Source organism: Pituophis catenifer, unplaced genomic scaffold, assembly GCF_029215685.1.
Source record: "Pituophis catenifer annectens isolate HBS135680 unplaced genomic scaffold, rPitCat1.0.hap2 SCAF_14, whole genome shotgun sequence".
Lineage (NCBI taxonomy): Eukaryota > Metazoa > Chordata > Lepidosauria > Squamata > Colubridae > Pituophis > Pituophis catenifer.
Window position 1 is genome coordinate 22,743,644 of NW_027256894.1, and position 61,497 is coordinate 22,805,140.

At 42.3% G+C, this 61,497-nt stretch overlaps 1 protein-coding gene across 1 annotated transcript; it reads right to left on the bottom strand.

Moving 5' to 3' along the window:
• Positions 1-22,859: 22,859 nt before the first annotated feature.
• OTUD7A (OTU deubiquitinase 7A) lies at positions 22,860-45,185 on the bottom strand. The gene is made up of 12 exons (XM_070953634.1): positions 45,121-45,185; positions 44,135-44,280; positions 39,599-39,796; positions 36,817-37,035; positions 34,270-34,371; positions 33,378-33,505; positions 32,651-32,763; positions 30,159-30,286; positions 29,627-29,776; positions 25,582-25,696; positions 24,922-25,006; positions 22,860-24,290 (listed from the first exon to the last, which is right to left on the bottom strand). Exons 1-12 carry the CDS (start codon positions 45,183-45,185, stop codon positions 22,860-22,862), a joined length of 2,880 nt encoding a protein of 959 aa, XP_070809735.1.
• Between the last annotated feature and the right edge of the window lie 16,312 nt (positions 45,186-61,497).

Below are 61,497 nucleotides of genomic sequence, written 5' to 3' on the forward strand. Positions count from 1 at the left end.
GCCACCACCAACTTCCTGTTGCAAGAAGAAGAAGAAGAAAATCTGTATAAAAAGTTTATACTTGTAAAAGAATCACAGGGGGTAGGTGGAAGATTTTAAAAAAAAAAACTGAAGTAGGTGCCTTAATTGTGTTTTTATTCTAAATCTAGGAAAATATATTTACACTGGGGAACATTTTATTTAAGCACCAAAGGGGCGGAATGGTGCTCTGTGGGGATTACAGCTTGTGGCAGCTTCCAGAGATGAAGTTCTGAGCTGAACCCTTGTATCTGCTTCTCTGTAGGCCTCGCGCATGAAGTGGGCATCGCTTTGAATAATGTTCCATATCCTTCTCTTTAAAAAAAAACAAAACATAAAACTCCTCTGGAAACTGTGTTTCAGAGGCATCCAGACTTCGTCAAGGTATTTGTGCTGATTTCCAGCCCTTTTTGGCTTAAAAGCCGAAGAGTCTACGAAATTCTGCATTATGGCGAAACGGTCAGTACATAATCAGATGGAAGCAATCAATGGTGATCAGGAAATACTATCTTTTGGAGGACAGTGGAAGCAAAACTTGCATCTAGAAAGTGTTAAAAAGATGGTGTTTTAGCTCAACAGCAGTTCACAATTTTCCTCATTGTCAGTGTAGCCTAGGGTCTGAAGGATGTACTTAAATCTTCTCTCCCAACCAGCAAAAACTCTTGCATCTTCCAACAGATTTCCCATTGTCTTATCTAGCAGTTTGAACCACTTATCCCTCCAGAAGTCCCACCAAGCAGAAGGATCTCCTGCATCCAAGTGGAACCGGGGGTCAACGTGGATCACAACCTAAAAGAGCTAGCTTTCTCGAAGGACTTGTGACTACTTACAGCTTAACTCAGCAGAAGGGATCTGTGGATATGTAAAACTCCCCTTTCATGAGTGGGGAGATAACTCCTTTCAAAACTGGGCCCCATGTTTGCTTGGCATGGATGGATGGATGGATGGATGGATGGATGGATGGATGGATGGACGGACGGACTGTGTCCAAGGTTGATAATGCAGCCCTCCTGAAGTGGATGTTCTCTAGATGTAACTTTCAGAATTCCAGCTCTGGAGGTTGCTTTCTCAACAGATGTGGAAGGATTTGATAAGACTCATCTCTGCTTTTCAAGTTAAGGTTGGGGGAAGCCAGCCAGAAGCTTGGGAGATGTGTCTTTCCTAGAAACCTTGTTGCTGTTGAACTTGGCTTGTTCCAAGATTATATTTCAATGCGTGGGGTACTTTCCCTGTGATCGTGTTCCTTTTTTTAAAAAAAAATACTGTTAATATAAATGCAGCCGACTGTAGCACAGTAAAGCAAACTCCATTCCTCCGAAGGACTGTTTACGATTGATGCAATCATCTCTACATTCCAAAGGTGTTCTTACCAAGACTTTTCTTCCAACTTTGCAATAATTCCGTTTTGCCAGATGACCTAAAACACACGTGTGCACATAGACATAACTGTACTATACATAGATTTGCAAATGATAATATGCCACCCATTAAAGCATAGCTGGTAGGTGCTATTTATCAAGTCCTCCTCCCCTTGTACTACCATCTGCTGTATAAAAATGGCTCTACATCTAGATATATTCCAGTATTGATTTCAAAACACAATTTGAAGTTAGCCCTGCTTTCTGTGTGGTGGCAACACCAGGCATAAACCCATCTGACCATCATCAATAAGTTCTTGTTTGCTGGCATCATGATAGGTTCAGAGGAAGACCTGTGACTCTATCCCATGAGAAGTTTCCTTGGACATTCTATAAAAACCAGAACTTTACTTTCCAACCCCCTTTGACAGCTAAGGATGGAGGGCAGTTATCAAAGGCAGGACTTGGAAACACTCATAACAGCTAGCAAGAAATATTTATTGTCTATAGAAAGGTGTCCTCATGAAGATATAGCTAGCAACAAAGGTTCAGATTGATGATGACCAGGAACAGAGAGATGGCTACAGAGAACAGTATGAGCCCATCTACCCCAAACCCTTCCTTTTATTAAATTACCTGCAGAACATGATTTGCTCTCCAAGAGCACCAGATCTCTCTTCCATTTCATGAACACAGAATTGCAAAAATGAATTCTACCATGCCTTAAACAGTCTCCTTCCACTTGGGATCAGCCAGGTGTGTTAGGAAGCACCATCCCAACACACCTGGAAGGTGGGGAAAGGGAGATGGCCTTAAACACAACCCTCTTAGCCTTAATCTTCAAGAGGCACTAGCCATTGCTTAGAGTGCTCTTTTTCCTTTTGTGGCTCAAGAAACAGGCATTGAATCACCCAAGGATTATGCCAAAGAGCTAACCAACCATGGTGCAGTCTGAAGACAATGTTCCTAACCTTGCTTGAATGACTGGAGTTGTATGGAGTAAAAGAAGTGATCTTACCTAGAAGGAATTGGCACGTCCACTAAATCCACTACTGTATTCCTTTGGATCAGCAGGGTTCTTATGATCTTATTCCAGGATTTTAAATTTTTGTTCTGCTGTGCTGCTGTCCTTTGATTAACTGAATCCAGCTGTCTTTCTTTGGGCAAAGCTTGGTCCTGGCCACCAAGCCAGCCATGGGCCCTTGGCAGAGGGTTTCGTTCTGAGATATTTACTCTTCCTTGGGTCAAGACTATGGCATTAGACAGGCAACTGAGAGGAAAAGCATCCACATATCTATTTATTTCAGACTTCGCATTTAGAGTTCAGTGGCAACATTAACCATGCGCTTCTGATGCTTTTCAAAATTCTTTTTGTGTTCATTACCATTTCATATCGAACAGTAAATGTAATCAAAACACTCAGGGTTTGCTAATAATTGCCTCCTGTCTGGCGACAGGACCTCATTTTAGCTTTGCTGGCTGCTGTTTGATTAATGTTGATTAGGCTAAACTGGGTCCTAATTTGATGAAAATTCTGCTTCAGATTTTTCACGGGAAAGAGCTTGGGTCAGCAAGGCAAGAAGAGATAAATCTTGTTCCTGCTCTTTGTTTGCTTCAATTTAGGGGTGGATCCTGAAGTTATTTAGATCTCTCCTGCAAAAAGTTCTTAATTGTTGCACTCTAGAGCAGGAGTGTCCAACTTTGGTCATTTTAACCCTTGTGGACTTCAGATGTTCTAGGAGTTCACGGGTCTTAAAGTGGCCAAGGTTGGACACCCATGTTCTAAATGAACTTCCATAGCAACTGATCTCTGATCTCAGCCATAACACAGCTTTCACACTCATCTCTCAAGTTCCATTTCCAGTCAGGGGTCCTTACTGGATCTCCTGTTTCCCAGTCTGCAAATGACCAGCTGGAAAAGTAGCAGGTGGACTTGCTCTCTGTTGGAGATGTCTTGCCATCTCATCTAGTCAAAGTGTGAATGTCAGCGTTCCAAGTAAGGCCTCCACTTCAAAGCAGAACTCCAAGGCAGGTTAAGTCCTCAAAGAACAGTCTTCATTGGAATTAGTTCAGGAATTAGACAATACCAGACAGACCTTTAAACTGCTGTTATGGTCCCATTTTTCCACCTCACATTTTTTTGCTTTCTTGCTTTGGGAGCTGTTTACAACTGTGTCATAAATAATAATAATAATAATGTATCATTATCTGTCCATGTGTTATGTTCACAGGGTTTCATGTTTATTGTAACGAAGAACTTTCCTTACTGCATATAACTCGCCATTGCTTCCAAGGGTGCAGCTTTCCATCAGGGCATTAAACCTCATTACCTTAAGCAGTTGAAGTGCTTAATCTGAATAAATTATGCTGATTAAGCAACTCTAAATCAGGGTGTCAGTCATTAAGGCCTTTGGGCTGCAGGCCATTGGAGTTCACTCGTTGTTAAATAGGATATTCTGGAACTGGGAGTAGTATCCTTCTGCAAATACCCGGTTTCCCCAAAAATAAGACATCCCCTGATAATAAGCCCAATTAGGCATTTGAGTGCATGCGCTAAAATAAGCCTCCCCTCGAAAATAAGCCCTCACCAAAAATATTTAAACACAGAGCTGGAAATCAGATAAGACGGCAAGAGGAGCCCCATCTTGCTCCACGTGCCCCAAAATAATAAGACCTCCCCGAAATTAAGGCCAAACGCTTATTTTGGCGTTCCAAAAAATATAAGACAGGATCTTATTTTTGGGGAAACACGGTAGGTTTTATGTATATAATTATAAAGAAAGCATACTGTGTATATAACTGCAGTGCTTGGCTTCTCCTAATGGCTCGCTCCTTTAAGCAAGCGTACATCTGCGCCTCAGTTTCCTGAATTTGAATTCCAGAATTTGAACCATGGAAACTGGGAACAATTTGGTGGTGAGGACGATGGAATTGGCCACAAGATATCGGCCTCCATTATCCACCAAATTAAGAACCCAAGCTGCCCCTGGATTGGACTCCTTCAGGCTGCAACGAGGGTTCAGGACTCAAGGTAGCTTCCACATCGGGATGAGATTGTTGTGCCTTCTTATGAAAATGCAAGCTGTGCGCCGAGCAAGTGAAGGGGGGCAGGTTGCAAAAAAGTGTTTACCACCTCATTAAACTGATGGTCTCAAGCAGCACCTTTGAAATAACAAGATTTTTCATGGGTCTTTTTACTTGAATGCCGTGTTTTTCAACCTGGTCAGCTGTAAGACAGGTGGACTTCAACTCTCAGAATTCCCCAGCCAGACCAAGTTGAGAAGTTAACTGAATTTATTTTTTCTCTGGTATTTTCCATGAATATGGAAGTAAGTCTGTTGAGTGCATTATTCAGCACAGCATGGCTGAACTTTGAGATGTAAAACATTTCTCTACATCTTGGATCTGGACTTCATACTTGGTGTAACCTGGAGAAGTGCCTACAAAAAAATGTTCTTTTAGCAAAGGACATTCAGCAATCTAGACACCCGAGATTGGTGTCTTGAGATGTATTGTATTGCAGGTCCCCAAAAACTCTACCAAACACATTGGCTAGAAATTATGGGATTTGTGCTGTAGAACCTCTGGAAGATTTGCTATTGTAGAAAGTTGTCCAAATATAAAGCATCCTTCATCTACACATCTACTGCTCTATCAGATGAGATCTGTGATCCACCAGACCATCCATGTGGTCTTAATATAATAGTCTCAGCACCCTCCAGAATTATGTCGCCTTGGCATGGATAAACATGATGGAGCAGGAGAGCATCTTGAGATGGTTAACAGTTACATCTCGTCTCCTCATTTGCCATGTCCTTTCAGTATTTATTGTCCTTTTCTCTCCTACTTTCTGGAATCTCCACTCTTGCCCAGATTTAGATTATGAGAATCTGGAAAATATTCTGATGGGATTTCAATCCCTGAAGGATTGTTTCTGTTCAAGATGTCATCTCCCAGCCTGGAGTAAGGAATTTTCTCCTCATCCTTCTGAAGTCTTTTTTTGATGTGCTAAAACCTGTTAAAGATTTCACCTGGGAGCTGGTTATAAAATTATAGAGGTGAGAAGGATTTCTGGATGGAAAATGCACTTACTATAAGGTCCAAAGTCCATCCAAATCTCCTCCTTCATGAAATTGCTATGAAATACTGCATGGAATTACTTGTGCATTAATGTATAGAGTGCTATAGATAACTAGATATATACTCTGTGTCAGTACAGGAACAAAAATACAGGGCAATTAAACAAGTTTACATACATATCTTCCCTTTGGGGCAAGATCTTGTCATGGTTTTCTCCTCATCCATTTTCTCCAGTATCACCTCCGTGCTTTCATGGGTCACGTCTCTAGATGGTTTCATGTTTTACTGAGTCACTACATCGAAGTATTGCATTTGTAGAGCCATCTGTCTGACTCCCGTTCACTCTGCTGTAATCTTTTTGAAAATGTTTGTTTTTGTATTTCATGGTTTTATATATTGTGACAGTGTCCCTATGCAACCACAAACAGAAGGCAGAACTAACAAATGTCAAGCGTCAACTTATATGCATGATTAGTGATGTTTGCATTTTAAATAAAACCGATGGATGATTAAGAAGATGTTTGTTTCATATTTATATTGTCTTTGGAGTGTAGTCGCACCACAGATCTGAATGGTTCTTCCCTCTCTACTGTCCATCTCAAAATTCTCCTTCATAACTGATGTTGAAATGAATTTCAAGAAGATTCTTCACTTATCTGGCATGTTTCAACTCTCAGGTCACAATCTGAATTAGCCAACTGGTTGAGTCCCTCAAGAGTCCTTGATCCTCAAGGTCAAGCTGAACTATTGGTGTCTACATGAACACAACCATGTAGAAGATGGCCAAATGGTTTGCTAGTATCACCCACAAGTTATAACAAATCAACAAACATCCTAGATTAATCTACTACAGCCATTTGGAAGGTCTCTAATCCAAGAATTAATTAGGCCCAACGCTCATGAGTAAAGAACTGACATGATGTTGGTTGTGATTGCTCTTATATGACCTAGAAGTGGTCATATGATCCTAGAAGTGGTGGTGGAGTTTTTCTAAGGAACTCTGGGAGGACTGGCTGGGGAATTCTGGGAGTTGAAGTCCACCTATCTTAAAGTTGCCAAGGTTGGGGAAAAAATGATTTATAAGCTGTGGAGATCTGAATGGGAGGAATATTTCAACCCCAGCAAGATTGAGCATTGTGGATATTAGTTTGCGAGTGATGTAGCAGAAGCTTTCTTTATCTATTCCCTTGGGGTGGTTGTGCATTTTTGTTGACCTAATGTTCCCTTTTTCTTGTTTTTAATCTTGTGAAGCTATCTCCAGGCCCCTTGGAGTGGGGCAGTCTGGGCATTTGATAGACAAACAAAGATGAGCAACAGAAAGCCACGGAGTATGTTCACTCTCGAGAAGTTGTATAAGAATGGGTTTTCCCAAGGGCGACTGCCTTCAAACAACAGAGCCAAGTTTCTGCACCCAAGCTGCCAAGCTGATTTGAATGGACATACTCTTTGCAGGTGATTCCACAGGAGTGACTTCATTGTTCTCGCTCAACACTGTCATTAACTCTATGGAGACTCTATCTCCGCTAGAAATAATGAGGGTGGGATTGACAATGGAACATTCTCTAACCGCTGGTTTGCAAGGAAACTACCCCAGAGTATGGCAGCCTTGGATCACAGGAGACCAATTAAGGCTCCCGCAACACAGCACAGTAGAAGGAAGAGTGTTGGCAGAGAAAATTGGAGGCTCACAATGGAAACACAATGGAAACATCTCTGTAGGGGTTGGAGTAGGGCCCACTCGCCCCAGAACCCAGCAGAAAAAGATACTTCCATTGAATTTGGCTTTTGAATAGTCATCTACTACCTATGCTATGAGATTTGTGTGAAGTCCTTCGCCAGGAGGGTAGGGAGTAAGACAACAAAAATCCATGATGGGACATCTTGAGGACCACATGAAGATGCTTTCATGCCTGGCTTGATTATTCACTTGCTGTGGCTGTGAAGTGTGGTGAAATGACACTGAGAAGTTCCAAGGTGCCATGGTCAGTTGGGTCTGGATTTTCCCCTTGGCCACAAGGGAAAGGTGGAGATCTGAGCCTCTCTTGCTTGATTTCCAAGGATGTTTAAATCTTGACTTGAACCGTCTCCCTCTATTCCTTGGTAAATGACTGTATGTGTGTCTTTAAGGGGTAAATCTTGACACTTTCCCAGGCTTTATGTTGTGGGTAGCACACCAAATGAGTCATTCCTGTGTGATCCTGGAGACATAATTATTGCAGAGACACTGAACAAAACAAAACAATAGCAACCAGAATTCAGAAACTCCTCCCCTTCCTCTCTTTCCCTCTCGCCGCAGATACATTTTGCACAAAAATGCTCTCTACATACCAAAAGAGTCCAAGTGGAACAGAAACAAGCATGAGGCAGACTGAAGTAGCCAGAGTTACATTTTTCTCATTCTCTTTCTGTGACTTTCCCCGTAGCTGGACTCACATCCAAGGAACAGGGGTCAGTCCGTTCTGATCTTCCCAACTGTTTCCCACTCTTTTTCCCCCAAAGCCTACATTTGCAATTCCTGGTTTCTTATTGAATTAAAAACACAATGTGGATGCAGCGTTTCCTTAGATTTGGAAAGAGAAGATCTGCAGAAGATCTAGGAAGGTGGAACATGGCTTTGTGTAAAAGGCAAGGTTCTCGGAGAGAGAGGTGGGTTGGAGAGGTTTACCGAGGTAATGCAACAAAATGTTCCTGATGGACATCACAGGAGTTCCACATGGCATGAGAACAGTTAACTCCAGTCAATTGTACAGGTCAAAGGGATAGTTTTACCATCCTTTCCCCCCCATATCTCAAAGCTACATAGGACTCAACTCCCTCCTTCTCATCTTTTTAATTCCTCTCCCCTGTCCATATTTAGCTCATTCTCAATTGAGAAAGGCGGCTGTGAGTCCTGCTTATATCAAAGATGAAAGGGCTCATTTGGTGGTCCTTCTTTGGGGTGGTCTCCGCATGATGCTCCCTGAGGTGGGAAAGGAGGGGGGGATAGAAATTCAGTCACATGAGCATGAATGCTTTTTCTGTCACATTTGGTTTGCAGTAGGGAGTGGGAGAAACAGGAACTAGATCTTCCCAGCCTCCTTTCTAGAAGCTGGGAAGGCATCCAAAATTGTCTTTTTCATTGGGGCGTTGGGACTTGCATTGTTGGGAATCAGAGCTTAGTGTTTCCTGTGGGGCATGGCTGACTTGGGCAGCCATTGGATGTGAAAGTATCCAGTGAGACTCATCACTCAACTTCATCTTTTGGATTGAAAAGGAATTGGAGAACATCAGAATGTCAAAGTCATTGGGTATCTTCTCGTCCATCCCCCTGCGGGAATCCACCATGATTAACAGATGACCATCTGGCCTCTGTTTCAACACCTCCATCAACAAGAGACCCCTACCTCTCAAGGTAGTTTCTCCCTGTTGACCAATTCCTCCTCTCTGGACATTTTTTCCACCAGGGTTTTCCAAGCAAAATCTACTTCTTGGTCATGTGAATGCAATAAACTCTTCTCTTTTTGCCAGTTTATTCATGGAAGACTCATGGCTAGGATCTACCTAAAAAAACTCTACCTGCAACTAGCTCATGATCCACATCCCCAGTGAACTAACAATGCCTTTGCACCAGCGATGAAATCCCCCCCTCCACCGGTTCTATCCGGTTCGCCAAACTGGTAGCGCCGGCGGAGGGAGGTTCCGCCCACACACCGGGACGTCATTACGTCCCATTTTTTAACTATCTGCACATGCACAGAAGAGGCCCATTCCTGTTCCCGAACCGGTAGCAAAGGTAAGTGGATTTCACAGCTGCTTTGCACATAGCCCCAATTCCTGTCTTCACTTGACCTATCAAGATGGGCTCTTGACCTTCAAGAGCCCATCTTGCAAAGCTGTGTTAGAAGCCCCACCAAGGGCTGCATAGACACCTACGAGTCAAATTGAGCTTCTGAAGTTTCCAGGGTCCCACCCATGTTGATTCTAGGCAGCAAAATGGAAGCACTTCTCTTGTTTGGCTTTCCAGTCTAGTCTACAAGTCAGCAGGTCCAACCCTGCTTAATTTGGGGGAATCAGCCAAGGTCAATTAGGCGTTGCCACCTAACTGTGGACAGGAGTTGTGTAAGATCCTGATGATATCAACTCTCCTTGTCTCTGGTTCTTGGGTGAAGATGCAGCCGGCCACTTTCTCTTTGATTGGAATTCTTTGCTTTGGGGAGGGACAGAAAGGGATGACTTGGAGGGGGAGATATGTAGAGATGGGCGAGGGAGAAAACAATGGACAGATGCTGCACGCTTTCACTTGGGCAAAAGGTTTGAAGGCTCCTTTTTTTTCAGGACTTTCGTCTTGAAGAGAAAGTTTTTGGTTGAAAAGGTTGCTTGTTGTCTGGTCTTCCCCCCACCCTCCCTTGTCTAACGTGGAAAATACAAAGGGGAAACTGGCCAGTCAGGAAGGAGAAGGAGGTTTTGTTTGGCACATCTGTCTCAGTCGTTGCATTCAGCCAGCCTCCTGTTACCCAAAAACCAAGCTGGTGTTTGTTTTTAAATGAAATGGTTGCTATTCTGTTTAATCATTGCAAAGTTAGTGCACAGTGGAATTTTCCTTGCCTTCCTTCTCCACATTTCATAACCTTTTCTTTTTCCACAGTAAATTCTCTTGGTATTTATATAATTTTTCAAACCTAACTTTCCCTTTTTGGACCTGAAATCATAGTGATTTTCAAGAGGATATATATGTGTGTTTACAGGAACTCACAATGTCTCTCCTTCTAATTATATGTGTCAAATAACCTGACAAGAGGCAGAAGCTGGGAAGGAAACAACCATTCTGGGCTCGTGTTTTGCAAGGACAAAAATGCTCCAGGATTTTTGGTGGAACTTGGTTGTGGTGTGGAATCCAGAATATCTCCTCTGGAGAAGAACATCTTCCTGAGGGTGGATCCCAGATTTCTAGAATCTCCAAATGGAGACCTGCAGCTGGAGGGTTGTGTAGGTGATCTACTGGAAAACAGGATCGAGGAGGGGTCTCTATGAACCCCATGATTAGCAATTGAGGAGACTGAATAATCCCTGGGTTTAACTTCAGGGCTATAGAAGCCATAGCTAAAAAAAATTAGCCAGGCATGAAATCAATAGACCGATCATCATTTAGCAGCTCAGCTATTGCTTGAGAGAAGATCCTCCGGACAAATAGAAGAGCTACAAAAAATGAAATAATCTCAGGCTGTTCTGGAAGAGCAATAAAGTGCTATAAATCAAAGTGTTTAAAATGCAGAGACCGTTTTATATGAAGGGTAGGAAGCCTTGTTACAAAACATTCAACTTGGATGCAGGGATGCGAGGCCCATCCTGGAAGGCTGAGTCACGTCGGCCTAAATTATCCCGAGGAGTTACTCCATATTATTTCTGGCTGAAATATATTTTTAAAAACAGCAGCAGACTTAAGTTGTAGATAGAAGGCATACAGGGCTGATTTCATTACCCCGACACTGTTCAATCCCATGTATTGAGACTAACATCGCCATCTGCTGAGCTAGAAGTAGAAAGCCTCTTTTTTTTGAAGATGACATTTCCAGCTAGTCTCTAAATCAGAGGTCTTCCAAGTTGGCAGCTTTAAGACTTGTGGACTTCAGTCTTAAAGCTGCCAACCAAAGTTTAAGACATCTGCTCTAAATCCTTCACCATTGGGAATGTCTAATTTACAGTTCTTCAATCAAAAGAATTCGAGGTATGGGGTCCTTAGTGTTTTCTGAGCTTGGATGTTTTCTTGCAGATGTTTCATTACCCAATTAGGTAACATCATCGGCGCTAGTCATGTTATCTAGTTGGATCATAAAATGTCTACAAGCAAACAACCAAGCTCAGAGAGAACCAAAGACTCCTCATTCCAACCCCGAGTTACAAATGTTCTCCTTTATTGGTAATTCAAGGTACACCCCAACTCTCTTATCTATATCATCCCACCCCCATATCCAAAAGGAGTTCCTCAATTATTGCACTGTTTGATACATACAGTATGGAATTCCTCTCAAATCCTGGGGAGAAACTGGGTTTCCTCTTCTTTTCTTTCTTACGATGAAGAAGGCACTTCTAGAAGCTTAAGAGACATCTTATTAGGATAGGATAGGATAGGATAGGATAGGATAGGATAGGATAGGATAGGATAGGATAGGATAGGATAGGATAGGATAGGATAGGATAGGATAGAGAGAGGGAGAGGGAGAGGGAGAGGGAGAGGGAGAGGGAGAGGGAGAGGGAGAGATAGAGATAGAGATAGAGATAGAGATAGAGATAGAGATAGAGATAGAGATAGAGATAGAGATAGAGATAGAGATAGAACAGAATAGAATAATAGAGATGGGAGGGACCTTGGAGGTCTTCTAGTCCAACGCTCTGCTTAGGCAGGAAACCCTACACCACTTCAGACAAATGGTTATCCAACATCTTCTTAAAAACCTCCAGTGTTGGAGCACCCACAATTTCTGGAGGCAAGTTGTTCCACAGATTAATTGTTCTAACTGTCAGTAAATTTCTCCTTAATTCTAAGTTGCTTGTCTCCTTGATTAGTTTCCACCCATTGCAACTTCTATTGTTGCAACTTCTGATCCAGAAGCTTAAGGGAGATCTCATGGCAACTTCTGATCAGTAGCCACCCCAAAGGTCCTCAGTTACAAATACAAGAACCTCCTCCCTGCTTCTCTATGGATTTCAAAGGTTATGTGCAAAGTTGAGAAAATATATAACCCAAGCCAGCTTGGATCCAATTCATGGGTTAATTGCAACCTCAGAAATTTCCTTCTCTTTCTTTCAAACTCTTTATATAAGTAAACCTTGACTTTGGCACCCACTTTGGATGACGATGAGTCAAGGAAGCTTCTGTCTGGGGGAAGTTTCCCAACTCTGCAGGAAGCCTCCTTGAGTCATTTGTGTACTTTGAGACAACTGGAACACACCCACTTGCTATGTCATAACCAAGGCTCAGAAATGGCGTTTAGAAACACTTCTTGCCTGGAAAACTCTGGGGAGCCCAACAATCCTCTAATTTAGTCTGCCAGCCAACTGTGGAAATAAATTGAATATAGCCATGGATAAATTGGGACATGGGATTGGGAAAAAATTAGCTGGGCAGCAGAACGATGAACTAGAAATGGTGATTATATGCCAGCTAGAAGGACCGTGCCAGGCTGGAGAACTTGTGTTGCAGCCAAAGATGGGCTTATGCAAGCTTCAGGTTGCAGATTGAGAGATGACTTCTCATTCTGGTGCACCAGGGATTCCAAGATGTCATTTATTTTCCCTCTCCCCCCTTAAATCCTGCTTAAATAAAGCCTCTCAGGACTTCTGGGCTATTAATACAGTTCCCGATTTCGAGACTTGCTAGCGTTTTAGCATGGTTGGGGTTTCCTTCATGGGGCAAATAGGTCAGGGGATCTGTTTGTGTCTCCAACAGAGATGCTCAGATGTTGGTTTTGAGCAATCAGCCGGCTGTGGCAAACCACATTTAGATCTAAGGACTTCATCAGAAGCTTCACGCCATAGAGACAGGAACTGCTGCTATTTATGAATTTTTTCCCACAGTTAAATCTTGATCTCCATCGTTCCTGTTTGCTTTCCATAAGTGTTCTGAGCAAGTATTCCCAGCTCAAAACTTCAGTTTCACACCCTGCTTGAAGGACCCTGTGTTAGCAGAGCTCAACACAGCCCAGGAGATTTCTTAACTGTTGGGTTTCATTTCCAGCAACTGTAAGAAAAAAAACCCTCCCTGGTCCATGTTAAGACAAATCCAGAACAATCCCTAGGAGAAATATCTCCTTCATTTACACTTGTCTTTTCTTGACAAATGTATTGTCTTTAATTGAAGGAATCCATCCCAAAGCAAGGGTAAGGCAGCCTTTCTCAACCGGGGTGGACTTCAACTGTGGGGAACTCTGGGAGTTGAAGTTCACCCCGCTTAAAATTGAAGTTCACATCCCTTAAAAAATTGCCAAAATTGAGAAACACTGAAGTACTGTAAAGGTTCCTTGCTGTCAGCACTCTGAATGAGTCATTTGATTGTAGGCTTAGTGGTAATTCGTGGTGCCTTTATCTACAGTGAATGGGAAAAACTTCTGGCACCATTTTAATAATAGCTTAGCTCAGAACCCTGGAGGGAATATTCCACGCACCAGCCAGTTAACTCCTTCAACCAGTAGCTCTCCTTCACCCTGTTGAAGGTGTATCTATCTCCGTTTGAGAAAAGCGGTTTCTCCACTCCCTGGATGGAGCAGGGAGGTGTGATGGTTCGGTTCAGTTCAGTTCCCTAAGGATGAGACAGAAAACCAGCTTTAGATCTTAAGAGAACCTGCTTCTTCCATGGGGCCATCAGGGTAGGTCCTCCAGGGCAGATGGGTGGGCCTCTCTGCAGAAGGATGGGAACACTTCCCAAAGGTAGCCGTGGCAACTCACCACATTGCCAAGAAGATGAAGCAAGAACATTGAAGTGCCGTCCAAAATATCCCTTATTGCATCACAGCTTTTCAGTAAGTCTCTTTCATAACAGCCTGGACTTTTATTGACTCTGGTGGAGCCTTCAAAGATCATCTTTCACCTCTGGATGGGAAGCCACACAAAAGTGGGAGTGAAGTTCAAAGATCGCAAGGGGACCAAGGCAAGTTTCCTCAGGGGTAGATTCAACTAACACTAAGCATCACCCCAACCTCATCTCCTGCATCCTTTTCTTAATTTTAAGTATGAGCAGAGAATGAGGCCGAATTGGGAAATGATCAGTTTCTCTACTGGCCTCTGAGCTGATGAAATGCTGTGGGAACGGAAGCAGCAGCAATTTGAAGGCCTCTCACTTCCCCTTTTCACAGGCCAAGAGCTGGTGCTGTGAAGGACCATGATGAGTTTCTAATTCCTCCTCTTCCTCCAGCACAGGATCAGAGCCCTGGTCCGGTTACTTTAGCACTAACTGTCAGCAGCTCTGGAGATCCTTAGGCGGAGATAGGCCTGGCTTAGATCTTTGTTACTTAAGATCCTTTCAAACATCTCAAGTTCTGGGATCTTCACAAAGCATCAGAGGTCCATGATTAATGAAGGCAAGCCAGGGAAAGTTAAAACAGACCTGGGCTTGGCCTCAATATTGTGAAGCCTTGAGTGTAGAACTTAGCTATTCTAAGTTCAAATAAGCTATTCAGGTGCTTATTTTAAAAAAGAATTCTAAATACCATTGATCAGAATAGACAAGCACTCATCTGCTGACTTTGTAAACCGCTTAGAGAGGGCTGTAAAGCACTATATAAGTCTAAGTCCTATTGCTATTGCTATCTATTAAGGGTTACCTTAGTCAGGAATGGCAAAGCTCTTTGTATTGATACAATATTTGTAGTTTAGAGTTGAACTTTGGGGTCCTTGATGCTCTCTGAACTTGGTGTTCCTTGCAAATGTTTCGTGACCCAACTAGGGAGCAACATCAGTGCAGAAAGGAGTGAGGATATATTTTACATAAACAGAGAGCAAACTGCACTCCCTCCTAGAACCGATCATGTTCCCTAGTTGGGTCATAAAACATCTGCAAGTAAACCACCAAGCTCAGAGAGCACCAAAGATATCAAAGCTCTTTGCAAAATGTACAAAATGTACATCTCAAGAAGACATGAGCTAAGGTTTTAATTCCATTGGAGACACAAGTGTGTGTCTGTATGAAGTATGTCAGATTAGATCGGTCTTTCCTGGTTGCGGAGGGGAAGGCGTTGAAAGATCCCCTAGAGAAGGCCAGGGATATTGAGAACACAGTAATTCGACATATAGGTAGTGTGTGGGTTGTGGTTTCCTTGATTCACTACTGAGTCAGTACACAGTAGCCTTGAGGCAGCTGCAAGTTATTTTGATGCTCTGTATCTTCCAGTCCATCAGAGATCACAATTATAACTTTTACCCATGGGAAAAACCAGATGAATATTATCTTGCAACTCTACCTCCACCCTAGAGAAAGCAGCTTCTTTGGGGGAGAAATTCTGTCATTCTTCCACCAGGCCTGCTATATGTTCAACAGTACAGAGCAGAACAGAATAATAGAACTGGAAGGGACTTTGGAGGTCTTCTAGTCCAGCCCCTTGTTTAAGCAGGAGACCATATACCATTCTGGATAAACTTTGTCCAATCTCTTCTTAAAAACTTCCAATGTTGGAGCACCCACAACTTCTGGAGGAAAGCCGGTTTCACTGGTTAATTGTCCTCACTGTTAGGAAATTCTTCCTTACTCCTAAGTTGTTTCTCTCCTTGATTGCTTCTTCTCCTGCCTTCTGGTACTTTGGAGAATAGGTTGACCGCCCCCCCCCCCTCTTCTTTGTGGCAGCCTCTCAAATATTGGAACAAGATGTAGTGACAGGTTTCATGGATAATTCTCATCACGAAAAGGTCCTATTTTCATTTGTTGCATCACGCCAAAGCTACGTTCAGAATTGCCCATTGCTTTTAATGGCGAAACCTAAGAGTTTGAAAACGAGGTTTCTAAAAAGATAAGGGGGAAAGGAGGATATAAACCACCACGTGAAGCTTTTCAATAAAAATCGTTCTGTATTGCAACTTTCAGTAGGCAAACACAGACAAAACGCATTCAGATTGTTTCATAACACTTACAAAGCTTCCTTCACAAGGTTATTACTACCACAGTTCCCACACCAACTTACTAAATTGACAACGACTCTATAATAATAAAGGCGCAAAATATTGCTTCATAGCATATTTTGAAAATAATATAAAAATAATTTTCTATATTATAATTTAAACTTGGCTTGTAAAATTCCAACACAATACAGCCTTTTTATGTCTACAAACAAAACATTTACAAACACCTTCCTTTAAGGGATTCTTGTTTTAAAAAAACAGTATATTATCATTATTTTTCCTTTTGTTTTAAAAAAAGAACCATCGTGTATACAGGAAAAGCAAGTGTGCAAACAACCAACTGAAGTAATTTGGATTCCAGGCCATGTTCTATTCTGCAAGAATTCCGTAAGTTTTGCCAGAGCTTTAAAGCTAGATGGTCGTACGTTGTAAGAGATTCAAACATCATCAGGGGTGAAAAGCCATTCGGAATGAGGGACAGCTATAATTTTTCATTGCTGGCTTTTTACCCCAAGATCAAGCATTTTCCCTCAGAATGAAGGAGAATATCACCAATCCAATAACCAATCCAATAACTTTATACCTTCACAATAAACTCTTAGAGATCAACAGAATTGAATAGATACGGGTAAATAATAAAAAAAGAGGCATATTCTTCTACTGCCATTGTTATGAAGACATGACACTCCTAATTTGGATCTGACATTCTAAATAATATGATTTTGGAATCTTTTTAGAGTAGATTTAGATTTATTTCCATTTATATAGTCTGGCCCTTGTTGAATATTTTGTAACCGTGTGCATTTGCACATAGATTTTTAACCAGCAATAAACAGCATTTGTACGTTGCTACTTGCTTTCAACTCAACAATTAAAGAGACTCTTAGGAAACGGAGCTCATAGCCAACATCTCACTCTGCATTTTCCCCAGATTTTTAGGTACACTTTCTCTCCCTTCTTCGACGTACAGTTAAGAAATTCTGGAATCTACCCATTACTGCTTACGGTGCTTTTCAAAATATTGGGGGCTACATCCCCCATATTATATTTAACATCAGGGTTTTTTTCAAAGGGAGAGACTGACTTTCATTTTGATTGGAATGCGCATGTAACTGCACAATATTTTCCTGTAGAATTTAAATTTTTCCCCTCCTGTCTGCCCTGCTTACAAGGGATAGATGGACTTTCACGTCTCTTGAAAATGTGAGGAGGATAATCTGATTATTTCAAATCAACAGCACCGAAGTACTTAACTTGCATTCGCTTCCCAGGAAACAAGGCAGACATTATTCACACACTGAGCTGATCCTGGATCAAGGCCGTGATTTAATCTGGAGAAGGAGATTGCAGGTTGAGTTAGAACAGGGTTCCCTCGCTTCGGCAACATGGGAATTTGTGGAGTTGAAGTCCAGATTTCTTCAAGTTGCTGAGGTTGAAACTCACTGAGTTAGAGGAATCCATATTGAGTTAGAAGAATTTGCACACAGGGTTACCAGAGCTATTGCTACACAACAGGTACACAATAGTTCTATCGCCTTTCCAGAATGTTATGGGGAGGTCCAAACACATCATCTTTCATTGATCATCTTGCCAATTCCCTTCATGCTTTTTCCCGTTTTAGATATTTCAGTTAGGAACAATGGGGGAAAACTGCAGAGGCATTGAAAGTGAAAGCATGATGTGTTTTTCCTAGGAAATAGCCTGGCCATTATTGTTGCCGTTGTTATTTGTTTTGCAAGAAGAACAATGAGTAATTAACTGAAGGTGGAAAAGGGCACCAGTCTTAGAGAAAAACCTGGCTTCCCAGTTCAACTTTTGCTTCTAATGGCCTGCTGCAAAACGTCCTGTAGATGTGCTGAAAAACATCTACCATACACACAACACAACTTCTCTGTAAACACGAGAGGATCATGTTTTATTCATTCATTAGCCCTTTGAAATACTTGTTTTAAGTGAATTATTACAAAGTATGAGAATGCCTAGGTATCGTTTGCTTACAAACCTTCCCTTAGCTCTTTTGCGCTATAGAAGAAAGGCTAAACTTTTTGCATAATTTTTATCTTTTAATAATATTAGTAGAATGGCTCAAACCTGTCCAGAAAACCGCCTACTTTCTTCAATGCAACTTCCCTCTTATTATTTATGTATATTTTAAACATAAATCTTTTTTTAAAAAAATTTATCTGTAAAAACATTGCTTTGCCCAGAGCAGTTAGCAACACTAAGTACATTCAACCACTGTTCCAAGGTCTGACACACCAAATAAAGAGGATAATCCATCAGAAAAAAATTCTTACAGAAGGGCCGCTGAAATGACAGGTGTGTATTAAGTTGTCCTTGAGAGACTCCTGTGCATTTCAGCAGGGCTTGTGTAGAAAATCCTCTCTTTTTGCACAACCCGCCCCCAATTCCGACATCTACATTGGAACTGTTTTTTTGCACAACTACATTCTTCACTTAGAATTCACTTCCAGGAATACCCCTAGCCCTTAACACACTGAATTGTCTACAATATCCACTTGTCCCACCCCTGACCCAACTCACAAATTTGTACAACACAAATGGAATAAAACAGTAGTAGCGTAACGGATTGTGGGTATGTTGGAGTCTTTGTATGCACATGTATTCACACTTACAGAGAGAGAGAGAGAGAGAGAGAGAGAGAGAGAGGGAGAGAGAGAGAAATTTTCTAGTAAAATCTTGTTTGGCTTTGATAAAATACAATCTCTCAGGAACAGAACATTAAACTACATTTAAAAAATTAACAATGTATAGTTTTGAGTCTTTTTTAAAAAACAAAATGCAAGTAATCTTTCATAAAAGTTCTAATCCCAGCAACTTTTCATATATTTCATGTATTTCTAGTTTTCTTCCTGTAAGTAGTGGTAATACTTTTTCTTTCTTTTCTTTCTTTTTTTTTCTTTTCTTTCTTTCTCTCTTTCTTTCTCCACTAACTATTGACTTCTTGCTATTTCAAGGATTTGCGTTTGCATAGCTCTACTCCATAGTCATTATAGTCTTTGCAATAATTTAAGGATTAGGCTTCAAATCAAATTGTGAAGAAGAGAAACAGTGGAATGATTCAAGTAGACATCTGATATTTTGCTCCAGGGCAGAGCATCAATTATTTCATCCCTTAAGACCAGTAACGTATCTTATATGTTGCTTGTTTGTGTACCTGTTTACATACATCATTTTGAAAAGACATCATTCGTGGCAGAAAGATGTCTTTGAACAAAAGGAAGAAGAAGAGCATCTTAGTGACAATTTTTTAGATAACTAACTTCACCTACAGAATGTCTGTGGAGATTCTCAGTCATCCAAGTCGTGGTTGTCCCAAAGGTGCTTCTTCAAGAGGCAACTGGACTCCCTTGGTTTTTCCTTCAGAACTGGAGAAGCTTCTTGGATGAGAAGCGAAACATCTTCAAGGAAAGACAAAGGAAGACCAGTTGCCTCTTGAAAAAAACACCTTTGGGTTCACCTACAGAAGTGTATTCATAGGAATAGAGAAAGCTGTTCCTTCACCAATCCATCAGTAATAATAAATATTTACTTAACTCATCCTCCCTTAAAAACAATGTTCAATTTCTTTGTCTGTCTGTCTCTCTCCCTCTCTCACACACACACACACACGTTATGAAATACAATCACAGGTTGCTCCATCTGGTACCATAGTTTCTTTGGCCAAAGAAATGAATCAGCAATCACCACAACCAAAGAGGAACATCAAGACCCCACAGCCTTCTTCAGTACTGGGATGGGGACTCCTAGGAATGAACTGGACACAAAGTTCAAGAGTCAGACATCCCAGTCCCACCTCAGCTGAATATCTTGATCCCAAAGTGGAAGCACAAAAGGCATGGAAAAGACATTCTCCAACACGTTCGTCCTCCCAGATCTTAGAGGAAACATTGACAAAAAAAGCCAATTAGTATTAATATAGAGTCATCTCTCTCTCTCTCTCTCTCTCTGAGATTTCCCAAAGACTAGGAATAAGCTAGGAATCAGGGTTTCTGTACACATCCTGGTACACTCTTCTGGTGTGTGGGCCCATAGATGTGATAACCCAACGCCATTTATGAGGGAAAGTTGGTCTTAACTAAGAATTGCCACACCTTTCCAAAGATACAGAAACTGTTATAGTCAAGTATTATTCAACCTTCCAAAATTTAAATACTTATTCCAAGATGCTGAGGAAACTTTCTCATTCCTTTTCTAGGCCGGTATGAATGCATCAGCGATTAGCTCTCCAGAAGACTTACGACAAGGTGGGTGAAATGCACGAGTGAATAACTATGGAGAGTAGGCACCATTGTTTTATATTTAGGGAGGCAGAACTAAATATAAAATGATGCATGATCAAGGAGAGGAATTCTTACACCTGGGTGTAAGGATCTTGAATGAGCTTTTCAAAATCACTTGGATGTTTGAAGGTGCTTTCAAGTTGGGGACAAATGGTTTTCCTTCCCTTTTTATGAATGGAATGGAGTCAAAGGAACGAAGTGGATGAAGATGTGTACAGGCTGAGATGCAGACAAAAATTCTCCTAAGAGTTAGGTTATATTGCTCTGTATAAGAATGTAGCACATTCTTATGCCCTAACAGCTTAGGTCTGCCAATGAAGAAGACGACTACAAGACAAAAACACACACAGAAAAGAAAGGAATCCAATTATGGATTGCATCGTGGTTTTTATAACAAACCACTGGCTTTGAAAAGTAGGGAGAAGAAAGATAAAAGTGGTTCCTGCCACTTTTTCCTCAGGTCTTCCTGATTAAATCTAACTTAAATCCGAAGTGATGGAGATACCATGACTATTCTTCCTTATAGGTGGAATGGCTTTTTCTGAAAGATCACGCATACAGCTGAGGAGTCCACCCAAACTCAAGAACAGTTATCCGAGGAAGAAAAGATTGGTGTGGAAACTAGAATTGCTTCTGTGTGACTCCTTTGACTATTTCATCAGCTATGCATGGACACTATAAAATGTTCTTCCCTGATTCACGGTCTGCCTACTCCAAGACTAGAGGCGACTTCTGAAGAAGGTTTAGCATCTTCAGTTGATGGGGATGATCACTGACTAAGATGTTGACAAGGGCTACACATTCAGATATGATATCAATTTGGAATCCACTGCAAAATTTCTCTTGTTTCTTTGCAAGGCCAGTTCTGGAGAAGGGTATAGAGGCAGCTGGCAGTTTGGAAGATGCTGTTCTCAAGAACTTGGATTGGCAGCAAAAAAAGCCACCTGCCATTATTTTGCTGCAAACAACCGTTCCCTTTATTGTCCTCTGCTAATTCTTATGGCTGATTTTAACTCTGATTTATATTTTTGACGGATTTTACTATTTAACGGTTGCTGGCTGCAGAAAGCTATCCATTCGTAAAACAAATAATCAGGGTTGTCCCATTTATACAATACGAGACCTGTGACAAAACAATTCGATGCCTCTAGAAAAGTTACCCAGATGGTTCAGAAATCCACAATCTCAGTTCAATGGAGTTTTTAAAATAATTGCTGAAATAAATTCAGCGGCTTGTCCTTTTCCTGAATCCAAACGTCGAAGGGCCACATTTGAGAACGTGTAGAAAAAACACACACTGAAAAAAAAAAACATTGCTTGCTTTTCAAAAGTAGGTGTCCATAATTTAACATCAGTGCAAATCAATACAGGCCATTTTTGTCGTCTTCTCTGGAAAAGGAAGGATCTGGGTGACAGGCTACAGATAGTTTGGAACGAACCGACATCCGGGAAAAATATAACTAAATAACGTGGCAATAACCGTATTCCTAAACTCAGTGAATGATACAGCCTGCAGTGCAGGACAACAAGCTGACCACATCAGGGTCTGCACTACCCCCGACCCTAAACTGTAAAGTGCTCATTTTTAATATGAGAGTCGGATCTTATTTTAATATCAACCGGCAAGGTTGTGCAATTGAAGGGTAGACCTTTCCATCTTGAGCAATTGTTGTGGCCCAAAACCGGAGATCACTTACAGGAATGAATGAATGAATACCCTTCTGTTGGGTGAGAAAAGCTGTTGTCATGGACCCATGCTTTTCACTTGTGGGTCTATGGAAAAAAGGGGGTTACAAAAACCACAGTTTATAGCAAGGATATTAGTGAGTTAATATGCGCTAAATACACCTTTACGATGCTCGCTTCCTTTAAAAAAAAAACAGAAAGGGAAGAAGAGCGATGGAACATGACATTTCTTCTGTGGAGATGATCTACAACAGGGGTGGGGAACTCTGGTTCTTTTATGATGTGTGGACTTCAGCTCCCATAATTCAGCTTGTCGACTTGTGGACTTCAGCATAGCTGGCTCAGGAATTCTGGGAACTGAAGTCCACACGTCATAAAAGAGCCAGAGTTCCCTACTTCAGATCTACAGAATGAGGCAGACACATTTGTACACTTACCACACCACGTCTTCTATTTTTATGACTTTTCCCCTAATCTTTCTACTACCTGAGTGATGTCAGTGTGAATTCAGGCACCATTAGTAAAGTTTTGACCACACGGATACAGCACTGACAAAGAAGTAAAGATCCTCTCCGACTACCAGCGTATGTAAAAAAGACACCAACAAAATGGGAAGCCACCAACTCTTGATTACCCAAGGATCCTCACTCTCTCTTTTTTTTGTTTTCTTGCCCACCATCCCTGCCCCCCCCCCCAAAAAAAATTTAAAAAGCTAGCGCTTTCTAGAATCCCCCCCTGGTCTTTCCTCTTTCAGTCCCTTACCACATACAGTATGTCCTAAGTAAGAAAAAGAAGGAAATAAATATTTATTCGAAGAGCTCCACGGTCTTCAATGCCGGGACCTTTTACTCTCCCGCTCCCTACGTTTGAGTTCCTCCTTGTAGCAGCAGGAACAGAAGTTCTTGGTTTCGGGGCGGCCGTAAAAGGAGCAATTCTCCGTCTTGCAACGGTTCTGCTGGATGGCGTACATAGGGCACACCGTGCTCCTCTGGCGGTTTTTCTCATTGTTCAACCAGGTTTGTGGAGCCTCTTCGTCCACGTACTCTAAGCTGTCTCTAATGTCGTTGCTATTGTTAAACCCATTGGTGTACGTTTGCGACTTGGGGTCCGTGGGCAGAGCGTAGGCCAAGGATTCCACCGTGTTGACCGTACGGATGTCGGCTATCCGGGCCGGGCTATAACTCTGCGAGGACAATGAGCGGTTTTGCTGAGGGTAGGTGGCGCACGTTTTGAGGGTGCCCACCACGGGCTTGTAGACGTCGTCTTGGAAGCTGGATGGCTTGGCGTTGAAGTCGTGCAAGTGAATGACGCTCTGCCTTTGGACGGGGGGCGTATGGCTATAATGGGCAGACACTGGGATGGGTCCACTCCTTTTGGCACCGTTGCTAGGTGACGAAAAGGAAGCCGGGGTGGGACTGGAACGGTCTTTGAACTTTAAAACCAGCTGAGTGGTATGGCTTTGAGGCAACACTGGTGATGCCCTCCCCTGAGGAGACGAGTCCAGCTTCTCCTTGGAAAACCCTTCTTGGTCCAGTTTTCGAGAGGAGGAGCTGCCGAGAGCCGCGGCCTTCTTCTCCGCCTCTTTCCTCTTCTGCTCTTGCTCGGCGCTGAAGCGCTCTTGGGCACTGGTCAGGTAGTGGCCAATCATCTCCTCGTGGAACTGGTGTCTATGGCTGGTCAGGAGAAGGCCGGCAAAAATGAACTTCCGCTCTCCTTGCATGGCGGCTCTCAAGATGTTGAGGCTCAGCTTCACATCCGTGCTGTATTTCCAGGAATCCGGCTGCTTCTCGGATGGAGATTTCGAGTTGGCTTTCTCCGCAGGGGAGATACTCGCCTTCTCCGTGGGCGACGGGGTGGTCTTCTCCGAGGGGGACGTGCTCGCAGAGCGGCCCGATTCCTCTTTGCTTCCTTTACGCGATTTCGACTTCTTCTCTTTTGCCTTCTCCACGATCTCCCCATTTTTGCCGTTCCCGGCGTTGGCTCGGTTGATCTTGCCATGGACCAACCCACCAAGGCCACCCATGTTCTTCTTCAGCTTGATGCCCAGAGTCTTGCTGAGACTTCCAAGTTTGTTAGCCACCGAATCCCCTCGGTTCTTCTCCTTGTCCTTCCTCTGCTTCTCTTTCTCCTTCCCGTTTTTGCCGTTATTGCCGTTGGAATTACTACAGATGGAATCCCTGTCCGAATCCATGGAGTCTGCCAGCGACTGGACATCTTCTCCGGCTGAGGCCGTAGGAGACTCTGGTTGAGCCAAGGGAGCCTGGGAGGGAAAGCAGGACAACCGTGAGAAACCGGGAGTGACTGTACACAAAGAACCGTTGTGTACATTTGCAGGCAGTTTGTCCAAACCCTTCGCTTCTGAAAAACCAATTTATCCTTAAAGGCATGGATTGTTGTGCGTAACATCTGGTTAACAGCACACCCAGGTGAAATACTACAGGGGCAGCAGCTGGCTTAATATTGGGGGGGGAGAATTATTTGATTTTCATTCAACAAGTTCTAAAATTTTTCACCAAGCTTTTTTGGTCATTGGCATCCAGGGTGAGGGAGGGGGCAGTGGAAGGAATTAGATATTAACATTTTATACAGTTACATACGGATTTAATCTGGTTAGGCATCATGCCCCATCTGAAATAAGGCTGATGCTACAACCACAGCCCAAATCCTCTATCTACCTGAAAACTGTGAGCAATTCCTAGAAGCTTCCTAGATTTTTCCTACCATCCGAGCATTCTTCCTGGAGTGCTGTGCAGGTGTTATTCCTGTAACACAACTGGCCAGGAGGCTGCCTTTTGCCCTCGTGCGAATGCCCGGCCCTGGGTTACCAGTTTCTGAGCGGAAACTCAAACCAAACAAGCAGGATCTTATTTTTCTCAAAGGAAAAACGTTACCCGTGTTTCTGACGGCATGCGAATCCAGGTTACGTTCATGTAACTGTGCAGGAGGTTAAGCTTTGCCTCCAGGGACAGAATCAAACTGGGAACACAAAAGAGAGAGAGAGAGAGAGAAGTGTCGTATATGTTACACAAAAGGAATTCCCATAGGTGTTCACACTGCAAAGTGATCTCTCCAAACCGCAATCTTAAAAGTAAGGATACAACCAGGAAGGCAAGAAAAAGGAGTTCCCCCACGGGGATTGAAAAATGTACCCCATTCGTGTCTCCTCTGGTGAGACCCAATCTTGCTGTGATAGCAATAGCAATAGCACTTAGACTTATATGCCACTTCACAGTGCTTTTACAGCCCTCTCTAAGCGGTTTACAGAGTCAGCGTATTGCCCCCAACAATCTGGGTCCTCATTTGACCCAACTCGGAAGGATGGAAGGCTGAGTCAACCTTGAGCCTGGTGAGATTCGAACTGCCAAATTGCAGGCAGTCAGCAGAAGCAGCCTGCAGTACTGCATCACCTCGGCTCTTGATTGTGTTACAAGAGCACTAATACTACAATCTTTCCCTAGGATTTGCTATCCCCATTCCACAAAGTCTACCAAGTGTCCTGGACACACACAGGGGCCGTTTCTGAAATCTTAAGAGACTAAAAAGAATCTTACTTGGCCAATTTGATGTTATCACTGTCATCCGTGCCCCATTCCCAGTCTTTGCCCGGGTCAACCGCAAAGTGCAAAGGCAGTAATTTATGTTCAGAATCGGTCAGAGGGATCACCGCTGAAGGAAAGAAGAAAAGATCAGAAAGGAAGACTTGTGAAAGAAGAAGAAATGGCTGAAGAACGAGAGAGGGGGGAAAAAACCCTAAATGACTAGTGGCACACTTATGGCATAACAGCAATGGCAGTCTATATATTTTGATCAGCCACAAGCAGAAAAGTAAACAAGCTGCACCCATTTTTTGTTCTAATAAATTCCCAGTAATCTTTATAGTTTTTTAAAAATTTGGCAAGGAGCATAGCTGGCTGGAGAATTCTGGGAGCTGAAGTCCACAAGTCTTAAAGCTGCCAAATTTGAAGACCTCTGACCTAGATCAATAAACACAAAACTATGAAGGGAGAAAATCAAACGGCTTGTCATATTGTCCCTATATCACGAGATGGCGCTCACTCCGTATGGCAATGACCGGCCCTCGGTTAAAAGCATGGAGCGTTTTGAATAAAAGCAGCAGAGAAGCTGTGGCTCTTTTAATTAATTAATTACAGGTGCCAATGAAGCAGCACGTAATCTGAGGACATCTTATGCAACTTTGTCAAGAATTCTGGGTCACACCTGTTAGGTTCTTCGGAGACTTTTTGAAATGGCGTTTTGATGTGAAGGATATTTTAGAAGGAAACAGAAGGATTAAACATGAGCTTGGAACTCACTGGAAAGATTTCACCACCAAATAACATTTTGCAAACTTCTTTCTTCTCCTGCTCTTTAGATAAAATTGCAGCATATTAAGAGGAAAAGGGGAAATGACCAAGCTACCTTTCTTCCCTTCCTGTTCTTCCACTTTTAACTGTTAAATTTTTAACAGAAATGTTGTAAGGTGCGGGCAGGAATCTTTGCATTCCAGTGTGTCATCATATGTTCAATTTTTTTTTAATGGGAATATACTGTATACTTTTTCATGCAAAAAAAAAGGGAATATATAATGCATACAGGCACAGTGTAGGAACGGACTTTTATTCTAATAACAAAACCTAAAATCTAATCTAAATCTAAAATCTATATCTACAATCTACAAACAAAACCCACAAAAAAGATAGGAAAAAGATAGCCAAATTCAAACTTTTCATAAGAATACATCCAGACTGACAAAACGTCCAAAGGAATGAACCCTTTAATTCAATTAACTTAACCAGTGGAGGGTTCCTGCAAAATAGTACAATCCGTCTCCAGTAATCACTGAAACAGATTCTGTGCAAATAAGCCCACTGAGTGAGCCCACTGGATCACTCAATCCAGTATAAAGACCCTATCTCCCCCTCAGATCTTCAAATAATGCAGTTGTAACCCAGTCAAATAATGGACTGATGAACAGGACACAGCTAAAAATGGCAAAACACTCACAATAATCACTGGGAAAGCACAGGCAACTAAGTCAAACTTCAAAGTTTAGATGTAAGGAGTTCATTTCAATTTCATATTCTTGCCAAATGCAAAGATGAGACCGAATCATGCTACAAATATTTACAGGACTCTCCTCAGTGACTCTGAACTGTTTCCAGACAGTTGCAAACTTAATAAATTACAGTGATGCATCATATTCATCTCCCCTTTTGTCTGGCTGAAAACAAATATATGGGGACACGAAGCTCAGAGAGCACCGAAGACGTCCCAGTTCAACCAAGGTATGAATATTCTCTTCTACTACAAGATGGAACCACTACAAGATCTAACAAAACAGCAGCAACACACACTCACACACTTTTAATCTGGAGCATTTTAAAGAAGAAGACCTTCTCTAGAATGTTTACTAAGGATATTAGCTTATCCAAAATGGCGCTAGCTTTGCAATCCTCGGTGGTTCCAATTCGAACAAATATCCATTTTCTTCTGGAGAAGTTGGGTTGCCGCTGTTCCTAAATCCATTTACAAATACAACTGTAAATACATACATACAAGATGACAACTGTCATCTCTCCCGATTCTTTCCGACCATCTCCTACAACCTGCCAGAAAAATTATCATCTAATCCCACGTTGTTGCTAAGTAGACAACCTCCGTCACAGCTTCTCTTCCCGTTCATAGTGTCTCCTTGTTCTGGGGAAATCAAAGGAGGCTTTGAGCCACTCTGGGAGAGGAGCCATGATGCTTCTCCCATCAGAGGAAGCCAGCCCCCGGGGCAGAAAAGAGGACTTGTGTCTTTGAACTGACAAACACGCGTGAAAAAAACGGCTTCTAGGAATCTATTGGCCACCGACCTACGATTAAAAGGATTTCTCGGCATGGCCCTTATTCACCGTCATCAGCAGGCTTTAGAAATCGAGAGAGCCACTTCTGCCTTTCCCAGGAAAAGCCTCTTGAAAGAAAACACTGGCAGGAGGATGTAAAATCCCGTCACGGGGACATTCAGCATCATCGGATCGATAAAAGCAGGTCCAGAGAGACAATGTGAGATTTCTTTCTGGGGTTCTGAGATTTCTCGGGCCTTCCTGAAACCCTTAAATTTTGATTTTCTTTTCTTTCTTTTTTTAAATATCTTTATTAAGTATTTACAGTAAAATTAACACATAATAATGATTGGAAAACAATATAAGAAATGAAATGTAGGAACACATAAACACAAGACTAAAACGAAACAACAAACATGACTAACCGAGAGTTAAACTCACTCTCCAATTAATATTAACTAATATCATCCTAACCAAATATTTCAATACAATCAAGTTCTTTTAATTATCTACAAAACAATTGGCCTTGATTTTCCAGCAAGGAATGCTACAAGGTTTGAGGGATATGGAGATGAGAAGATTCAACATCCATAATCTAACTTCATACGAAAACCTTCATGCAGAAATGAAGCCAAACTAGGCTGGGAGCAAACAATTTGGATGAACTGGTGAGGACAGTTCATTTAATATTGAAAGAAGCCGCAGGAGGACTTCAGATCAAGGGGCAGCCTAGAAAACAACACACAGAGTCCCTTTGGGCAAAGCAAACGTTGCCAATTTCCTTCTCCATTTTTTTTTTTTAATGTCTGGAAGATGTATGGATCAGTTCCCTTCATCATATGCTTCGTTTATCCCCTTTCCTATCAGAGAGATAGGAAAGGGGGAGAAGGTTCCTTTGATCTTACTGTTATTATTTTTGTTTTTATTTGATTTTTAAGGATGACACTTGACTTATCATTGTCTCTTCCCTATCAAATTCATGCTGACTGCATTTTCCAAGCTTATTGAGGGATGAAGAAGGAGAGGGGAAGGTTGAGGAAAGGTAAAAATCTCCCCATTTGGAGTTTATCCCCACATCATCTTCCGAAAGCCTCAAAAAATTATTTCAGATGAAGTCCTGTTACCCTACCAGTTTAAACCGGGGTTTTTAATCTTTTATCACATTTTAATTCAAAGCCATGAGACTTTATTTCTTTTTCCAGCAAAAAAAGGATTATCTTGTTTTTCACAACTGTTTGTTGGTGTAACAGAGGGCTCCCTGGCCTTATAACTATTCTTTTCCTTGCTCCACGCGGAGGAATCGTCTCAATAACTCCATAACAACCTGCAGAATTTTATTTGCTCCTGAGCTTGTTAGGCTTTTACTCTTGTTTTTCAACTCTCTCTTGGAGAATATTCAAGAGAATTCAGGGGAAACAAACCTCATTAAAAGTATAGACACACCGGAGACATTTTTACTGTGGATAAAAGGCAAAATGCTAGAGGACCTAAGGAAATAATAAGGGGAAGGATTGCTTCCATTTTAGCGATCAGATGCTTAAGTTTAGAATTGACCTGGAATTGTGAGTTCTATATTATGCTGGCAATCCATCAGCCCAATGCAGGATGACCTGGGCACACACAGCTTTCCTATCCAACCATCTTCCAATATGACATGTTGCAGATTCGTTCTTGGCTAAATCTCAGTCCTGGTGAGTTCTAGGCTGACCAGGGTGGTTGTGTGGTCCCTTCTTTGTGACAAGTCAGTTTGATTTCAAGCCGGACATACCTTGCTCCTTCTGTTGGTCTTTCTGTTCCATTGACACGAGGGCCGAGAAATGGGCTTGGTCATAAGCGAGGACCAGGGGAGAGCAATGGCACCGGTTGGGCATGACTTCCAAGGGCAAGTAAATTCCACCAAAGGGGATGGGTGCAAATGCTGTGAAAGACACACAAGAAGTTGCTGCACTACAAGATAAGCAATGGGCACAATCCCCAGGGCCTTCTTTTTTTAAGGCAGTTGTGGTAGGGGTCATTTTTTTTTTGTATCAGTGGCAGATGCCAATCAACCAATGGTGAAGCAACCAAATGAAGAAAAAAAATACAGACTGTTCTCTCTATATATCAGAATGATAAGACTTCAAAATGCATCGTAAGGACTCCAGAAGCAAAGGAAGGAAGGAAGGAAGGAAGGAAGGAAGGAAGGAAGGAAGGAAGGAAGGAAGGAAGTCTGGGAATTGAAGTCCACAAATTTAAAATGGCCAAGGTTGAGGAAAACACTGGGTTTGCCATCCAAAGTCTAAAGAGCCACGAAAATTTACCTTCTCCTCCTGAATCCCGTAGCATTGTATCTGCCACAACGACAATCGGTCGCCTTAATATATGGGCCAGCACAAAAACGTGGAACTCCTCCAGGCTCTCGTAGACGGGGTCTTCAGAATTCTCCACGCTAAGAAACAGACACAACCGCTATCGTACCAGATGCTTGCTAGAAACAGTCCTGAGAGAAGACCTTTGCAAACTGACCTCGAGCTGGACTCCAAAACTAGCGACTTCTCCCAGCATGAAATGTAAATGTGATTGAAGGTACAGTTACAGTGAATGAAATTGACACAGAAATTGTCTGTCTGGGGGAAAAAACCTAATACAATTTCATAGCAATATCTGAAAGGGCTGTGAAGGCCACATCTAAGACTTTATGGGGCCATGTGCAACCCTAGTTTACAGTTACTTACTATGCAAATATATGCATGTACTTCGTTGCATGCGTGAGATAAACTTAATACAGTATGCCTTGCATATTAACAAAATAATGAAGCCCTATTTATCCCGAGTTGCAGGTATCTGTTAAATAACATCATACACCATTTTTGGTACATAAATTCTGTGCAGGTAATTTTTTGTCTATAAAGTTGACAGGTAGGAATATCAAAGGGGTCTTAAAGACCCCTCGAGACCTATTTCTGTCTGGAATCTAAGAACCATCACACGTAGCCACCTTACATGAACCACTAATCATCATTTCCATGGTACCAGAACTGGCAGGTAGACATTGAAACCTCTACAGAACTCTGGAAGTTGGCAATGTTGGCTTCTTTTTTAAGGCGCCTGTTTGCTCATTAAAAACAAAACAAAACAAAAGATCTAAGAGGCAGCTAGCAACCTAGAACCCTTCAAAATCTGTCGTTTTGTTTTCTTCTTTTTAAAACAGAGACCGCTTTGAAGCAACCGTATCTTGGGTTGAAAGCCTGTTTTGTCACCAAAGGAAAGGAGCCCATCTATAATTTAAAAGCTGAGATGGAAATTCTCCTCTGCAACGTTATTATGAAAGAACTGGGTAGGATGGCTTTGAAAAAGTTCCCCAAAAAGATGATTTCCCCTGGTTTCTTTCTGCACTTTGACTTACAACCATTAGTAAACAGACGGAAGGAATGGGTGTTTGCCTAACTTCTACTCGTAATGGACAGCACCGACCCTTTTTAGATGTTACTGGCTAGAAGAGGGATCTACAGGAAGGTCATAAAAGACGAAATTGTGGCCAGAACCGTGTATTTGAAGTTCTGTCCCTTTTTAATATACATCTCTCTATACTGCTAAAACTCTCATTTGTCTGTCTGTAACGGGTCAAAACAGTCCATCGTAAGTCAACAGTTTTGGGACCAAGATATCTCAAATAGGCTAACTTATACAATGTGTCCAATATCTGGGACCCAGGACTCCTGTGGGATTGAAATTTGGCAAATTCAGACGCACCCCTCTTCTCCCTATCCAATTTCCAACTTAATGTGATGCTTTTGCTTTGCTTTGCTTTTTTAATTTATATGCCGCCCTTCTCTGGAGACTCAGGGCGGCTTACAATGCATTATGCAAATCTGCAACAGCCTTTGCTGTTTTTAGTCGATCTCTTGGGGGGATCTCTTCATCTCCTAGATCAAGAGGTGGCTCCTTAAGTTTGTGTGAGATCTGATGTGAAGAGTTGCTGGTGACCAGCAATTCCAACTTAAGGTGATTTGAATTCCCCTTGGAGAACTGTGACGATACACATTTAAAAATGTATTAGCAATACAGGGGATGCTCTGGTTTCTAGAGAAGGAAGCTGTCAGAGGCGGCCTCTTTAAAACAGAGCAAAACAAAAACAACCCAGCAAATACTTTTCAACACATCTCTAATTGGACAGGACATGGAGAGGTACAAAACCAGGAGGCCTCAACTCTCGGAGAAAGACAGAATGAGGCTGAGAGAAATGCTGAGAAGAGGCTGAATACAGAAGCAGTGTAAATTAAAGAGGGGAGAGAAAGAGAAAGGGAAAGGGAAAGAGAAGGGCAGGACAGGACAGGGGAAGGGAAGGGAGGGAGGGAGAGGGGAGGGGAGAGGAGAAGGGGGAATGGAATGGGAGAGCAGGGGAAGGGAGGGGAGGGCAAGAGGGAGAGGGGAGAGGGGGAAGGGAAGGGAGGGAAGGGGAGCATTAATTATAATATGAAACAAGATAGAATAGATAGTGTCTGTGAGTTGGAAGTTCAGCTGATCTGGACAGACCAATCTGTTCTTTGGTCTTGACAAGACACTTCCTCAGGAGTGACATTTTGTGATTATCCCCATGGAAATCCTGCAATTTCTGCAGGGGTCCGTGGTTTGATTGATTTAAAGTATTTATATGCTAGGAGATGATCCCCTGGCTTACTTAGAGTTATGCTCCACATGACTTCCTACAATGCACCCTTTTCCTATTATATTGTAAATGTACCCCTGGCTGGCCTCCCCGCCCCCCCCCCCCTCACCCCCAAAAAATATCACTGGGCAAATATCCACTTACCCACCGCCGCTGCCTCCATTCTTGCTGATGTGAGTACGGGGTTCACTGGAGGCCAACTTGAGCAGTTCATTCCACTCTCGCTCCCACTCTTCTTCCGTATAAACCAATCCTGACTGAGAGAGAAAGAAATCATAGTTTGAGGAAGAAGAAGAAGCCCATAAAAGATAACGGAGATGCCTTCAAGGTTTGCATATTTCTTGGGTGAAGAAGAGGGTGAAGCTGGAGGTAGGTTGTCCTATCCCAGGGTTTTCCAACCTTGACAACTTTAAGATGGGTGGACTTCGACTCCCAAAATTCCCCACCCATCTTAAAGTTACCATGGTCGAAAAACATTGTCCTGCTCCAACCTGCAGAACTTCAAGGGAACCCCAAGTCAGATTTTGTGCCAAAATTCACATTTACACCCAGAGAGTTTGAACAGTGGCCACAGATGGGTCTCATTCCCTCCCATTGTTTCTTTGGACAAGGAAAACAGGCCACAAGAGAAGAAAAGAAGAACTTGGGTACCAAAGGTTGAGCAGAAAGAACAGGCTTTCATGTTGGGAAAGACAACATACTGGAAGAGCAATGTAATAATGCCTTCCAGACTCCTCTGAGGTAGTTGAGAACATCTGTGGTCCGAGGGAAACAAGCACGGAAGGCCTTTTTGTCTCCATCCCCTTTCCACTCAACCAAAAATCAAGAAAAGGATTCCATGGAGACCCCTGAAAGCTCCCAGGACACCAACCTCTTTGTTTTGCTGGGTCTGCTGCCACCTCCACCTTCTCTTCAAAGCTTCCCTTTCGGCCCCACTCCTCATCATGGTGTAAAGTGCTTTCCGTAATACAAGGTCTCGGTCGTGAAACCCCCACATCCCTACAAGTGAAAGAAAGGCTGGATTATGTATCTGAAGAATCCCAGATCCATAGGGGTGGAAAGAAACCTTGAGGCCTTCAACCCCCCACCCCACCCCCAGAAGAAACCAAAAATAGGAAAAAAATGAAAGCAGCCGGTAAGATAAATAACAGGCATGGTTCATTTGGTGTTGAAGGCTTTCTGATTATGTGAAAGCCTTTCAGATAAAATCTATTGAAGTTATATTATTCTTTATTCAATTTGTACAGCCGTCCATATTATCTACGTGAATCTGAGTGGTTCACAGCAGGTTAAAAGCAATCCAATAAAAATGTTAAAATCCAATATACAGACCGATAAAAACTGTCCCTAATCAATTAAGGAAACCCAGAGAAACCCGAATATAGGCAATACTGAATTTCAAGGACATATAAGAGGGCGGCAGGAGAAATAACTAAAACAGTGAGCTCTTTAGTTCTCATCTTTGATTGTCCTGGAATCGGCATAAATCCTAGACCAACTGTATGGACCCAGGCCAACTCAGCCTCTTCCACGTTGATTTAGCCAAATAAAACATGAGAATACAGGAAGAGTCACTCCAATAGCAGAATGGTTGTAAGGTGGAATCAGTAAAAATGGAAAGGAAAAGAGTAATATTGATGCTGGCCAGGTTTTTCCATTTGAAAGGAGGAAGGGATGGATCGTAAATGCTGAAGAAGAACCAGATGAGGTTGACATTCAACAGACGTTCTTGTATCCTAAGCCAAGGAGACGTAGACGCTCACCCAAAGAAGCAGCGTGCAAGAGGCAGTTTCCATCCCCGGTTGTGGCCAATGGAAGGAGACGCTTGCAGCTGGTACACGCCGTTGACCACCAGTTGAGACGACCTAGGAAATGTCAACCATCAGTACAATGAAGGTGTGAAGAAATCTTGGAGAAGGTAATGAGGGATCCATTAAGGGGGGAAAGGAAGGAAAGAAGAGAAGAGAGAGACTGGGAGAAGAGATTAGCCAGTAAACTCTATCCTCAGGTTGATCGCTGCATTCAGCTTCTAGCTCTGAAGTTACTCATTGAGAAGCTTCACTAACTACCAATAGAAGAAAATATTTGTAGCTAAGGGATGAATGATGGGCTCCTTGGTGCTCTCCGAGTTCGGTGTGGTTTTCTTGCAGACATTTCATTACCCAATTAGACGCCATCAGTGCATTGATGATGTTCCCTAGTTGGGTAATGAAGCATCTGCAAAAAGACAACCAAGCTCAGAGAGCACCAAGGACCCCACACTCACGTAACTCCTAGACTGATTATGTGATTCCTAATTGCCTAATCTGCTTGAAAACGGCATTACTTCATTCAGAAATTCAGGAGCTACAACCACACAAAGCCAACCTGACTTTTGGCCTTTTAATCTAACAACCACCGGAGTTTTCTGCAGCCCAGCAAAAAGTGTATCGTTGGTAAATCTCAGCATTAATAGCTGAATTTGTGAAAAGCCCCTGATAATCTCCACACACATTCAGTGAGCAGCAGCTGGTGAACGCTTCCTCGCCCAACTACTCTGATTAAATCTAAATTAGGAGTTCACTCGGCAAGCATCTTCTTAAGTGTGCTGGGCTGCCTTTGGGAGCGATAAAATTAGAGGTAGCATGTTCTCATTTTTAGCGAGGCCTTTCTTGGGAAGTAACAGCCCATCACCTGCTCCGTGCAGGAACTGAAGTGCAAAAAGCTCATCAGAGGACAGGACAGGTGATCCTTGACTTACAGCAGTCCACTTAGTGACTGTCCAAAGTTAAAATGGCTCTGGAAAAAGTGATATAGGACCGTTTTTCACACGACCGTTGCAGCCTCCCCATGATCAGGTGATCAAAATTCAGACGCTTGGCAACTGGTTCATATTTATGACCTTGGCCGGATCCCGGGGATCACGTGATCTCCTTTTGGGACCTTCTGACCAGCAAAGTCAACAAGGAAGCCAAATTCCCTTCACAAGCCTGTGACTCACTTAACAGCTTAATGACCGTGGCAAGAAAGGTCGTAAAACAGGACAAAACTCACTTAACAAACGTCTCACTTAGCAACAGAAATTGGGGGCTCAACTGTGGTTGTAAGTCAAGGACCACTTATATTCCCTTCCTTGGGCACCAAGTCAGATCCAAATTCAACCTTCAAACATACTGAAACAAAAACTGCTTTGTCCATGGAGATTCTCCGTCCTTCAGATCACGGTTGTCCCAAAGTTGTTTTTTTTTTTTCCAAGAGGCAACTGGGCTTTTTTTGTTTTTCTTTGAAGATGTTTTGCTTCCCATCCGAGAAGCTTCTTCCGCTCTGACTGGAGGGTGGGGAATAGAATATGGGTTTATACTCCTTGCAGACAGCTGGTCATTGGCATCCTTTTGGAGAGCTGTTGAGGCCACTTGGAGGTTTGTCTGTGTCCTCAGGGTCACCTGAGTGGTGCAAATGGGGGTGGAGCCTTCTTGGCTGCAGGATGCTTTCTGCCCTGGGTCCCTTCTCTGTTGAAGACAAGCACAGGCTGTTGCACCATTCAGGTGACCCTGAGGACACAGAGAAACCTCCAACTGGCCTCAACAGCTCTCCAAAAGGATGCCAATGACCAGCTGCCTGCAAGGAGTGCAAATCCTTCCATTCTCCACCCTCCAGTCAGAGCGGAAGAAGCTTCTTGGATGGGAAGCAAAACATCTTCAAAGAAAAACAAAAAAAGCCCAGTTGCCTCTTGGAAAAAAAAAACAACTTTGGCACAAAACGCTGCTCTGCTCACCTCCCTTAAAGGCCTGTTTCTCTGAAGGCAGCCTTAGAGGCAGAAGCAGCCAAGACTTCTAGGAAGATAATGATGGTTATTCATGAGGACCACAGGAAGCTCAGTCACCTGTCAACCTCAGCCACATCTTCATTGGACTGCAGAAATTTCCTTGGGTGGTTAAAGAAACATCTTCTTTCACATTCATGGGGACATCTTCAAGATTATGTAAGAAGGGTGGGGGGAAGCAGTCCGTCTTTCTCTCGATAGTCTTCCATTATTCATGACTTTAGAAAGGTTTATCCAAACCCTCCCACACATTGCTGTCTGATTAGATTAAAACAGCCTTTTCTTTGGCCTCGACTTGAACCGCAAGAGCTTCGTCTCTCTCTGATCATTTTAATCACTTTTTCAGGCATTTCCTAACCCTTTTACAACCTTTCAGAGACAAAATGGCCAAGTGGGCCTCTAGCTTTCATTCCTGATTTAAGTAACCCATTTCAGCAATCCTGGGCTTTACGGAGGGCTCCGAGAACACCTCAAAGCAGCCAGGGATTCAGCTTGAAGGCCATCTCACCAGCTTGTTCCAAAGCAATCATGGTGGCCTGCTCAATCAGGTCCCGTTCAATGAAGCTCCTGAAATCTTCACTGTAAACGCTGAGGTCGGGAAGTTGAAAGGTGTAGATGGGCATCTCCAGAGAGAAATGGTCATTGTTACATTCGGTGGCCACGTGAGAGCGAGCGAGTGAGACAATGGCGGAACTGGCGTGAGAGATTCCTCTAGAAAGCCTCTTCTCTAAGCAGGAGAACAAAGAAGGAGAAGAGGACATGAGATGCGCCCTACTTAAGTCATTAAAACATTTGCAAGAAAACAACAAAGCTCAGAGAACATGAAGGACCCCAAAATCCTCCTCCTCCTCTTCCGCCTCCTCCCCTACTTCTTCTCCTTCTCTTCTCTGCAAACCTCGCTGTCTTCTAGCACTGATGATGTTCCCTAGTTGGGTCAGGTAACATCTGCAAGAAAACAACCAAGCTCAGAGAGCACCAAGGATCCCTCTGTCTTCCTCCTGCCCTCCTCCTCTTCCACCCTATATTCACTCAATTACATATTACACAAATTCTGTCTGCAACAAAAAACTAAATAAAAAAAAACCCTTTGCTCTCACACAATTTTAAAAGCTGGCTAAGAATTGGAATAGGATAAAACTTTCAAAGATCCCTATCACCCAACAATCAGAGGAAAGGACAACCAGGAGGAGTCAACATAAGATCACTGGAGGTAGAGTTTTCCTCGGTTTCCTGATTTATCTTCAACTGGTATAAAACTTTTTCCTTCTAGCTAGCGTAAAACCCTAACCACCCTAACCCTTTCCCCAGTTCATGATACATCTTTAGTAATCATCCTTGTTGAGTACCGCTCATCTAGAGGCACCCTTGACAGCACCACCGAAGATGGAATGAAGTCAAGTTAGCTTTAATCTCGAGAAGATAGGAGGAGGAGAGACAAGCTCAAATCTCAGAAGCTTCCCGAGATGTGAAAACTAGGATGACGTTCACGGAATGGGACTTCAGAAGGCAGATGCTACCTGGGCTTTGAGGCAGCTCAACTGATTATCCACCCCAAGGGATCAAGGGGGAGCCTGTGGCAGACCCAGAGGCTGACCCGGTTTTATCTACTGCCAAATAATCCTGGTTTTGGGATTGTCTGTAGCCTCCGAGCGATAAGCTCCATGGCCTAAAGACAGTGATCCTTCTCAATTAAGCCCACACATCTACAGGGTGTAGGAGTATTGGCCAAGAGCATCTCCCATAGGAACCGTCTTTCTAAGCGCAGTGTCGTTTTAATTTCTGCTATTAGTTACCATGGACATTGCAAATGAATGAAGTGAAATTGTTTTTTTTCATTTACTGGGGATATTTTATTCTGTTTTTGTTGTTTTGTTAAACACAGGGAGTTCTTTCTGGAACGCCACGGTATATAAAACAGAGAATAGAATAGAATAGAATAGAATAGAATAGAATAGAATAGAATAGAATAGAATAGAATAGAATAGAATAGAATAGAATAGAATAGAATAGAATAGAATAGAATAGAATAGACAGAACAGAACAGAACAGAACAGAACAGAACAGAACAGAATAGAATAGAATAGAATAGAATAGAATTCTTTAATTCTATTCTAAGTGTGATTGGACACACAAGGAATTTGTCTTGGTGCATACGCTCTCGATGTACATAAAAGACAAGATACGTTCATCAAGAATCGTAAGGTACAACACTTAATGATAGTCATAGGGTACAAATTGGCAATAAAATCATATTAGGAAACAGTCAATATAAATCTTAAGGATACCAGCAACAAGGTGGGAGGAGATGGGTGATAGGAACGATGAGAAGATTAATAGTAATGCAGACTTAGTAACTACTTTGACATTGTTGATGGAATTATTTGTTTAGAAATTATTTGTTTAGAAAAAACTGTCCTTGTGTCTAGTTGTTCTGGTGTGCAGTGCTCTATAATGTAGTTTTGAGGGTAGGAGTTGAAACAGTTTATGTCCAGGATGTGAGGGCTCTATAAATATTTCACAGCCCTCTTTTTTTAGATAGATAGATAGATAGATAGATAGATAGATAGATAGATAGATAGATAGATAGATAGAGACAGAGAGACAGAGAGACAGAGAGACAGAGAGAAAGAAAGAAAGAAAGAAAGAAAGAAAGAAAGAAAGAAAGAAAGAAAGAAAGAAAGAAAGAAAGAAAGAAAGAAAGAAAGAAAGGTCTTCCCTCCACCATTGTGCAAATACACTTTGTGGAGTCAACACTTTCTGAAAGACCAACTATAAGGATGCCATGCTAATCAGGAACAGATGTGTAACAACAAGGGAGCCGCAACAGGAAAGCATTGTGAGTCCAGCCTCCTTCACCTTCCCTCCATGGGGGAACCATGAAAAGATGTTAGTGGCCAGTCTACATAATATAAAATGATGGTGGCATGACAGGAGGCCCCCTGAGCATCCCCTGATGTAATCGGCTTGTCTTTTCAACCCAGAAATGCCTTAGTAGGTATTTCCGACACGAATGTTGGAGCAGTAGCCACTCTACATTGGATAAGTTGGCCAAGCACCTATGTGTGGAGATGTTCCTGGAAGACCTTCAATGCCAAGCCAAGGAAAGTTCTTGAGGTCCAACCCAGCACCTTGAATGGCCTGCAGAAACATCTCAATAATCCATACAGTGACTGCAAAATAGCTGTTATAGGACTATGGCAACGTCGGTTGGCTAGTGTACAGACCAGATAAGTACTGGAGTGCTTTTCAGAGGCAGCCCATGCAGAGCCCACTGCAGAAATCCACTTTACCTTGGGAGATGTCCTCCTGTCTAGGAAAGGAGAGCCGCTCACTCTTGTTCACCTGTTGGGAAGGTTCTTTATCCGGCTTTTGCTGCGGCTGCTGTTTGGGATACCTTCCTTCGTTGAACACCTGGGGCAGGTTGGCTGTATGCACCTGCCTGAGCTGTTCATAGTCACTCAAAGCAGCAGTGAAATCCCAGTTTTTGCCTAAAAACACAGAAAGGGAGGCAGGGTTGACTTCCACAGGCATGCTGATGGCCAGGCTGATGTCTATGAAGCAGACCGCCTCTGTTTCGGAGCCATTAAACCGAAGTAAAAGGTATCAAAGTAAACATTGGCAGCAATCTTCTCTGTCTGTGACCCTCTTAGAGGAAGCAACAGTTGGGCTTTGGAGAAGCAAGATGAGAAGAAGATTGACACAATTGGACTTTGGGGCTGGAGAAGACGCCTGAGAATATCACGGACAGCCAAGAAAGCCAGCCAATGGATCATTGAGCACATCTCCTTACTCCTCACTCAAGACACAAAGAACCAGGCTCAAAGTATCCTGCTTTGGACACATAATGTGAAGATCCAACTCTGTGGAGAAGGCTCTGATGCTGGGAAAGATGTTGGTCTATCTAACAGCGCCACATAGCAGAATGTTAAAGCTGATTAAAATGGAACACACATCCAGTTCTTTTGCTCTCCTCGAAATCAGCACGGATGAGCCAGTGAACTAAACCAGAATTCTCCAACCTTGGCAATTTTAAGACTTGTGGATTTCAGCTCCCAGAATAGCCAGCTGAGGAATTCTAAGAGTTCAAGTCCACAAATCTTGAAGTTATCTCGTTTGGAGACCCCCTCAACTAAACTATGGGAGGAAAAAAATGAGAGAAATCCCTATTTCACAGAGTTTATCTATGGAACTGACTGAGTAATGATGGCCCACCAATTTGAATAACTTTAAAAGAAAAGTGAACCAAAAACCATTCAACTTTGTGAGTCTAAATTATCTTCAATAAAGGGAAGCTGTAACACTCTTAATGCTAGTTTCTGGATGGGTCAAGCTTTATCCATGTTCTGGCCACTCCAGGAAGGAAATGACCTCTTAGCTTTCTTATCTCTAGTAATTAGATACCTGGACTATATAGTACTTGATCAACAGAAAGCATAAATGCTGATACAGTTAATTAGCCAAATAACCAAACAAAATGTTATGGTATATTTAATTATTAAATTAAGCTTTAAATATTTAGATAATATTTAAATAACTTTCAAATATTTAGAGCACTAGCTGTGCCAGAGATAGTATACTTTGGTTCATAACACTGTAAAATATTTAAAATGGCCAAATAATAGAATTTACTGAGAATTTTGGATGAGTCCAGTGATCAGTGCTTGACTAGCAATATAAAATGCTTAATTCAAAGAAAGGCATATTTTATTAAACAGATCTCTGCAAGGAGACTGTTTTCCAGAAGAGAGACAATAAAGCATGATGTATGTTGAAAAAAGCCATATTTATTTCATTCACTGAGGATTGCATTCTAATGTATAATATATAACTTCAACTTTTAACTGGTTCATTGCCTTTACATTGTTATATTCTTAGACCCCCCCCAAAAAAAACCCTTTTAATTCTTCCTCCTGAATGCTGGTGAATTATCACATCAGACCCTTATTATTTTTCAATGCACTGTTAATAAATAAACTGCTAAAGTATTCATTATATAATCCTCCCTTAATTGTTCACATCTAAACCGCCTTTTCTTTCCCCAGTCTATTCTCAACATCCATGTATTGGGGGGGCAGAACACGGCAAAAAGGGGAGAGCTAAAACTACGGCAATTAAATGTTATCGGATGATTTAAAAAAACACTCGTAAACAAGGATAACTGGATTAAAATAAGGACGTAACCATTCTGGAGGAAGGATCGCGTTTTCTAATTCCAAAAATTTTGTACAACAAAAAGGCAAATTTTAGGAATTGGAGGAAGAAGAGGAAAAGGAGGAGGGAGGGAGGGAGGGAGGGAGGGAGGGAGGGAGGGAGGGAGGAAGGAAGGAAGGAAGGAAGGAAGGAAGGAAGGAAGGAAGGAAGGAAGGAAGGAAGGAAGGAGCTACTTTTGGGAACCAATTTGAAGGCAGAAAATACTTTCATACAATTTTATCTCACAATTGGCTTCTATGCATGGAAAAACCACAGTAGTGGCTTTATTTCGCTGCCTGCAAAACAGTTATCTCCAAGCAATAATTCAAGCAGCATTGTCAGTTGATAGAACAATATCCTGCTGTTTCAAGAGATCAACCTTTGCCTGCCCAAAAAAAAAACACCCAGAAAAAAAATGACATATGAGTAATTTTTAGCTTTTTTCACCCGAAGATGATTAGTGGTTTTTATCAAAGCAGAATGCATTTAATTTCCTTCTACTGAAGTAGGGCATCATTAACAGCAGAAGGATGAGCGCTCTTAGCAATCTTTCAAAGGACAGTCAGAAATTACCACATTCCCCCTGACCACATGCTCTCCTGAACAACGTCTCCACAAATTGGCTGACAACGAGGCCGGCCTCCAAGCTGACATTTCTTCGAAACGGCATGGTAAAAAGCCGGCTGACGTCAAACAGTTAAGTTGCTTTTTTTCCAGACCACTATTATTTAAATGTTACCTTCGTTTGGATTCACAGCCATCTTGACCGACCATTGCAATTTCTTCCCAAACACACACACAGCCACAGCCACAGCTGCTTTTCTACTTGGCACTCTTGCAAAGTTACATTTAACACTCTCTATGTGACGGTAAAGATAAAATATCGCTCTATAACTTATTGTTTATAGAAAATAAGCCTAATTTGTTATACACCAGTTAAAAAGAGAGGAGGGACATTTCTCATGAATGACAATTTAACCCAGAAAGCTGGGAAGAAGCATTTCAAATCAAAATAATGCAGAATAACAGAGTTGGGAAAGGACCTTGGAGGTCTTCTAGTCCAGCCCCCTGCTCAAGCAGGAAGCCCTCTACCATTTCAGGCAAATGGTTGTCTAGCCTCCTCTTAAAAGCCTCCAGTGATGGAGCACTCACAACTTCCATTGGTTAATTGAAAATTAAATTAATTTAATAAAAATGAAATCATTGAAAGAGACTCTGCTTGGATCAACAAATCAAGGTTGCAAATTCATGTTGCAATTTCCAACAAGGTTTCTACCCTTGACCCTAGCCTTAAAGAGACATTCCTGGCATTGGTGTGGTTCTTGTTTCTTGATCTTGCTCAATCAGGAGAACTGTATAAGACAAGGAATTTGATATTACGTAGTGTTGGCCAACTATGGATTCCTCCCTTGTAAACACAGGTTGTTGAAAAGGATGCAGATGGCTTCTCCCAGGATAGCTAATTCTGAGATGGTCTTTCCACTTCTCTCGTGTGAATTTCTCCATAGTTTGTACAAGTGTGTGGCAAATCCCACCTTCTTTGGATTCAGCAATCTATCAAGCTGGAGGTGGGTGAGAATTATTCCATAAAACAGGTGGTGGATTGTTCTTTTACAGATGGCTTAATACAAGAAATAGAATGAGTGTATTATTCACTGACTTTACACAAATGTGTTCTTTTGGTCACCTGAACATGTTGTTGTAAGGAAACGGCGCAAAGGTACTTGTGTGTCCAAAGATGTGATGTGACATCCTTGTGCGAATGGCGTGAGTTGTGTATTTTATGCATGGGACATCCTTGTGGCTTGTCCCAGATGTCACGGTCTGGATGTGTGAAGGAATATTCAACTCCTGGTTCGTTTAAAAGAAGCATGAAGGAGAGATTTTGTAGAAGAGAATGCATGGTCCTGAGAAATTCCCACCTTGATTTTGTCTGGTATAAGAGGGGACAAAGGAAAGTCCAGCTGGCTTAGCATCTAACCTTGCTAATAAAAATAGTAGCAAAACAATGGATCTACCGCCCTTTGCAACATCTGCTCATCACAAATTCTGCCTCTTCTGCTTTATTACATAAATCTACAGCAGGTACTGCCAAAGCTTTCATTCCTGAATCTTTAACTGAAAAACCGTGCATCGTAAGGTCAACAGTTTTTACACAACCAGCACAAGCTGTCATAAGGATAACACTGCCATACATCAAAAACATCTCAGAAACAACCAATGGATTATCACAACCACACGGCATCACCGCAGCACGCAAACCAACCAACATTTCCAGAGAAGGAAGTACATTAGCTGTTCTGCCATGGTTGAAGGCATGAGGAATCTGGTAAGGAAGTCTCTTGGAAAGGATGATACAACAGGTCATGGGTTGTCTAGTAAGGTTTAAAGGTGAGATCCAGAGGGGTGCATCTTCTATATTTGGGGGTTCCTGTCCTGCAACACATGCAAAGGGAACTGAAGGAAACCCACACCCTGTGGGTATGGGGTCCCTAACCTTAGCAATCTTAAGACTTGTGGAGTTCAACTCCCAGAATTCGTGGCTGAGGAATTCTGGGAGTTGAAGTCCACAAGTCTTCAAGTTGCCAAGATTGAGGATCCCTGTTGTGGATGATGTTCCATAAAGGAGCTCTTACCTTCCAACAAGTCTCTGGCTAGACCAGGCTCTGCCCCCGTGGACTGAACGAAGTCTGAGAGGACAGCATCCATATCAAGAGTCATGGGATCATGTAGGGCAGCTGCTAACTGGGCAGCAGAAGGAGGAAGGTTACAAGACGTCCATCTACCAAGAGGGAGAAAGAAGATCCCAGATTAATCACCTACTGGAGGATATGAGAAGTCAGCTTTCTGAAACAGAATCCCCAAAAACTCAATGTGGAGGTTTGAACTATGCTTTATTTTATGTATTTAGTTAGCGTATGGTATCTGCAGAGGTCATGCAATCACTGATATACAAATTTAGTTTAAATATAATTCAATATCTAAGGAGGACTATGCATGGCTGTCTTTGAATCTTCCATAGCTTGGTCAGGCAAGGACCTCAATTCTACTACTCTATTTGTCCATTCTGAATTCTCTACCTCATCTCACATTTGTGTCTGCCCAGCTCTTGGATGAAAAAAATAAACTGGAAAAATACATTTCCATCACTGGTGTCTATACATGACAACAGAGCCTGGAGGGGGGAAAGACCAATCGTATCAATGGAAGTCAAGAAATCAAGGCATGTTTGATTTATTTATTTTTATAAGTTTGTGTTGTCCTTTCTTCCCTGAACACTTCTTGGGTTTTTCAGGCAATCAACTCTTACAACTTTTTCTGGCAGTATATTGCCTGTGTTTTTAAATTGAACTAGAAACTAATATTACAAGTTCCAGGGTTCTTGTTTCACAGGCCATAAAGGGACTAGGAAATTGATTTTCTAGTAGCCTTAATCCTAAACAGTGCAGAGATAATACTATACATTTAGATAGTATCTCCTCTGTGAAGCATTAACATAGATATAATTAGAAAGTGTTGTTATTTTTTAAAACTCACAACACTGCTGGCTTCTACAGTCACTAAACCCAGGTCCTGCTCACATGTTTATAATCTTATTATTATTTTTTGGGTGCATCCGTGCCTAGATTTGGCATCTTCTTGCTGCTGAGTTTCATGCTCTTCCACTGCCTTCATGATGATCATCATCAGACTCCTCCTCCTCCTTTACAACGGAGCTACTAGTCTTCTTGGTGTAGTTTCTTCCATAATTTTCCTTGGGCACCACCGATGACATGGGTTTGGCCAGAGAGGGCAAATACACCAGGTTCCTACAGAGCTGAGTCAAGGAATCTCTTTTGATGGTGATTATGATTGCAACCATCGGGACAACAGAGAATGCAATTCCCAACCTAATTCCCAAACCGGTACTCCTCATTTTAAGGAAGGGAACTGCTGTTCCTCGTGGACTCTTCTTAGTTGATAGCACGGCCTTGAGGACAAAGCTACGTTCACATAACCGTGGCGTCTCCTGAGGTACTGTGGCTTTTTCACTGTTGCATCACAATCAAGCTGAGATCAGGATGACATGTTAGGTCAGTGATGACTAATACAACCTTTTGACTTCCCTACAAAGAAATGGGTTTTTTTAAGGGTTTTATGAAGCCCAGAGGCCTCCAAGTTTCAGCTACTATCTGTTTTCTTGGAAGCTTCGTCCAAGTATTTGAAGATATTTTAAGATTTGCTATTTTGTAGAGGACTGGGAGCTATAGAGGAAGGGGCTTGTAGTTATTCAAATTGCAGGATCTTGTTTCCCCTCAATTTTTACAAGCATCACCCACTTCAAAGCATAATGCTCCTGAAATCATGAGAGCTAGGAACTTAACCTTCATTGGATGAGTATCGCGTAAGGGATAAGAGAAGCATTAACATGAGGTTGCACAGGCCACGTGACAAATAAGGAGAGATCCACCTGAAAGTGGCTCTTTATTTAGTACTTCATTTTATGTACAACTTGTCCTTGACTTAGAACAGTTCGTTTAGTGACCGTATGAAGTTACAATTGCACCGAAAAAAGTGATATATAGCCATTTTTCACACTTGTGACCATTATAGCATCCCCATGGTCACAAGATTTTCTTCAGATGCTTCAGATGCAACTGACTCACATTTTTGATGGTTGCAATGTCCTGGGGTCATGTGATCCCCTTTTGCGACCTTCTGACAAGCAAAGATTCACTTAATGACCAGGTTACTAACTCAACTATGGCAGTGATTCAGTTAACAAATGCGGCAAGAAAAATCGTAAAATGGGGCAAAACTCACTTAGCAAATTTTTCACTTAACAAGTATAGATTTCCGGCTCAGTTATGGTCATAAGTTGAGGAGTATTTATACATCACATTTATAAACCACCCATCTTCCCAAAGGGACTCTGGATGACTTATCCTGCACCCAGATGTCGGACTTGGCTTTCTTGAACGAAGAATGAAAAGGTAGAATTCTCAACTTCTCCTCTGACTTACCTTCAGCAGACTTGAAGTAAAGTTTTGGTGGCGTGCGTCGGATGGTGAGGACGCTAGTTCATTTTCATCACAGTAAGCCGTGAGAGTAAGTTGTGTCTCCTGAGAAATCTGTAAGGAAAAGGAAAGCTGGGTTAAAAATAAAATTATGGAGTCAGAAAGAAAAATGAAGCTCGTCCTACCTACAGCACCAGCCCTACCTCTGATCCCCTTTTGCAACCTCCTGACAAGCAAAGTCAACAGGGAAGCCAGATTCGCTCAACAACCGTATTATTAACTTAAGAACTGCAGTGATTCACTTAGCAACTGTGGTAAGAAAGGTCATAAAATGGGACAAAACTCACTGAACAATGGTCTTGCTTAGCAACAGAAGCGTGGGGTTCAATTGTGATCTTAAATCGAGGGCCACCTGTAACAGGTTATAATTTTAGAGAGGTTGAAATATATTTCTACTATATCACAAGCCCCTCCTTTCTATTTTTTGTCTTTTTGTGCCCACTGTTTGGAGAATTCTGGGAACTGAAAAGTCCACTTGTCTGCTAGTTACCGAGACTGAAAAATACATGTTTTAAAGCCAACAGGTTTAATCCAGATTCCTGATTATATCCAACAGGTACCGCTAGTCTTCCAGGTTTAAAAAAAAAAAAATTCCCCTAAAGAACGCTGCCTTTATCTCTGTTAAATTTCATTCTCTTCTTTTTCTGCCCAATTTCTATTTTTCTACGGCTATTCCATAATCTGCATTATCCCGCTTCTTCAGTGCCGTCTGTTACTGCTATTATCAGCAAAAGCCAAATAAATAACAAAGTAATTCAGTTTGCATTTCATGGCAAGGATGAACACAAAGGGTCTGAAGAACTAGCATTTTGGGGGGGGGGGGGAAGTACCAATATTTTCTCTTCTCTTTTCAGGGCTAGAATGAAAGGAAAGAATCTGCCTGCGGGGTGCATTTTGGGAAGAGACAGCTCTGACAGGGCCTTGATAAATGAATGCACGGGAAAACTTTGAAGAAAACGGTATAATATTCACATGCTGAGATTTCTGCAGTCATCACTATCTATTCATATATATGTGCGTGCATATATATATATATATATATATATATTCATATTCTCATGGAATTCTTAGTACCTCATAAAGGAGAATTACTGCTACTGTTAAGAACTTCCCTTGCTCAAATAATTAATATTGAGAGCTGCTATTTATGTTCCCATATAATGCAATGGTGCTGTGAAAAGCAAAATAGCCCTTTTATTTTATTCTTTTAAGGAGCGAAACAAAATTGCTTTAATTGAATGCTTCAGATGTTCTCATAATGGAAAAGCTTCTCTTTTCAAACAAAACAAACCAGTGAGAAATGACACGCTAAAGACTCAACAATCTAGTTTGTCTTAAATCATCGTGGTTTTTTTCAAACGAAAAACAAAAACGAGGTAATAGAACTTCCATTGCAGTAACTTGGTTTATCAGGCTTAATAATATTAGTTAAATTTATGATAATCACGTGTCCTTTATAGATAGAAAATGCAGATTAGGCATTCAAATTATATGGCCTTCACTAAAGCAATAAAATGAAATGAATAATGACAGATATTTTGTACAAACATGAATGATAACAACTTTCAGCTTGCAATAACACCAGATTTACTGTAATCAATGTTATACACCGAGGAGATAAAAGAGTAAGTAGAATCCTCCTATTAATCAGCACTTAATAAATGAAATTTCTTCAAAGACTACCATGGAAACAATTCCATAATTATAATGAGCTAAAACAAAGACGCTGTTATGAATTTTATAACAAGTTATGAATTTGTTTTGCCCATATTTCTTCTGATAACAATGGGCAAGAGATTGGAACAGAAAGGAAAACACACAACTCACTGCTACAACTCACACATCTCTAAATGCCCTGATCAATGTATGATAACGAAGAATGTGAGGATGAATTTTATGTCCATGTGGAAACAAACCTAGGTTTATCATAATGGGTATAAAAATAGCTGCCACACACACATTCATCGTATCTCCTGAAGCTAAGTAGGTGTTCTGAGCAGGGGTCTCCCAAACCTGGAAGCCTTAAGATTTGTGGACTTCAACTCCAAGAATTCCCCGACCAGCTGGGAATTCTGGGAGTTAAAATCCACAAACCTTAAAAGTTGTCACATTTGGGAGATCCCTGATCTAGAGCACCCAAAATACAAGAAAAACGCTCTCTGTGATCGAGTGTTTATATTGTATTTGGGCTGCTCTAGAATCGTCCGGCATGAGTTATGAGTTATCCTCTTGGTGTCTTTTCCAGTCATGGAAACATTCAGCATTCCCCACTACTTTGGAAGAAGGAAGAAATATTTTGCTAAATGGGAAAAAAGAAAAAGTACACACCCTGGAAAAATCTGCATTGCATCACGTCCTGAAGTATAAATCCCTGGAGATAAGTGAGCTGACTCTTAAGGGAGAGAATTGACTGCAGTGTTCATTTCAAATAGAAATTGGGGCAGATCCACCTTTGAATGATCGGATCTGTTTTAAAATAGGACGATGGTGGTAACGGTTTTCATGGAGCTGTTTTATAAATTTTAGCCCTCGACTTACGACCACAATTGGGCCCAAATTGAGCCCAAGTGGTCACATGATCCCAGAATTGTGACCATCATAAATGTTGAGTTAGTTGCCAAGCTTTTGATCACATGACCATGGGGATGCTGCAACGGTCGTAAGTCTGAAAAATGGTCATAAGTCATTTTTTTCAATGCCGTTTAATGGTCACTAAATGAACTACCTGTATTTGTGGACTCCATTGCCAGAATGTTTTAGGGACAATCAAACTTTGAAGATGAGAAGAGTTGGAGAGATATTTAAATAAATTATAGAACTCAACACTCAAAACCAACAACTTACTTAACAATCATTGTAGTCCTTGACTTACAAGCATTTCTTCAGTGATCCTTCGAAATTACACCATCCCTGAAAAAAGGGACTTCAGTCCGGTCCTTATATTTATGACGATCACAGTATCCCCACAGTCATGTGATCGAAATTTGGTTACTTGGAAACTGGCATGTAAAAGCTACGAGGGTCACAGGATCTGGGGTCATGTGAGTGCCATTTGGGACCTTCCCAGCAGGCCTTGGACAAACAAAGTCAATGGGAGAAGGTGGATTCCTTTAATGATCGCATGATTCCCTTAGCAAGTGCAGTCATTTGTTTAACATCTGTGACAAAAAACAGATTGCAAAATTGGGCACGTCTCGCGTAACAATGGCTGTGCTTAGCCACAGAACTTCTGGACCTACTGAGGTCGTTAAGTCAAGGACGTTCTCTATGAAGCAGCTGCTTCTCTTTGTAAGCATTTTGAGTCTTTGGTACATGATGTTCATTGCCTTGAGGTTGACCACCACTTTCTGGGGTGACTCCAGAGAAAGCGGAGCCATTCTTGATTAAGAGAGAATCTAGCAATCAAAGAATCTTGCTTCCCTTCCCCCTCCCTCTCGTACACCCCAACACAGGGACCACATTAAAGCCAACAGTAGCAGAGACCCTGGAAGAGACTCAACGAACGTGCAGGATGCTTTATTTATTTTTTTTATTTATTTATTTAAAAAGCACTAATGAAAGATGCCTTAGATAAACCATCTATTGTGGCCCTAATGTAGTCACTGAGGAAGACAAAAAAGCTACTGAAAAGGGGAAAAAACCAGGAGCTTGAAGGAAGCTAGAATTCAATGAAGTCATTATGCATTTGGGAACAAGTTCACAGTCACTGCAGTAGCTGTTGTGGCATATTATTTATTTAAAGCAACGATGAGGGGGGGGAAACATATTTTTGTAAGATAAAGAAGAATAAAGAGACAGGCGGAAGGGGAAGATCGCTGATCGGTCCAACTACTTCGGGGTTTCTCAACATCCGTGATGTTAAGATGCGGGGGGGGGGGAGCAGTGAACTGTCTTTGTGGGTTTTTTTAAGGCAAGCCGCCATGCAAAACTATTAGCCGTTTCTAACTTATTTATTGTTGTTTTTAAAAAATCAAATAATAGGCTAACTAAGCTCTAATCTCTTGCCTTGGAATTGCAGGGAACTATTTGGTCATTGTTAGTAAAAATGTTTCCTTCTCAATCTTTTGGAAATACACCTTTAATTATTAGTTTCCTATCTTCCTCTCTTCCCCACAGTCCTTCTTTCTATTGCTTTGTTTGCAGTTTTATTTTGCGAGACTGCTAAATTTATTTCAAATTTGCCTCTGGTGGCCAACACCTGGAGACCTTGCCTATCCAGGAGAGCCCAGGTGACCTGGAGCCCCGCTGACATCACAAGCAAGTACCCAAAAAAGGAGCTGGCCAAAGAGACAACAACAACTGGCACCTTTGTGGGTCGGCTTTGGCAACTGTGATCATGGCAACCTGAATCAGAAGCTCAGGAGGGAATAAAATTGCATACCAATCTCTTTTACATGCTGTATTATTGGCAGAATTTCTCTTGAACTCGGTATCAAATAAATGTCTCCTTTCTCCCTGATGTGTGGGGTCTTTAAAAAATATAACTCAGATTTGGAAGGGGTGTTTCCTAAAGCATCTACATCAGGGATGTCCAACCTGGCCACTTTTAAGACCTATGGACTTCAACTCCCAGCATGGCTGGCTGGGGAATTCTGGGAGTTGATGTCCCCAAAGTCTTAAAGTGGCCAAGGTTGGACAACCCTACATAATCTTCCATAGCAACTGCTTAATTATTCTTCCAGAAATCCATATTCGCAATCCTTGCACACATTGTGTCCAGAGCAGCATCAAGGTACAGCATTGAACACAGCCCAGGCTGCATCGCGTTTGATGATCTTTGCATCTTTATTGCCAATGTTCTCTGGTCTTCAGCTCCCAACGCTTCAGAAGCCCAGGATAATGCAAGCAAGCAATTAATTATATTGTTAACAGCACTGTGCCGCCATGTATTCCACCGAGTTCCTGAGAATTGACAAATGGGGCTTATATTCCTCTCTCTCACGCTCTCTCTGCCTCCCTCTATCCCCCTCTCTCTCCCTCTAACCCTTCCTCTCCCCCACTCTCCTTCACTCTCCCTCGCTCTCCCTCCCTCCCTCCCTCTCCCTCTCTCTCCCTTTCCCCTTTCCTTCTCTCCCCCCTCTCCCCTCTCTCCCTCTCTCCCTCTTTCTCTCTCCCTCCCTTTCTCCCTTCCTCTCCTTCTCCTTCTCCTTCTCTCTCCCTCTCCCTCCCTCTCTCCCGCTATCTTTTTCCCTCTTTCTCTCTCCCTCCCTTCCTCTCCTTCTCTCCCTTCCCTCTCTCTCCTTCGTTCCCTCTTCCTCTCTCTTTCCCTCTTTCTCTCCTTCTTTCTCTCTCCCTCTCTCCCTCCCTCTCTCCCTCTCTCCCTTCTTCTCCTTCTCTCTCTCCTTCTCTCTCCCTCTCCCCTCCCTTCTCTGATGCACCGTGCATTTGAACTCCATCGTTTCCCAGGGCTGGAGAGGTTTTAGGGGCTCTTAAGCCTCTCTGCGTCTGTATTGATTTTCTTTTGACTAAGTGCATGGTGTTCACTTCTCTGGAGGTTGGGCTCTCCCCACCCCCACCCCTTACAAGGGTGTGCTTTTTTGATTGATCGTCCACAGCTCCTTTTTCCTCTCTTGTTCAAGAGCAAATGACTATTGATGGAACGTTCCAGAAAATGCTTTGCTCTAGCAGAGAAAGTAATTATGTCTTTGGGCTTCCGTTTGCTTTGGGGGATGTGCCTTCATTTAAAAACAGGCATGTGGCTCTCGGCTCCCAGGTATCCTTTCCATCCATCCATCCCGTGCGGCCACCCAGTCTCTGCCGTCTGGGGCTAATCCTGGGCCAGGCCCTTCTCTGAAACTCTGCATGACTTTTGCGCTCAACGTGGTGCGTTGGAATTAATATGGAGCACATTTTAACTTAAGACGAAGTTGTTTTTCATTGCCTTCTTGGATGTCAAAGGATGTTTAAAGGCCAGAGAGAATGTCCTAAATGGAACAATGCTAAGTCTCCTTTGATCTTTCTGCTACTTTAGATGTCCCTCCTTTTTTTTTTCCCCTGGATGGGGTGCCTCAATTAGGAGAGATTTCCTAAGTTTCTTTGTTTGCAAAAGTTACTTTTAAAAACTTCACAAAGAGGTTCCAAGCGCATTGCTTTTATTGGCCAGAAAAAGGAAAAATTACAGGATGGGTGAGATTTGTTCCTTGTTTCTGATTCCCCCCCCCCCCAAAAAAAAATTTAGTTCCCTTTCCTTCTTTCTGAATTAAAAAACAGAACTCTCCTAAATAATGAACTATTTGGTAGGCATGGTGCTTTTTCCTCAGGAAGGGAGGGGCATTTAAAGGGAGCTGTCCAGCAATGATTGCTGATTAATCATTTACTGTATGGATTTTGGAAAGTGGTTCAGATATAAAATCTATTCTTCAGTAGCCTTAGAAGAGCCAACATCTGAACTTGAAAAAAGGAATGTAGATTTACTCTTGCTACTAGGTTGCATACTGATCCTTAATCTCTCATCGGTTTTGCCAGTAATATTTATTTGAAGTATTTGATGTCCTTGACTTACAACAGTTCATTTAGTGACTGTTCGGAGTTGCAAAGCTGCCTTTTGTTCCACCCACTGGGCAGTTGTGGGCAACGCCGTCTCTTATCTGACTGTTCCCTAGGGAGCATCTCTTTGCGCCAGTCTTTCCCATGTACCCCTCCACATTTCCAAGGTCAATTATTTCCCTACTGATGATCTTCAAGGCATCTAAGAACATTCTGTCTAATGTTACACCTGAGCAGTCCAAACCATTGTCCCCTAAATCACTTTCCTCTGGAAGGGTTCCCAAACTGGATCTTGAGAGTTGGGAACAACAGGGAACAAGAAATCAGCCTTCACCCATTATGAATAACGATGAGCACCCCAGGAGGTCTAAACAAGGAGTAACCCAAAAAGGCTAATAATGACTGATGCCATTGAATTAGGCTTTATCAGATGTTTGGGCATGGTTTGCAAGAGGACTGGTTTGGACAAAACTCAGCAGCATCTTTTCGTGCAGCTGTTGATAAAAATAGGATCGCCAATGTCTGGTGACAGATATGGCAGGAGGAGGAGGAGGAGGAGGAGGAGGAGGAGGAGGAGGAGGAGGAGGAGGAGGAGGAGGAGGAGGAGGAGAAGGAAAAGGAGAAGGAGAAGGAGAAGGAGAAGGAGAAGGAGAAGGAGAAGGAGAAGGAGAAGGAGAAGGAGGAGAAGAGGAGAAGGAGGAGGAGGAGGAGAAGGAGCAGGAGAAGGAAGAGAAGGAGGAGGAGGAGGAGAAGGAAGAGAAGGAGAAGGAGAAGGAGAAAGAGAGGGAGGAGGAGGAGGAGAAAAAGGAGAAGGAGAAGGAGGAGAAGGAGAAGGAGGCATCAGTATCACGTATGATAACCATCCATGTATTAACTTTGCAACACGCACTAACTCCTTAGTCCCTTGTACTAAAATGTCACTTTTTTAATCAACCAAAAGATATGCAACCAAGAAAATGAAAGGCAAAAACTGGAAGCCAAGAAACGCCATCTGCTTACATGCTGAGAGGCTGTTTCAGTGAGAAGGATTATCTAATAGGTTTTCCTGCAAATACAAAGACTCTCTGCAGCTGGAATACCTGTGCATCAGCATCCTAAAGTGAAGGAGTCTTCTCAACCTGTATTAGCTTTCCCTTAGAACAGAGATCTCCAGCCTTGTGAACTTTAAGGCTTGTGGACTTCAGCTCCCAGAATTCCTCAGCCAGTTGGCTGAGGAATTCTGGGAGTTGAAGTCCACAAGTCTTAAAAGTTCACAAGGCTGGAGACCCGTGCTTTAGAAGAAAACATACTGTAAAGCTAATTTGTTTTATGTTAATCACCCCTCTTTTTTTCTTCTAGAGTTCAAATATAAATTGTAGAGAATATGTGGGGTTTATTTTTATTTTGTACTCATTAATATTTTAGATTTATCACCCAGGGAACAACTTTATTAATACAGTAGTAGAGCAGTGAGTGTTATATTCTATGATAGATACTGCTAGCTGTTAGTATATTATTGCATTTATTTGCTTCACTTTATTTTTGTTCTTGTAAATGTTTGCTGGTCATTGACCAAATAAATATTATTGATTGATTGACTGAGAGTTCAAATAAGCCTCTCTCTTTTTTGCACACACTTCAGTGCAGAATCTAAGCAAAACAACCAAAGGAAAATTACGCTGTCCACACACACACACAAATTGCTGGTCTTCAGGTAACACATTTCTAATCTTTGTGAAACATTTCTAAATTGTTGGCAAAGATCCCAAAAGGGGATCTTTTGCAAGAGGAAAAAGTTTTTTTGCAAGAGGAAAAAAATTGAAATCAACAGAAAAGAAAGAAATGACCTCTTTGAAAAGAAGAGCTAAACGTCTGCAAATAATTCCTTTCTTCTGATTTTCACTCTTTAACATTCATCCACAAATATCACATTCAAATCTAGTCAATCCTTCCTATCTCCACAAAAAGAAGAGGGGGTCAAGCTATTCTCCAAAGCACCTGAGAGCAGGACAAAAAGCAATAGATGGAAACCGATCAAGGAGAGAAGCAACCTAGAACTAAGAAGAAATTTCCTGACAGTTGGAACAATCAACCAGTGGAACAACTTGCCTCCAGAAGCTGCTCCAACACTGGAGTTTTCAAGAAGAGACTATACAGCCACTTGTCTGGAGTGGTATAGGGTCTCCTGCTTGAGCAGGGAGTTGGACTAGACGACCTCTAAGGTCCCTTCCAACTCTTTCATTCTGCTAACACATTTTCTTCCTCTCCAGCCTCCAAGAACTTGTTCTGGTGTGTTTGTTTGTGTGAAAGAAAACTAGAAATGGAGGCAGGGGAGATGATGTAGGAGTTCTGGAAACCAAGGAGGAATCTAACTCCTAGGTTGGTAGTCATTGAGATCAACCTCTTCAGAAAGCCATAAATATTTACATTTTTCATGGACCTCTGATGCCCATTCTGGACAAAATTCAGCTTTTAGCATATGCATCCTGATGGATCAGCTATGGAAGGAAGGTGACTTGAGATGGTGGCCTTCTTCACCCAGTCAATGTTCCTCCATCTGCTAAGCATGTGGCTTTTGAGTTTGGTTTTCAAAAACCAAAGAATTTCAACATAAAGTCTTCTGAAGCCCGTGGGAAGCAATTAACTGTGGAGGAGTCAAAATTTCATTCTACTATTTGGCTGCTTTAATCAGAAAGTGAATGACCCGGGCATCTTGAACATTTTTCTTGGAGATTGTTGAGAAAGTCTTAAAAAATCTCAAGAAACACACACAAGGGATGTGTCAGCGTTCCAGAAAAACCCCCAACTCCAAGTAAAAACTCTGAAGCAAGCATTTTTCAAATATGGCTTTGGAAGTCATATTAGGCCAGAAGCTTCCACGCTGCCAGGATGCACAACTGAGATCAGCCAACACAGACATACCAGCAACACGACAAGTTCTCTAAAGTAACCGGTGACACTCACAACTTATCTTCAGATGTTCTCTCACACTTAGCTCCTTCTTGAAGTAACTATGGACACAGCTATATTAAATACTGGAAATGTGGTAATCACCATCAACAAACTCACTAATCAAACTCCCCAAAAGCTTTACAAAATTATTCTGCTCCTGGAATAAACTGTGTCCCAAAAAAAAGACACCCCCCAAAAAAATACATGAAGCAATTCCTTATCTTCAAAGAATTAATTTCACTTCCCTGCAGAGCTTCTTTGACCTAAAATGTCCGTCATCAATTTTTACACCTGGAATCATCTCATAAATAATGTTCAGAAATTATGAACTACTCCGAAAATCTAGGTTATCCAGCAGCAAATATGCATACAAAAGAAAACAACCCTCACCGTTTGATGTCCTCCTCTGAGGAGACTCAGAAATTCCAAATATAACTGAAAATTTTGGAATCAAGAACAACAGAAGTTTGTCTAGGTTCAACTACAAAATGTCTAAAAAAGAAAAGTCTGCTTTAGAATGATACCCAAATGCCACTTTTTGGAGAGTGGAAAAGCCAACCTAATCTGTTTTATTGACTCCTTCCATGTGTGGTGGTATCCACTTGGATATCACCACACAAAACGCATAGTTTTCTTTCATTAAAAAAAATCATTTGGTAAGCCATTCTGCTAGCACAGTGTTTTCCAGCTGAAGCTGCGCTGGCTGGGGTATTCTGGGAGTTGAAGTCCACCCATCTTAAACATGGCTACAGTTAGAAAACACTGTGCTGGACCACCAAGCTTTTAAAGCCAATAGGATTTAAAATATAGATCAACATCTGATTAAATCTGATTAAAATGGAGCCTTTGGGTAAAATGGAATCCCGATTTTAATGTTTTTCAGCATCAGATATACTTGCAATCCACTTTGCCACATATCAACCACCCGTTTATAATTCTGTCATGCAGGATTTCAAGAAGGTTGACTCAGGAATCTCCCAAGACCAAAACTGTTAGTTTAGCAAACTTTAAATCAGCCTGGAAACTCTTTAAAGCTCTGGTGCTGCTCAGCCATAAACTAGACTTCTAGAGTGGTCCATCATACCATCCAGAAAGTCCTCTCCTAAGCCTGGAAGAAAAAATCTGGACCGACTGATGGTAGGAATGGGATGTGAATTCAGGTGTTCTACATCATAGCTACTCAATTGAGGCTGGACACAGAATAGACACATTATCCTACATATAAATTACCTATATATACATTGCTATGTAATACTGTTACCTAGTTTATATTTGTCTAGCAAGATCTAATATCTAATACTTAAGGGGAAGTAATCTGGGCAGTTATATGGATATATATAACCTTACAACCTTTGTAATCTTAAACTGTATGGACTTATAGATGGCTGGGGAATTCTGGGAGTTGAACCCTACACTTCTCAAAACTGCCAAGTTTGAAAAAGACTGGCTTAAATGCACAGATGATCATTTCCCTTTATGGTTCTAGAGCACTCCGTGCAAAGAAATTAAACAAGGCACTTTACTGAATAGTTCCAATAAATAATATCCAATAATTAATAATGTTCGTTTGTTTCTTTTTAAAAAAATATCTCCAATTTGTCTGCCAGCATCACTATCTCATTCAATTTCTGCTGGGATATTATTGGAGTTTTAATTGAAGCGTTATTTACTTTGGCTTTCCCAGTCTTAAAAACATTTGCTATCAAAAGCTTATTTGCATTAGGGGCTGCCAAAGCAAACGCAGGTTAACTGGTTTAAATGTTGACTATTCCAAAATCAACGCGACGGAGAGAAAATCCCCAGAAAGGATAAAATAGAGAGGAACTAGAAAGACAATTTCTGCTGCTTTTTTGTCAGAATCTTGAACGGCAAGAGAGGGCAAGGAAACTGCTGCCATCATCAGAGTTCATTACATTTTATAGAGAGACAGATTCAGTTATGCAATGTTAATAGCTAGTCCTCTTATTTGCATACCTAGACGATATAAAACAGCCATAAATATGTATATGCAGGGACCAAAAAAAAAAAAAGATTCATGGTTAAAAGAATAAAATTATCCCACCTTTCCTTGTGCATTTTGGATTTCTTTTGGTCTCAGCACTGAAAAGTTAAATTCCTCAGGAAAACAATACGATCATTTTTTTGGACATAAATTTACAGCCTGGCCATGAATTGATGTGAGATGCAAAATACCTTCCCATAGACATGTTTACCTACAAATGAGCAACTTAATTCTCTCTGGCACGCTTCGGATTTAACGATTGTGCTACTAAAACCTTTGACATGAAACACATCCTGTGGCCAAGACTTTAAACATTTATAGCCGTGGTGCTTCCTTTAGACCTGACCAATTTAAACTACCGTTTCCTGCAATCATTTCAGGGCCGCATTTCATCAGGGAATCCTGGTAGGCTAAAGAGAATTTAAAATACTTCCCAACCCTCTTCCCCGAAATGTCATTAGCTCTTACCCAAACTATCCCAAGGAAGTCCCTTTTTATGGGGTATTAATTATAACAAGAAAATTAAACTTTCCTATTTCTTTTCTCTTTAGGTATGACCATGCTTGTCTAATATATTTCCAAAATAACTGATTAACCGGACATTAGTAAGCAATTTATTAGGATTCAAGGAGATTTAATTCCCAACTAAGCAGACATGAGGTTGCAGCGTTAATAATTCCTAATTTATCAGTATGACTGGGGGACACCTTAAAACCCTTAGATAATCTGAAATTTACCAGCAAGGCGATTATATAAGTGCACCGACAGAGAGTGATAAATGCTCGCACGCACAAAGGTTCTAAGGTAAGCATTATTTGAAAAGTCACAAACTTTGTTTTTTCAGACTGCAGTGTGATCACATATCGTAGGAGAGAGAAGCACATTAGCAAATATTTCTTGGATTCATCACCTTTTCTGTTTCTGATGACCAGCCTGTATCCTTGCTTAGGCAGCCAGAAGGATAACATCCATGCAAAAACTTGGACATTTCAGCAGGTCGACTTCGACATTTGCAAAAGGGTGTGTTGGGGGGGGGGTATTTTTAGCTATCTTTAAAAAATGGAAGGAAATCTTTGCTCTGGAAGGACAAATTGTACTTTAGCAGCCTGCAAACGCTGACTGTTAGGGGAATGGAAAACAGCTGGGGGAAGGATTGTACTTAGAAAATGGAAGGAAAATCTTACAAGGTTTTCCATACCATTAGCAACCCCCGCAATTATATTTTTGGGAAGGAAGACTTAATCAATACGACAAGCATAAATCAAGCCCTCTCAAAAGACTGTGCCCGTCTCCTTAGTGCCCAGAAGCCATGTTTAAAAGCATACACACACATTTGTCAGCCTCAACATGGTTGCCTTAGCATTTGGTGGGAAAAGGAAGGCCTCACATCTACTGTTTTGAGTCAGGACTAACAAGACACCAAGGTTTCCCTTCCCCAAAAATGATGTATGGATTTGTTATTTGAAAATGAACTTAGGTTGCCAAATCAGGAAGTGCTGAAATGATGCTTCTTGGAGAGTCCCTAAAAAGATTTTTTTTTTAATGCATCTGAGCTACAGACCCACTTCAACCCTTCGTGCACTCTCAGAAACTGCAATTTGTGGGGAATTATTATATGTCTTCAACCAAAGTTTCTCAACCAGAATCCCCCAGCCAGCATATTGTGGGAGTTAAGGTCCACCCACCTTCAAGTCATCCAGTTTGAGAAATAATGTCTTTGATTAGAACATCTGCTCAACAATATAGAGTTTCAGGGTGTCTATTTTAAGGTATGAAGTTGATAGACAATTATAGCCTTAAGGTGCATTATATGCTTTACCTACTGACAACAAGGCCTTAAGCAGTCTGCAATGTGTTATTTAAGTTCAGGTGGTCTCACCTTCCCACCAAAGGATAAAAACTCGCCTCTCTGGCCTAACCTTTATCTTATCAGTAAAAAACGAATTTAGAGGTCATTTTTCCTTGCAAGGGAATATTAAAATCACACAAACACAGGCACCTCCCATCCCTGGCTGCTATTTTCTCCCCCAGGGTTATGATTTATCCATCTGTGATCACCTTCAGAACACCTTTCCTTCACAGGCCGGGGAAGTAAGGCTGAGAAACTGCTTTGACACCCGGTGATGCAAAGCTGAATTGAAATCTCACTCCAAGCTCAGCCCCTCAATTTGGGTCAGTGGGATTCTCATCTACAGCCACCCACAACCTTTCTCAAAAGAGAGAGAGAGAGAGAGAGAAATTCTTTGCATCCAAGGCAGAAATGAAGCATTAGACTGGGGAGAGCTAGGAATGGTCCCCACCAAAAATTGAAAATAAAAACTGCAGGAAGATGAAGATGGGCCCCGTTAATGCCCGGCGATGAATACCAGAGTCCCTTCGTGGCTTAAAATCCAGCGTTTCTGGCAGGGATCCCTGCAAACCCATCATCCTGATCTATCTAAAACTGCCACTTGGTCATTTAGGATTTTTTAAGGGCTGTAAATGCACCTTCACATTTTGACCCATTTGCATGTGACTCCTTCCTCTTCTCCAGCTCTGCACTGCCTGGGGGGGGGGGAAGGGGGGGTGATGACGGAGCAGGACTTTCTTGCTTTATGACGTCACTGGACCAGGTCAGAGCAAGGGGCCCTTATTAAAAATAAAATAAAGGGGGGGGGAAGTTGCAAGGAAGGCGATCCCCCCTCCCCCAAAACCTGATGCAAAACCTCAGCTGCATCCAGAGGTGGCCTGGCCCTCACCTGGTCGCCATAGAAACGGGGACGGCCAGGTGTGGCATTCTGGCACTTAACCTCGGCCCCCTCCTCCCCCAACCCTGGGCCACCGGCCCCCTCCTGCTGCATCACGCGGGGGGCGGGGGGGGGGAGCCGGCCCGGGGCTGCCCGAGGATGCTGGGGCGTCCGGCGCCGGGAGCCGCCTCCAGCCCAGCCGCAGCGCCCAGGCCCGGGGGCGGCGGGGCGAGACGGACCCCCGGCCTCCCCCCCTTCTTGGCCCCCTCCCAGCCCCGTCGGGGCCCCCCCCCGCCCTCCGGAAGCCCCGCGGCCGGAGCGCCTTACCTGCCCCGGGGAAGCGCAGCGCCGGCATCCCTCCCTCCGGGCTGGCTGGCTGGCGGAGGGCAGGACCGGGCGGGCGGCTTCTGCAATGCAGGCGCTGCTGCTCCGGCGCCGGGCCGGAGGCGGGCGGGCCAGCACAGCCCCCTCCCGCCGCCCTGCAGCCCCGGCTGGGCAGGAAGCGCAAGGACCGCCGCCGCCACCGCCGCCGCCGCCGCCTCCCAGCAGCCACGGGACGGGACGGGACCGGCCGGCGGGCGGGCGGGGAAGGAAGGCGGCCGCAGCCCCCGCCCAGCCCTCGCCTTCACGCGCACGGAGAGCCGGAGGAGGAGGAGGAGGAAAGCGGGGAGGGAGGGAGGAGGAGGAGGAGGGGGAGGGGGGAGGGGGAAAGAGGAGAGGGAGGGGGAGAGAGAGGAAGAGGAGGAAAGAGAAAAGAGGGAGAGAGGAGGAAGAGGAGGAAGTGGTGGAGGGAAGAG

Bases quoted from the DNA above. Each gene is read 5' to 3' on its own strand.
- OTUD7A (XM_070953634.1), bottom strand. From the start codon at position 45,185: ATGATGATCATCATGAAGGCAGTGGAAGAGCATGAAACTCAGCAGCAA. The intron at 32,764-33,377 runs GTTGGTGTCCTG...TTTCTCTCTCAG, and splicing joins AGACCCAGCAAAACAAAGAG to TCAGGATTGGTTTATACGGA. The intron at 24,291-24,921 runs GTAACGTTTTTC...TTTCCCTCCCAG, and splicing joins GCATGCCGTCAGAAACACGG to GCTCCCTTGGCTCAACCAGA.